This window comes from Dendronephthya gigantea, unplaced genomic scaffold (genome assembly GCF_004324835.1).
Source record: "Dendronephthya gigantea isolate DGI-Jeju-01 unplaced genomic scaffold, DenGig_1.0 000171F, whole genome shotgun sequence".
Taxonomy (NCBI): Eukaryota; Metazoa; Cnidaria; class Anthozoa; order Malacalcyonacea; family Nephtheidae; genus Dendronephthya; species Dendronephthya gigantea.
In genome coordinates, this window is record NW_021163181.1 from 1 (window position 1) to 72,089 (window position 72,089).

Genomic DNA, 72,089 nt, shown 5'->3' on the forward strand with positions numbered 1-72,089 from the left:
AGCTGTTAAAAAAACCGTTATGTAATTATATCCATTACCAGTCAATTACCAATGCCAAAAATTATTGGTCTATTTTCGTTTTCAGGAAAATCAAAATCAGGCGAGAAATCGAATGAACCCAAATGGCCTTTATTGATGACAATAGCAGCAATCATCATCGTTATCATTGTCTGTGTTTTGATATTTTCTAACCGTCGAAGGTTAAGAAAAAAATACATTAAACTGGATTCCAAAACTCCAGCTATCCTTTTCTTGCCAAAACATGAGCATGTTATAATCCTCAATAAATAAAATTAGAGAACGTGACCGAGTTTTCCATAAGGAGATCTTCGACAAGACGAAACCGAGTTATCATTAATAGCTTAATAGTAACGCAACCAATCAGAACCAGCGATAAATGATATTTTGTAGTATACGTTTACGATTACACTAAATACTATTATCAGGTAATGGCAATGTTTGTAAAGTACACTATTTTTCAGTATAAATGTCAAAGTGACTATTGATTAGAATGCAGGATGATCAACAGTCACTTTGACATTTATAGTGAAAAATATTGTACTTTACAAACATTGCCATTACCTGATAATAGTATTTAGTATAATCTGATTAGTTAAAAATCCGACTTTCTCTGAAGTGATATAGCAACCGGTCGGTGACTATAGCTTTTTGTTGGCTTTTTTTTAAATAAGAAATTTAAAGTAGTGAAATTTTTTTATGAAATTGTGTTGATTATTATTTGTAAACACCTTGAAATTTATACTAAAACAATTATTCGCCCCAGGCTCAGTGATTAACGGGAATACTAGAAATACATGCATGCAGCAACCCCTCGCCATTTTAAACGAAGCAAAATATTTCGTGCGCTACCCAGACCTAACTTTCTACGCTAATATTATGAAATAACTCGTGTAAATTTTTGGGAAACAAAGACAGTCGTAAAGGTGAACAGAAATCACCTGCATTACGTTGCATTTTAAGTGAGTGTTAAACTTTTCTATAGCTAAACCTTCAAAACAGCACAAATAATTATTATAACCATACAAGCACTAAACGTCAAATGTTGTTTTTCGATTATTTATTTTATTCAATGATTTTAGCGACTATATAAGCTGCAAAGTGATATTTGTTTTATCAAGACTCTGAAGTACACTTTTTAGAACTCTTTTTAAAATTTAAGCGATGATGTAAAGCCTTAAACGGTCGGTTAGCTTCTTGTAAAACGACATACCAAGCTCGTACTTGTCAAAATAACAATGCATTCTTACAGCAAATACTGAATAAGCAAATTATAGACACCTACCACTTCAAAGATTATAAACTACGAGTCGTTCCTATTTCACCAACTGTTTCTGTGCTGTGTTGATCTTTTATTATTGTTTTAATAATTGACTCCATGATTTCGTTTTATATTTTTAAAAAATAGTTTGCAAAATGACGGTTAAAATGCTCACGCTATCATGCATGCTCTCTTTTTGTCTTAGCCAATCAGCAAGTTGTAGACGACCGTTCTTTCTTCGTTCAAATTTCGCGCATGCGCACAACTAGCATGACCATTGAACGTCCATGACATTTGGGCAACTTTGGATTCGCCTGTGTTCTGTCAGAATATCCGGGTGTAATCTCCGGGCGGGATTAGTACCCTCGGCTCGGGGATTATATATATAATTAATTAATTATATATATATATATATATATATATATATATATATATATATATATATATATATATATATATATATATATTTATATATATATATATATATATATATATATATATATATATTATATATATATATATATTTAATATTATATATATATATATATATATATATATACACACCCATTTGCAAAAACGTTGGCCGCAGATAGATAGATAGATAGATAGATACTCGAAATCTAATTAGAATTGCATATGTTGTGTAATATGATTGAAATCCCATGCAAATGTAATCATATGCAATTCTAATTAGACTTCGAGTATCTGTCTATCTATCTATCTGCGGCCAACGTTTTTGCAAATGGGTGTATATATATATATAAATATATATATATATATATAAATATATATATATATATATATATATATATATATATATATATATATATATATATATATATATATATATATAGATATATATATATAAATATATATATGTATATATATATTCAATAAACCAATGACAAAGCTTCGTTCTTCCAAGAGCTGCGACATGTCCCATTATTGCTGATCATTCTGGAATGAATTTGGTGAAACGCTAACCACTAAATTACAAAAACTTCAGATATGAGCAGAGCGTAATTATACAAGACTAGCTATAACACTTGTGCAGGTATGCTACTCGATACCCTCCATCTGGATAATCTCTCATTGAAATGAAAAAAATTGAAAATTATAACTTGAGTTTGTGTTTTAAAAAACTCTAAAAGGTAATAATAGCTCCTATTTCACAAGTTGTTTACAACACTCGCGGCCGTGTTGTATTTCATGTTTTGTATAGGTATGACAAACAGTAATGCATGGCTACGTTTTAAGTTTATCCTTGTTTCATTGACCTCGACGTTTGGTGAGTAATTCATAGGGCTGCTATTACCTCATATTTGGAAAAGCGAGATGAATAAATCGAAGGAACTTGATTTTCCGCATATTTTAGTATGCGTTTGTTGATCCATTTGTGAAATAATAACTATTTGAAAGCATTTTCCGCGGGTTAAAAAAACGCGACAGTGAAATTAAAGCAGCCCTTATTCGTTGTACTTTTAGGAACGTATGTTTAATATTTGTAATTGTCGATAGTATTATATATCTTTGGCGCCAAATTTGTAATCTGTAAAGGCTAGTTTCCACTCAGGAAAAATCTCCTTTGGATCGGAATGGAAAGAAAAATTTCCTTTGTCGGTGAATTCTCAGGCGGCGTTTATAAAAGGAAACTTTCCTGTCCTGTCCGATCCAAAGGAGAATTTTCCTGAGTGAAAACTAACCATAAATTGTAATTTGTTTACTAGAACAAAAGCGATAGAAGGTTGCGTAAAGTTCAGTCGAGTGTTTAACAAAGGTGCATTAGCGTAAGATCATTCACGATCAAACAAATCAACAAACTGTCAAAATAATGGCCGTCGTAAAATCTTGATGCGCTTCACAGGAAAACCTTTATAATGTCATCATTGTGTGTTAAAATTAAATTTCTGCATTCTGTTTTCTTCGTAATTTCAAATTTCGCTCTTGAAATTCGGGGTTTCTCAATATAGAGCCTATTTATAACATAGGCCCTACATGAAGTGCTGTCCGGCGAGATCTCGTGTAGGAGGGTTGAAAATATTGCGTGTTAACGCAGAGAGGAAAGCTTGGCCCTTCTATTTTAATAAGGCAGAGTTAAAAACTACCGTATTCCCCTCAAGCACATTCGACTTTTTCATTTCAAATAATTTTATGCAGCACTACAGTCTAACAATTACATTCTGTTGGTTAGCATTCAAAAATGTGCCTATTTCTGAACAACATAATTCATAATATGATTTGAGAAGCTATTCAACGAGGTTTTTGAAAGCGAACCCAGCCGTACGAAGAGGGCTAAAGAACTATAGCTCTATGCATATACTGGTGGAGCGAACTCTCTCTTTAGGGCTCGTGTAAGTCGCCCCTATTAAGCAGAATATGCGTCCATGCATCCCACAATGCGCATTCCATTATGAAAGATTGCTTTATCTATGCCTAATATACTGATGTTTACTTCTTAACTGACATTCCATGTCAGTAAAAAAATTGAGAAAGTAGATCGGATTTCCGCCCTGTACTATTTCAGGTTCATTCAAGAGCAGATCTCTCATTTATCTCTAGAGCAAGTATGAATTAAACGCCTTTGTCCGCAGCGTCAATTTAAGTTGAGTTAATGTTAGTTAATGGTAACCAATTTTCCCGAAAAAATCAATCATTTCATTTTTGTAATTATAGCACAACATTTTCGCCTTTGTTTATAGTTTCAGGATTACTTATCCCATTGCTGTTGTTAGCGTACTTTTCATACATTCCTTGTATCCAGGAAGTTGCTCGCATAATATTACTCAGATTTACCTTTCACTTTAATCTCATGTAATTCAGCGCTATTGCTGTCTGAAACGCAGTCGAGAATCGAGATGTATAGAATACGGTGATATAATTTCGTACACCGTTTATATTATTTTTAACGTTTATTATACAGGCTTCTATTTAACGATATACTGTAGCGAGACGTTCCAGACGAAAAGGTCGTATTGCAAACAGATCAGCGAACAGTGGACCAGCAGTATATAGAACACACGCGGTAAGTACTTTTCTGCTAGAATCATGCTAGCTGCACCTTTCTATTTTTTGGTTAATGATGAAAAGAGTGATTATCTTGTAACCTTGTGGGCTGTGGCGCCCTTTTGTTATGAATTTTTTTCAAATCTTAATGCATCCTATCTCGTGATCGCAGTTCCCTTACAAAAATGTTCTATAGAATATTCCATTAAAATTCTCTACTGAATATCCTATAGAATATTCTAAGGGATTTTGGAACCTATTCTATGGAACGTTCTACAACATGTTCTATAGCACCTTTAGTAGAATATTCTATAACATATGCCATGTTTTTTAGAATATTCAATAGAATATCCTTCAGAACATTCATTAGAATGTTCTATAGAATACTGGTATTCTATGGAACATTCTAACACATATTCTATGACATCCTATATGAAATGTTCCATAAAATATTTTCAATCTATGGAATATTCCATTAATAATCCTATTGAATATGTGATAAAATGTTCCATAGAATATGTATTCTATAGTATATTTTATAGGATAATCTATTAAATATGCTATTGGATGATAAATGGTATATTCAACATTCGTCCATGTTTCGATTTTGAAATATATCACTTTATAACAACATAATCAAAACTTCTTTCTGCCAAGAGTGAGACATACAAACAAATAAAATATTCCCAAATATATGTAACAAATTTATTTAATTGATGCAAAGATTTAATGAAAATGCCTTGCTTAAATTACATATAAATAAATCTAGAGATTAAAGAAATTGAAATACATATATTATACAACAAAGAATAAAAAACAAGTCCTATAAGTGTCCGTATAACTTTAATCTGCATGTAGAACTCTAGTTCTGGTAATTAAGTCTGTCAAATAATCATTTTGTTTTGTGGATAAAACAACTGCAGCCGGTTGTTTGAAGGCTGTTTAGCTTAAATGGTAGTTAAGTGAAAATTATATACATTTCACACATTTTGAGGAGGATTCAATTGAAATATTATGCACTAAGTAATTGAAAATAATATGGTGTCACTCAAATTGAAATATTTTAGCTTGGTTTTTTATGAATGTATAAATTTATTCAATAATTTCTACATAAAATGATTACCATACTGCAGTTTTCCCACCAAATAAAATGACTGTGCAAGAAAATAGCAAAAATATAACTAGGCTATTATACTAAATATATTTACATGTACAGAACATGTAAACAGTAGAAAATGGAATGTCATATAGTTACTGATGTCCAGATGCTTTCAACTTGGTTTTCTTAACTTGCACAATATTATTAATCTTTGGTGCCATACTGTAACTTGTCATATGTCAGCCTCTTTTCCCTCAAACCTTTTTGCACCATACTTTAGACACAGCTAGAAAAGGTAAAACTCATCAATAACTGAACCAAGATATGTATATAAGATATATTAACTTAGACCAGACATAATTACTAACAATTATACTGCTTACCATATATACTCTTAACTTTCTCTGGCTCTGGTTTTGCATCCTTTTCTTTGAATTAAGCTAGGCATTTGAAGCCTTTCCAGTGATGAAATGAGAGCAAAGTTGTTCTTGCATCCACGGCACTGCATAAACAAAACCTTTCACATTTAATATTGCTTTAATAGAGCTCCATTTTGACCTTTGGTTAGTGTGATGCTTGGACAAAAGGAAATCTGTAAATTTTAACAGTAAACACACAATTAAACACTTGAGACCTAGCTTATATTTAATTCAATTTTAATGATATATAAAATTTATCTAGAGCTAGTGCAAATGTCTTGACAGAAATAATTTTTAGTTGGAATGGCTCTAATTATAGTGGTATAAATAAAAGGTGTAAATAAAATGTTCAAATAAAAAGTTTAATCTAAAGGTGAATAAAAATTTATGAGATTAATTATAATGGTATAGAGAGCATATGTTGCCTATACAAACATATAGCATTTACAGCATATACAAAACACACTCACCACTGAATTCCAATACTTTAGCTACACATGTTGTTGTATAGATGGGTCAATGAACTTTTGATTATTTTCTTAACTTTAGAAATTTCTCATTGCCATGGCCTTTCTTTCTCACGATCCTAGTCACCTTTCAGGCATTCACAAAATTATCCATATCTTCTGATTCTTCTCGCATACTACAGCGCGTTTCACCACCCTCCTATGATTCCTCTTTGACAAATTCAAAGAATGCGTATTTTATGTTAAAATACGAAAGAAAAACGCACTAAATTCTACCAGTATCAGTTATAAAACGTTGAATCAACGGATGACAAACTACATACAAAGACGCGCTCAAAATTTGAAAATAATGCGTGGCGGTTAAACAAGTCCCACATAACCTTGCGGCCTTGTTTGGGCAAAACGCCTGCCATCTAACCTGCGAACGGGCATATTATGAAACAGATATGAGATATGTCATATGTGTGAAATATTCGTGATTTGTCTTTACAAAACGATTGATTTCTGCTGAGAATTTTAACTTTAAGACTTTAAAAGTATGTTGAGAGAACCTTACAAAAAATGCGAATATAATTCTCGACCAAGGAATAGTGTACTAAAAATGTTATATTTTAAATTGCATAAAGGTCTCATTCTGTATAACATATATTCTATAGAATATTGTGTACAGCATGTTCTATAGAATATATTATTGGATATTTAATGTGAATGTTCAATAGAATATTCTATAGCATCTCTAAATTCTATAGAATATTGTGTACAGCATGTTCTATAGAATATATTTTACTGTGAATGTGCAATAGAATATTCTATAGCATCTCTAAATTCTATAAAATTTGGCAATGGAATATGCTATAGGATAAGAAGTCCTATAGAATATTCTATGGGATTTAGAATATGTTATAGCATATTCTATAGGATTCTATAGAACATTTTCGTAAGGGAATTTTCACGTAAAAGGTCCAGAATTTACCCAAATTGGGTCTGTGCACATTTTATAGGGCACTTTCACAAAAGAGCTTTATATTGGGCACTTAATTACATTGTATAGGCATCACCAGGAATAAGTGACAAAGTGTCTTTCGCTTAGCCTCCTCCGCAGGCACCTCTTATTTATCTATATTAGGCATATAAATTTGGCTTGGCTAATATAAATACATAAGAAATGCCTGCAGAGGAGGTTAGCTGTCGCTTCTGCTGGCTTATTTGAAAAAAATTAATGTTTCACTTTATCAATTAAATGTTGCCACTGAGGCAAGAGCATTGCGCCGGCATCGCAAAAGCGCAGGTTCGATTCTTGCTGAAGGACCGATACGGTTGACTCATTTTTCAATGCATCAACTGTTCCTGGCTTGAATTTGAAGTGTGTATAATTCCACTCGAAATTGAGACCCTTTAAACCTTCAGAATTTACCAACATTGAGTGAAGTACCAAAAATCATATAATTTTACTTGGCTCTTTAATATATCGCTCAACAAAACATATAAAGGATCTAAATATGAGAAAATAAACGCTTTGTTTATAATTTCGAACCAAACATAAGTATACATGTAGCTATAGGTGCATCTAGCTACGTCTGTCACTAAATCTATTCATTGCCATGCAATTTGTAAAATTCATAACGATTTCAACTTTTTAATATGAACCATGCATGCACCCTCACGTTTGAAAACGTTTGTAAATGAAACGGCATATTTTATGGCATGTTTTATTTTAGCTAATTCATACTTTCACGATTAATTTGGCTTACAGATTCTAAATTATAAACAATATACTATAGTATTCATGCTGACATGCTTAAATTCAGGGGCGAAACTACTGGGGGGGTTTGGGGGGGTGTCTCACCCCCCCAATCTCAATAATGTTGATTTCGTCGGGCAAATATGTTGCATCTCGTCGGGAAAATGTTGCCTCGAATATTGAATCTCGTCGGGAAAATGTTGCCTCGAATATGCTGAATCTCGCCGAGAAATTATGCCTGAAATTTCCTGTAATTACATGTTTTATGATCTGTCAGTGAATTTTGTGCTCAACTGAGAATCTTTTTGTTATGAATTTAAACTTTGAAGCGCTAGAGTGTACGAGGTTTTGAAAGCGCTAGACCGTAGCATCTTATTTACGGTCTAGCGCTTTCCTCTGTCATGAATAAACTGATTACAAACTCGTGTTGTTAAATAACTTCGCATTAAAGTTTGACGTTTAGCGCAACGTGTGAAAGTTTTTGGAGGCGTATTGTTCAACCTAAGGTATTCAACTGAGTTATATGTTTATAATTAATACAACAATTGCTACAGGCGTTTTTGAAAATTGATGCACTTATGCAATGCCAAGAAAGCTTTTCTACATGACTGCAATATTTGTATTTCAGGCAAGATAACCTACGGCAGTATGCCAGCATGGGCCGTACGGTTTAAATCGGTAACGAAGGGCATGGACCGCATGGTTGGGTTTAAGATTAAGAAATAGTTAAAAACTCTGCAGTAGAGAGTAGGACGAAATGGATGGTGAGTTGAGGCACATTTGCACCAAGCTTTCATTCATTTCACAGTTCATCAGTATATATTGACGTTAATCGTAACCTGATTTTTAACGAATTCAGACCAAGAACCAATCGCGAAGAAACCAAAAATTCGGCACAGGCAAGCCAGGTATTACAGACATAAAGTGAAATGCACGTCGTGTAATATAGAAATGAACAGTGATCATTTTCCCAAACACAACTTGAACAAGCATTGTGGAAATGCATCTTCAGAAGCTATCCGCGAAGCAGGTCAAACGACTCTTAATTTTTTAAAGGTATGTAATCTTCCTTTGCTTTCACCCGTTGTATGAATAGGAATCAACTTAATATATTAACAACAAAATTTTGTTAATTAATCATGAGAACGCTTAACATACATGATAATTAGCAAGCTATAAATTGTATACCTTTTCTGTTTTTCTTGTAATTCATAACAGTTTATTTTAGGAAAGGTCAAAGAAACTGAAATTTATGCCAGAGCAAATACTGGACACGGAGTGGAGAACGCAATTGAAGGTGCACATGAAGGCAACATTGAACGTTGTGAGATTCGTGAAATGACAACAAAAGATGGCGTGGAGAATAAAGACGAAAATGAAACCCATAAAAGTTGTGATTATTCCATTCAGAACAGTAAAGATGATGACGTTCAAGACGAAGATGATTTTATTGATGTAAACGAGAGTGATGGTAATGACAGCCCCATAGATGATGATTCTATTCAGAACAATGAAGACAAAGATAATGAAAAAGAGGAAAATGAAGAAGCAGATGAAGCTGTTGTCACTGGATCAAGTGCAAGAGGGGGGAGAAACGAAGACGTCGATGCAATGTCAAAACGAAGTCATGAAACATTATTGACCAACTATGCAGCACGTATTAAAGTACTGATAGGACTTGCTTGCCAATGTGATAGTATCATGACAGACGCCATAACATCAGAAATAGTCTACCCTCAAGTTATCTTGTCCGATGTACTCGATGCTGTTTCAAAGGTGAAAGATATTGCCACTAAAATAGTGAAAGACTGTCAAGATTCGCTCGAGCAAATAAACCAGGAGAAACTAGACATTGGGCTCCCTCAATTGGATAATGAATTCACCTCTCTGTTTGATCCTGCCGACCGACCAAAAAATTTGAGTGATCTTCAAAAGCAGAAGATAATCGAACTTGGACCGCACCAGCCGAAGCTGAAATCTTATCCAACTAACCAAGAGATTTCGTCCGGAAAACAATGTCGTTTCGTATTTGGATGGTTCAAGGAATATCCCCATTTGGAATACAGCACGAAGAACGATACAGTTTCTTGTTTTGTTTGTAGTTTATTTCCAACTGGACCTGGAAGAGAAAAGGCTGCAGATGCTTGGATAAATGGTTTACGATCATGGGACAGAATGAAAAGTTTGGGAAAGGACAAACAGGGGAAGATGGCAAAACACTTTTCAAGCGAGGCACACAAGGCTGCACTGAGCGATCTTGCTCAATACACAGACGGCATGAGACATGTTGACGTTTTGCTAAACAAACGCTTACTTGCCGCTAGAGTCCAGGAAGAAGAAGACAACATCAGGAACGAAGAGATTATCAAGATTCTTCTCGACATTGCTAGAACACTGGCTAGGCAACAAATCGCATTCCGAGGTAGTCAGAGTGATAACAATGGGAACTTCATCCAGATCGCATATCTCATTGCACGTCACAACCAGCACCTTCGTTATTGGCTATCAGATGAGAGACAAAAACCTTATTGTGTCAAATATCTATCTTCTGAGTCACAAAACGAGTTCATAAATATTCTTGCTGAAGATGTCAAGAGCCGTATCGTTAGCGATGTCAATGCTTCGGGTATGCACTCCGTAATGGCTGATACATCACCAGATACTGCAAACACTGATCGGCTTGTTGTTGCTGTAAGATATATCGATGAAGATAATCATCCACGAGAACGAGTGCTAGAAATGAAGGAAACCACTGATAAAACTGGTGAAGGACAGGCAAAAGATATTTTGAAGTCCTTGAATTCAAAATATCTAAAGAAAGAAGACCTGGTATATCAGTCATACGATTATACAGCTTCTATGTCTGGTGTATATAGAGGTGCCCAACAATGTTTACAGGATTTGGTAGGAAGAAGCATTCCTTATATTCCCTGCCAAGGACACAGGTCTAACACGTTTAATGAGCATACATCTAATGTACAACTGGTTGCATCCATGTATACGTTGCTGCAGGAATTGTTCGTATTCTTTAGCCAAAGTTGCAAACGTAACATTGTCCTTCGCGATCACCTTAAGACCGTAGAGAATGCCTTAAAATTGCGAAACCTTTCTAAAACTCGTTGGGTATATCGAAGTCAGTCTATTGACGCTGTTTGGATGTCTTTCGAAGCAGTAAAAGATGCGTTGAAGTCAGTTTCCCTGCTGGAAAATGTAGATGCAGCGACAAAGACCAAAGCGTGTACTCTGCACGACAATATGCTGAAATTCGACTTTATTTTTACTCTTATGTTCATGCGCCCAATAATGAAGAAGACAAAGATTTTGACGATGGAGATGCAGAAGGAAGCCCTCAATATTTTAGATGCGCTGATATTGGTAGAAGGGACAATTATCTCCTTGAAAGCCATCAGAGAAAGTGAGTCAGAAATGGATGAACAGATTGAAGCCAGCATTCAATTTTCCAAACGCTTTGGTACTGACCCAGAGAAAGAATTTAACCGTCATCACAGACCGAGAAGGATGACAAGAAGGCAAGACGACAATCCAGATTCTGCCGTAACAATTGCTTTTCACACATACTACCGAAAGGTTATCATAGAAGTGATCGATTCTCTTATCACTGAGTACAACGACAACGTAAAGCAGTGTCTGGAAAAGATAAAACCTTTGGCGGAAGTTCTTCGTCCCCCATTACAAAAGCCAGAGATTCAGCAAATGAATAAAATATCGGAACTATTTCCACCATCAGCGGCATTGAATCCAGAATGTCTTCACGCAGAATTTGAAATATTCCAGCAACGGGTGGACAAGTTAGACAACTCATGCAATACCGTTGAAGACGTATTTCAACAAGCGTATGCAGACAAAGAAATTTTCCCAAATGTGTACAAGACATGCAAACTTCTCTTCACAGCTCCTGTGAGTGTCGCTAAGGATGAGCGAACATTCAGTAAGATGAAAATTGTAAAGAACTTCTTGAGATCCACAATGAGTGACCAGAGACTAGATGATTTGATTGTTCTTGCAACTGAAAGAGATCTGGTGGACTCCATTGATATGAATGAAGCCCTGAGAAGATGGGCAAGTCACAAGAACAGAAAATTGAAGATAATGCTAAGTTAAAAGTTCAGAAACCCAAACACTATGCATGCTAAACTATTCTGAAAGTATTTCAAACGCACCGTTAAGACTTAAGAAAATGTTAAGCATTAAAGTTTCTATTTTTCTGGCATAAATTATAGTTTTAGTGTTAAAGCAACTATAACTCGTTTCTAATACTCCATCAAACCACGCCTTGTTTGTCGGGAGTCTGCAAAACCACGCCCTTTTCGTCGGGCAAAAGCAGCTCACACCCCCCCAATTGTAACCCCCAAGTTTCGCCCCTGTGCTTAATGCTATGAATAGTTTTTTAGAATTTGTTTTCATATACAAATTCTTATTTCATTCAAGTGACGTGCTCTTTTGCTTCACTAGTTCACAAAATGATGAGTCTCGCCATCATAACTGGCGTAATTTTTGGGTTATGTTTTGTATCACACCATTGCGAAGGTAAATAAATTTTATATAACATGTTTATTCACCTACGCTTGTATTCTGAAAGGTCACTCACAGTCTCACACTCAAACTCATGCATTGAGTGGAAGATCTCAATCTTCTCACAAATAGGAGCTTCATTTTTAGTGTTCTACCTTGGATTTTTCCACTGGTTAATACAGAATATTACATAACATTTATTTAATGACGGTCGCGACAGGTACAAAAGTTGATTATCATGGGAATAACATCAACATACTACATCCATATCATATGTACAATGTGACCAAAGGCCACAGAAACTTGCAAAAAGGTATGAATAAAAGTCACACTATTATTGACATCAATATTTTGTTTTAAAAAAAATTGAATGTAGAGACAAAACAACGCTATACTTAAAACTTTGAAGTTGAAGTTACTTATTATAAGGGTTTTCCAATATTGAATTCATATTTTTTTAAAGCCAGAGCATCAGTATATTGTTCAATATTTACTCCAGGAATTTGCCTCTAAAAATGGTCAAAATACACTGTGAAAACTGATTGATCGTAATGACCAAAAAGTTGGTCACCTGGATGCATCTAAGAGTACATGCCAGTTAAAATTGGTCCAAATTTAACCAACAAAATTCATCTTAATTATACATATTAATTATTATTATTCATTCATTGTTAACTGGTCATTCTACCCAGTCATAAATGATCAAACCAACCCAATATTTTGGTTGTTTTGACCATGCAGTTGTTTCTGGTTAAAACGTTTAATTATATATAAAGAATGGTTAAACCAAGATTAGTATAAATGCAAAGTTTGGTTGCTAAATGTTGTAAAATACGGGAAATATAGCCTTGCAAAGTTTACAAATTTGTATACTTTTGTTTAACGCACGGAACATTAGACTATTGTTTTAAATTTTGATGCGCTCGGAACATGAGATGCACGACGTTTGACTTAGACCGGCCTAACACCAGTATATTAATATATAATAATATATTCGTGTTTTACGTTATTTCTTTTCAAATGGATGGTTTCATGGTATATGAACATGAAATATGTCCCCCCATTTTACTATATTTGACTTCATATTTTACCGTTCATTGTTATTCTTGTTCAATTACAGCTATAACTGTGCCTGTCAGATTACAAGGGCCACGCAGTGCAAATGGCACTGGTCGTGTTGAAGTATTCTACAACGGAACCTGGGGAACAATTTGTAATGATGGATGGGACATAAGAGATGCTAGGGTTGTATGTCGTCAACTTGGGTACATAGATTCGGGTATGGTACTTTCTTCACAGCAGTTTCCTAATGGTTCTGGAGAAATATGGTTAAAAAATGTCGATTGTACTGGTGAAGAAGAAACATTAACAAGTTGTTCCCACAGTGGATGGGGGGTTAGTGATTCTTGCCATCACTATAAAGACGTCGGAGTTGAATGTTTTAAAACAGGTATAACTAAATCATGTTCTGTATATACTAGTGCATTTTAAAGCAATACAGTACTGTCCATGCAGACATAAGCTAACAAAAACCGCGGTTAACCTAGGTATATATCCTTTTCCTTTCTCTCTATACAATTCCTTGACCTTTATAGCTTTGAAAACACGTTCTTTTACTTGCTTACAAACTACAAAGCTGTGTTTATTTATAGATTTATGCATTTTCTCTTTAATTTCCAGTTGGTTTGTATAAGATATCATGAATGCCTCCTTTCATCAAATTCTACTCAAGACCCCTAAACTGGTTGACCAGCGCCACTGATAAACCACGGTTAAACTCAATTAAATTTGAGACTTGCTTTAATTCACCCACCAACTACACCTTTAAATATCAACGTATTTAGCTTGCTTGGGTACTATATATCATACTAAAGTCAAGTGCTTCAAACCTCTTCGAATTTCCTCCAGAAAGCCACAATTGCCTTGTTGGGCAAATTGAACGAAATCTTGCAGGGTTTCATAGCTGATGGAACCACATAATCCGCTTTCCATCATAAAACATATGGTTGAGTTTAATATGTTCGTTAATTATGTCAAAATCGCAAACATAATCGCAAGATGATTGAGATTATTTCGGATTTGATCAGAGCTCGTTTCACAGTGACCTTCCGCCATCTTGCATTTATGTTTAATTTATAATTTTTAGCTATTAACATCTCACATGAACGATTCAAACCTTATATCGTAAAATTAGTCCCCTTAAACTGCTTAGGGCATAAACTCAATACTTTGTTTAAGCCTAGTTCTCGTAATTTATGTTGCCGACAGTCCGTGTTGTAGCTAAGGTATACGGCTGCATGGTATATATATTTAATCGAGGTGACTTTCTGAATTGTTTGGAAAATCGTTTTCGCGGTTTAAAATGGCTAGGGGTTGTTATAAATGCATATAGTCGTAATAGAAAAAGAAAGACAAGGTAACAGAAAGAGAATCACTCCGGGATTCGATAAAAAGTATCGCTCTCAAATAACATTACCTGTGGGTTCGTTCAGCTCTAATTCGTACACATTGACTTCATGATCTGTTTTATTCTTGCACTCTTTTATTCTCTCACGATTTTTTAGCTGTGCAACTAAGATTGCAAGGACCGTCAAGTTCAAATGGCACTGGTCGTGTTGAGGTTTTCTACAATGGACGTTGGGGAACAATCTGCGATTATAAATGGGATATGGAAGATGCTAGGGTTGCATGTCGTCAACTTGGTTATAATGATGTGGCTAGGGTCCTTTATGCTCATCAGGTTCCTTCGGGTTCTGGGGTAATATGGTTGTCTGAGATGGATTGTACTGGGGGAGAACAGAATATAACGAGCTGCTTTCACGCAAGTTGGGCCGGTTATAATTTTTGCTCGCATAGGGATGACGCCGGTGTTGAATGTACAGCAACAGGTAAAAAATTGACGATAAATTAGCCTTTCTCATGATAACGAATGTGCCGCCATTTTGGGGATACTTTTTTTCAAATTGTGAGCGCAAAACCTTGTCCTTTTAGGCTTAATTTATTGTTCAAATGGTCTTTTGACTCTTCCAAAATGCTTCTTACATTGCCATTATTGTTTCAACGCAAACTGTGCTCTGAAAGGGGCCAAAAACACATTTATGCCCGAAAACATCAACTGTATTACTATTATGTTAACTTTAAAGGGCAATTTTTGTATAAAAATATGCAATGGGTAAACACTTTAGTCACTCTTCTGATTTGCTTAAATTAGCGGTCTAAAATATATTTCAGCCCAGCAAATTTATCATTTTAGTCCTCAACATACATCGCAATGCCCACCAAAGTTGATATAATGATAATTTTACATTTAAGTCAACTACAGTACTATGTGGGTGAGGAATACGTTCGTAAGTTTAGTTAGGAAAAAGATTAAAGAATGAGGTTCTATATATAGATATTAAAGATAAATTAAGATATTACAAAAACAAACTTAGATTTTTCCTAGCACTGGTCTCATGCACTTGGACAATATTTTTTAAGATTTTTCAACTACTCCTGTAAGACTGAGGTTACAAGGACCATTAAGCGTGAATGGCTCTGGTCGCGTTGAAGTTTTATATCATGGATATTGGGGAACAATCTGTGCCATTGGGTGGGATATAAAAATTGCTAGAGTTGTATGTCGTCAACTTGGTTATCAAGATGCTGTTCGAACCCTTCTAAGTTACGAGGTACCTTACACTTCTGGAATGAAATGGCTGTCTAAAATAGTCTGCACTGGGGAAGAAGAAAATATCACAAGCTGTGCTCATAAGCCTTGGGAGCCTAGTGACCTCTGCATACAACAGCCGGCTAGCGTTGAATGCAGTAGAACAGGTATGAAGTTAGAGAAATAAACCTATCATCAATTGTTTTTATGAAAGTGGTAAAAAACTAACAACAATGATCTCATCAAAGGCGTACGGGCATAAGAAATAGGGAGAAAGAAGGGCGGGGCCAGGTATTTCGGGGAAAATTCCGACTTTCAAGGACAGAATAAATTATTACTGATTCTAAATAGCCTAAAGTTGTTTACGTTGAGGCCACTGGCTCATGCATTCCCACATAGTATACCTATGAATCCTAGTTTTTTTTCCTTGTACAAGCTAGTCTAAAGGGGTTCAATAAAACTTCGCATTAATAATAATGCCAACCTTTTGCCGGACGTTAGCTGAGGTGGTTTAAAAGGCAAACGTTTGAAAGGCAAAACGCAAACTTTAATGCGAAGAAGTCGTTAACAGCACCGATAGACTCGTAAGATGGGTTGCTATCATACGTCGTTGAGTACAAAGTTCATGTTCGTGCATGGTTAATAGGATTCTACAACCTCTTGCCTTCATTTGGTTGTATACAAATCTTATCAAACACATACAGACATTGAAGTTAATAGTGATTGTTAATAAAAGTGATAAAAAGGAGTTAATCAAATTTACGAATACCGTTGTGATCTCACACATTCCATTATTGTTTTAAGATTTTACTGGTACACCTGTGAGACTCAGATTGCAAGGACCTTTAAGTGCAAATGGCACTGGTCTTGTTGAAGTACTCTATCACGGATATTGGTGGAAAATATCTGGTTATTATTGGAATAAAAAAAATGCTAAGGTTGCATGTCGTCAACTTGGATATAATCCAGATAATGCGAAGACTCTTAAATCGAATCTGGTTCCAGCCAGCTCTGACCTGGTATGGTTAAAACATGTCAGTTGCACTGGGGATGAACGAAATCTTGCAAACTGTTCTCATGATGCTTGGGGACCTTGGGGACCTTATCATGTTGACGAATTCGCCAGTGTTCAATGTTCCGCAACAGGTAATTCATAATACGACTAGTAATTAAATCCAAAAAGTGCAACTAGTAATTAAATCGAAAAAGTAGTATGTAATTTTAATCAAAACGTTTAAAAAGTATTTGAATATATATCGCTATGATTTGTAATAATCTTCCACTTTATCTCCTCAACACAGACCAGGTTTTCTTAAAATGGCTTCGCCAAATAGCCTATAAAATGTGTTGTTTTTCTTAAAAGTTGTGTGAAAAAAGAAGACAATTGTAAAATGTTCAAGAAAGTATAAAATAAAAAAGATTGGGCATTTGCTTCAAAATGTAGCTACATGTATATCGAAGCTATACAAGTCGATAAACAAAACAACGTATTCGCCGTATATCCAAACTAAGATTTTGAAAATTTTCAGTGGGTAAGTTTTTCATTTTTCTAAATTCTTTTAAAGCCTGATTCCACGGTCAGCAAAATGCGAAATATTTCACCTTTTTTGGAATGAGAACAATTAAGTGGAAATAATGTTTCGAGCGGCCCCAATTCAAAGAAAAACCTTTTGCCAAATGAGACCTTATGCCTTTTTCCAAAAAGATTTTCACACATTTTCGCAGCGCGCATAAAACATTGCAAAATGATTTACACAAGTACCATTCATTACTATTTTTTAAGATTTTACCGCTGTACCTTTGCGACTGAGGTTACAAGGACCATTGAGTGCATATGGTATTGGCCGTGTTGAGGTCTTCTACTATGGGCAGTGGGGAACAATCTGTGCACGCGCACGTTATCATGGATGGCACATGAGAAATGCTAGCATCAAGGTTATATGTCGTCAGCTTGGGTATTATGATGCTGTTAGGGCTCTACGAAGAGACGAAGTTCCACTCGGTTCTGGGAGAATATGGTTGGATTTCATCTTTTGTTCAGGAAATGAAGAAAAAATAGAAAATTGTTATCTTAGCAGTTGGGGGGATAATCATTGTTCGCATGAGAATGACGTCGGAGTTGAATGTACAGCAAGTGGTAAGAATTTTCGATTTTACTGACGTAGAGAACTATACACTTCTCCAGTTTGCATTAAAGCGTAGCTACTACCATGATAGTAGATTTTGCCAAAAAGGTATTTGGAGTGGCGAATGAATTATAACAAGAGGAATTAAGATTAGAGGTTTGCTTGTATAAACTACCTTTTTCAAAATCTCTTCAAAAATTATGGAGACTCGTTATGACCATCTGTTCAGCACTAAATGTTATTAATGCTGCACCAGGAAGTTAGCGTGCACCATAGACTGAATATTTCATTTTTAATCGCAGTCCAACTGATTCAGTTACCGTCAATTTCAGTTTACTTTTCCGCGCCGAGTTGCGACGTTTGTTAGGAAACTGGGAACTACGTTTCGAATTACGGAAGTACGTTGCCAACTTCCGTATCTAATTCCAATTGTAAATTTGAATTTACATCACAACAAAGTACGTTAATTGTTCTTAGCAATTATGCAAATATGTAAAGTACACAGGAATTGAATAAATTTGAATTATAAATATGGAACGAAGCACTTCGTAACACAAGGAAAAGCTGTATCTAACAAGGTAAAACAACGTACTGAAATTGACGTTAATTCCAGAACAGATAAATTGTTGCAGTAGAATTATACCCATTACCAAACAATTAACAAAGCCACAATGTCTATTTCCAGTTTCAGTAAAATCAAAATCAGGCAAGAAATCGAATCAACCCAAATCGCCAATATTGATGACAATACCAGCAATCATCGTCGTTGGATTTATCATTGCCTGTGTTGCGATAGTTTTTCATCGTCAATGGTTAAGAAAAAAGAATATCAAAGTAGATTCCAAAACTCGACAAAATCCAGTTATTTTTTTCTTGCCAAAAGATGAGCACGTTATAATCCTCAATAAATAAAATCAAAGAACGTGACCGAGTTCTCCATTAGGAGATATTTGACAAAGCGAAGCGAGAGTTATCATTACTATTATCTTCTTCTAGAAATAAAATTTCTTATGCATTTTTATGGTGTAGGCGCTCTGTGACATGAGTCCCCAGAATCACTCGTATTTACTCCGCATGCTTTGACACGACCAGGCCAACTCGTGCAAAAAATCGCAATCTGAAAAGTTGAAAATAAAAAGAGGAGTGTTGACGTTCATCATATCCCAGCCAAAAAGCCAAATCCATGCATATATTACTCATGCTAATTTACACCGAAATCGATTTTGTATTTGCGTCCATAAATTTCCCATCTCTCGGACGATTCGTTCTTTCTAAAAAAAGAAAACTTCGGTGAGATAAAAAATTCACGGGCGTATAAAGCCTAGTTGAACGTGCCAACAAGTTTACTTTGACAATTTAGTTTGCAGCCAGCGATGTAATCGTACAGCGGACAACGCGAGCGCAACGAGCAACGAGCGCGCCATTGCAAAATACTATAGTCCGCTGGCCAACCGCATACAAGTGCTCACATTATGTGACAAGTTTTCTTTGTTGACTCATACAGACGAGCAAATTTTGTACTTTGACAATTTTTTCTGACAAGTGCACTTGTTCAAAATCAAGTATACTTGAGTTTGAACAAGTGTACTGGTCATAGAAAAAAATTGTCAAAGTTGGGGGAGTAGAACAATTAAAACTTGTCACATAAAAACTTGTCATAGAAAACTTGATCGTCTGTAAGAGGCTTAAGCCAACAGATTCTTTAAACCAACCATGACCATGCATGTACCTGAGCAAGATTCGCCGAACTTTTCCATAAATTTATTCGAGTGATCGTTCCTTCTTCAAGAGTATCAAGTCAGAATTTATTCCCCAATTCAACCACCTTTTACTACCTCAAAGAACATTCCAACCTTACAGTAAGGCCGTTTCAAACGTTGTGCTTCTCGAAATAATGAAGCATCTCAATTGGATTAACTATAAATGCGTTCGGCGGATGAGAAACACGACGTTTGAAACAAGCAAACTTGCTGTCTCTGCATGGCATAATTATGGCATATTTATATCGTTGCAGGTGGTTAACAAAACCCGGTTTGATGTGAAAAAGCGGCGTGGCTAGCAGAAATATGTTTTCACATTTGGTCCACTAAAGTAGTACCTATATTTTTCAATAAGCGCATCTCCGCTTCGTTCTGACGATAATGAATTTAGCGCGCAGAGCATAGTATGAGGTTTCGCCCTAAGTCTATCTTTGTTGCGATACATTATTATGTTTTGTTTATATTCAAACTCAAGTTCCCCCATGTTCTTGTATAAATGGTTATTTTTTACGAAACAGCGAATAGAAGTTGCAGCGATAGAGCTGTTGATTGGGGTTATGGGTGGTCCGGCAGTTTGCAAGGGAAGACAGCGAATTCTTTCTATATACTAAAGCACAAACAAAATCTTCATTTAGATAGATAGACCTTTTAATAATTACGTTACAACTTCATGGTTTTCAACTTATAGCCACCTTAAATGAAATGGATTGCAATCTTTAATCCCAAGAACTGCAAAAAATGCTTTCACCATAAAGGTGCACAACATATCGCTTTTCTGTTATGGCTTAGGGCTGTTTTCCACTGTCCCGGTCTTTGTATACGTACGTAAAGGTTTAAAATAATTAAAATTATACTTATGAAATGAACGATTGAATAGATGCATAGGGTTGGATTCTGCTGATGATTCCCATCGTTTTTTTTGGCATAAAATTAATTATACAACAACTTAGAAGGTTTTAAGCTTTTACGTGCGTGTACGCAGCATACTGCAAAAAAACGCGACAGTGGAAAGCTGCCCTAAGAGCTTATTGAAAGGATCTATTGCAAAATTAGCTAGTAGCGAATGGTTTTGACTGGTTATGACATGGCTTTGGCAGTTTGCGATTGGAAAGAGGTAACAACATCAACCCAATAAGACCTTGTATTTAATACAAACATAAGCCGAGGCTTATGTTGGTCGTGGGTACGGTTGATCGAATGTTGCAGACCTCTTAAATCACAACTCTATAAATTGCTTTAATATTGCCTAAGGAAAGGGCAATGCAACTTTTATTTTCTCACTGAAAAGTTTTTTTTCAAACAGGGTTAACCTCTTTTACAGATTTTCCATTTTTGGAATTCGCAGATAGTTCTGGTGAGGTCGCAACAGGGTTAACCCCACAAATGTTCGTTGCTGACCAGATATTGGTTGCCAAATGTTGTCGAAAGGCATAGCTGTAGAAGGCCCTGTTACATAGTGCAATTTTTCTTGCAACTTGCAATGCAATTCTACTTTTGGGAGGTAACATGCACTTCTACAGAAATCAAAGATGGCGGACATCTTATTCCTTTTAATCAAAATGTTTGCAGAGATAAGATAGTTATGAAAATCTTTAAAATGAGAAGATAAATAATATTTATATTGCCTTTTTCTGACTGAAAGACCGAGTGAGAGTGTCTGAGGGCCGTATACAGACATCTTGCCGCTGCCAGTATGGATTACAGAATGGTTGAAAAATTACCATGCAATTTCTTCACACAATCCAGCCCAGTCAAATCAGCTCTAATGACCAATGAAAATAATCTACACTAAGTTATAAGATGCCTAAAACCCCGAAATGAAATTGCTGTAATCCATGCTGGACAAGGTACTATATTTACAAAGACTTCTTGGTTTCATCGCTCTCTGCCGATTCTTTGTTCTCGTTTTCCTTGTTTTCGCCTTCCTTGCTTGCATTTTCTTTATTCGCGTTTTCACCAGAAGCCTCATCTGGCTTTTTATTAAGCGCTTCTTCTGTGTGATCTTGATACCTGGTTCATAAATGGAAAAAAATGAGGATTATGGTATGGCGGTATTTTTATTTGAAAAAGCAAATTTCCTTTTTCTACCACTCATGCAACAATTTGAAGCTTAAAACGGACACAATGGAATTTATATACGGACTTTTCCATTTCTTACTTCGGTGTTTTCAAAAAGGTGAAATCTTAAATCTGTTTAAAATAACTGCTCTAAAACCGACGGTTACGAAAATGAAGGCGAATGTACAGGGTTCGGGAACTTGTTTAAAGTGTGTGTGTGTGTGTGTGTGTGTTGGGGGGGGGGGGGCAGGACCAGAACATAATTTCAAATCAATGCCTATAACATAGCTAGCAATCGGGAAGGCCAAACTTGGCAGGACAATGTAGCTGAAGATGTATTCAAATGAATTGGTAATTCGTGTTACAAGAAGTGAACTAAAAATGATGGAACTCAGGAAAGAACCAAAATGAAAGATACAGGCTTTCATTTCAAAAGGATAGAGAGTGACTGTGAATAAGTCGCATTTCTCGTGGTGTATTTGACGTTATCGTTGCTACAAGACATGGGACAGGGGGCTCAGAATTCGTACGCGGGACACAATGATTGTCAAAGGTTAATCCCCGAGCAGGTGCGGAGCCGAGGGTACTAATTCCGCCCGGAGATTAGGAATTACGCCCGGTATAACGTCAGCACTCAGCAATTTAACTGCAAATTCGCAGAACTTTTTATAAAACTGTTTTTACAAATTAAACCAAATAAAATGGGGAAAATTACAACAGATGCAATGAAAATCATCAAGAAATATTGATCAAAAACAAAAAGGGTTGCTTTTCAACATTTTCGCTCTATATAAAGCTTCGAAATGTATTAAATCGATACGTGTCTATAGTCAGTATAATATTCTGCATTTGCTGTATGAAGAAGAATGTAGTTTATTTATATATGAGCTTGATACGTCGTTTTCCATAGTCATGTTGGGCTATGAAAGGCTTTTACATCATCGCTTTAACTTGAAAAAGGGTTTTTTAAAACGTAAATTTATATTTAAATGTAGCTTTTACGACTGTCAACGGCATATTTATTCGAAGAATATTTGAGGTTCTGTACTAAGTTGAAGATTTTGTACTGTTTTTATGTTTTTCTGAATCCTCAAATGTTGAAATATTAACTGTTACCTAAGCTAAGCAGGGAGGGCCTATAAACGCCTGTAAAAACGGACTGACATCATCTTCAATGTTGCGAGTATATTTTTTACCAAATGATAAAAACATTGGCCAGCAACGCTTTGTCATTGAGTCATTCCATAATATAAACTTATAGTTACAGTTAATCTAGGCCCAGGAGATTATTTTCTTGCTTGAAAATGGCGAGGGGTGCTTCATGCATGTTTTTCTAGTACTTAATGATTGAAAGACGTGGATGTTTTGCCACATTTAATGAGAAGTCGTTCGATAAAAGCTACCATGTTGTTTTTTTGCTTATAATATATGTTTCTATACAACTGACCCCAGGTACAAAGTACGCTCAAAGTTCGCATTAATAATAGATTGAAATGTTTCCTGCACATCAAATGCGCGGGTGACGAATCGTGAAATGGAAATACTTACGTAAAGAGACTCTTTATATCTCCTTTGAGCAAAGCCAGGATTATAGGGGTGCCAAGGCAAGCAGGCACCAGGTACAGCAATGCTGGTTGCGCTGCTTTGAAAACGTGCATCACTAGAACGGTCAATAACAAGCCAAGAAAATACGCCACCATTGTGAAGTAGAAATATATAGGGCGCTTTGAGTCACTGCCAACATTCCTGGAAATAAAACGCAGAGTTCATTATAGAAATATAGTTATACAGCTACTATACATCACATGGTGCTTTGTAGAAAATATTTTATAAGATATTTCTTTAATAGCAGTTACCTTCTATCGAATCTTAACAGCAGGGCAATAAATATTCCTGAAAAATATACCCAGACAAAATATTAATCACGTATAGTTTAATCGTACATTGCAGTTGTAAGGCTCCTAGCGAAAGTTGTCGTGGACAACCCGCCAAATATCTCCTGTCTCATCGACCTGTAAATCGATGTGGTCAAGCAACTACAGTGCTGTAGGCATATTATAGGCCTACTTCACATCAAAATTAAACACAACATTTTACGGCAGGGGGTGAGTTGGGTGAGAAATTTCATGAAAGAGCATCCTACGGTAAAAATTTACATCATAGGTGCCAACAAAATTTTTTTCAGGGTAGCGGCCGGTGTCTTGCAATTACTGCACGTTATTGTAAAGAGTGATGTACTGAATACATATATATGTAGCTACACAAAAAGACTATGCATTTTTCTGTGTCTCCGCATACCTGGAATGACAATATCACCTAACCCAAGCATCGCAAAGTTTTTCGCAGCCAAACCTCTTTCGAGTATGTCCATGGGAAAGATCACTAAACAAATACTTTAATCAATGCAAAGAACAATCTGGAGCCGTGTATGTATATCACTTATATCTGTATTTATAAGAAATTTTCACGCACAGTGTCGTGGAGAAGGGCAGTTGTAGTGTTATATTTATAATAAATGTGTGGTTGACATAAAGATAATTTCTTCCATGCTAAACCCTTTTGAAATCTCTATTAAAATAGAGCTTTTAAGTACATATTTGTTGATAAATTTCGCATTCGAAAGCCCAACAACTACGAGTTTTGTCAGATGGCGTGGGCAAAAGCACCGAGATTGGCAGGGAAATTACGAATCTTGGGCATGTTGTAAAACGTGGACTGGACTTGTAAACTATAGACTAGACTGGACTTGTAAAACATGGACTTGCAAAACATGCACTTGAAAATGGAGTTTAATGGACATAAAACATGGACTAGAAAATGAGGGCATCGTATACTTACGTTTAATTGGTGCTTCGAAGGACTTTGCAACAGTAACCATAACGTCTGTACCAAATACCTAGAATATTGCACAAGGTGAATTTTTTACATTTTGAAACAATTAGTTAACACCTGAATGGGGCTGGTTGTATAAAACTCTTAATCACATTTTAATCACTTTTTTGTGATTACAACGTCGTTAACTTTAATCACGTAGTTAAGCCAGTTGTATAAAAACGTGGTTAGCGTTGATCGTAGTTAAAACGTAGTTAAAGTTAATCATCTTCAAAAGCATCGTTAACTGTCCAAAACGTAGTTAAAAATGGCGTGATGAACTTTCCAGGAGCGAGTAAACATTAGAATCAACACATACCCAGGTTTCCAACCGTTATATGAATCATTGTTGTAAACATGGCGTTTATCGAGGGAGCGAATTTAATGTAAATGTTTCGAAGATGCTGCAGACAAATTTGTTATTTTTTCAATTCGAAGTTTTGCTTTTCCATTGCACTTTCACGGATACAGTGGTACTTGGGGCACTTGAAGCGTCAAAATTTTCATGTTGCTGTCTTCGTGGCAACGAAGTTGACTTAGGTTGAAAATATTCAACAGGAGACGCAGAACAGTGATAACGCAGAACATATTAATTTCTAAAAGTACCCACGTGATTGAGCAAGGATCGGCGCCCCAATGCTCAGACGCTTATATGCGTGTGTTTCTTTGTAATTCGAAGCGTCTGCACCGCAGGCTACATTTTCATCTGCCAACGGTAGTTTGACTCAAAAGAACCTTTTTTATCAAGAGGCCTTTTTCGTTGAATTATTTGGATTTTTTTAACTTCTTCCTTTATTTATTGCATTTTCGCTAATATTTTCGATCAAAATACTGTCAATTTTTGTAAATACGAGTCCTCGGTCTTGTTCAAAATCTATAGCAGCGGTAAATAATATTGACAAACTTCATGCTATTTCTCTGTTTAACAGCCCCACGCAAGTTAACTACGTGATTAGTTAAACATCCGACAAACTATGTTTTATGCAACGCAGTTAAGTCGTTAACTAATCATAGTTAAGGATTTAACTAAAGTGATTAGCGCTAATCATAGTTAAAGTTAACGACGTTTTCATACAACCTGGGCTTTTCTACGCTTCTGTTTTATGAAGAGCAAGTATTAAGGTACAAGTCAGTGTGCAATATAGCTACATCTATCATTAATCTTTTACGAATCTACTGACAATAACTTACCCAGAAAATATCGTAAATAAATAGACCACCAAGTAATATACATCCGGTTATCACACTAGAAATGTACATATAAGATAAGATCAGCCAAAAATTAAGAATATAGAACCTCTTTAGACATCTATAGGAGCCTGCTTGTATGGAACGAGTTATCCCGGCTAGGCAAGGTAAAAAAGCGCACCACATCAAAGGCTTAACCTGAGTAGTCTTTCATTATATGCAGTTTTCAATGGCAAAACTCGATCCATATAACCAGGCCCTATGTAGCTCCAAAACAACAATTTAGATATTACATAGTATTCTCGTTAAGGGTGTATAGCGCCATCACCATCAACCTATTCGTAGGCATAGTAGACACGCGATATCATGCCGTGGACTTTTCGTGCGAGCTATCCTCCCATAAATGATTGTTACAGCTGGTAATGACTTCATTATAGCTGTTGAACGAAATAATGCAACATGCTCACCTATTAAGTTGAAGAAGCTCAACACCATTAACAGCAAAAGCCAGACCTAACACGTTGTTTGCAATCCAGTGCTGAAATAAACACAACAAAAACGTCACCTAAACTTGTGTATAACCCTATAACCGAATGCAGTATGAACCAATCGTGCATATAACAAATAAAACAACTTCCGTGGAGGTTGTGGAAAAGTTAAACGGTCGATCATTGTAGATGAAAAGAAATTTGATAGATCCACGCGTCTTACCTTCTTAACAAGATACCAGATTCCAAATATCGTCGACACAGAGACGCAAATCAGATCGATGCGATCAAATTCGTAATCCATTATTTCTGAAATTAAATTTGTTCAACAGTTTCAAATAATTTTGATGACAACTTGAAAAGATACGAGTGATTAGATGGCTGATGGTTAAAAATACAACGTCTATATTGACAATCGTGTGCATTTACTGTAGCAAGAATATTAGGTACTGTTTAGCAGATTACACACATTATATAAAATGCGAATGCAGTGGATAAAAATATGCGAAAACCTTGTATCGTATTGATTTTATAAAAATTTATTTATGTAACGTTCATAGCATATTCCCTCAACTTTTCAGTGCAAATTAATTTGGTTTGTTTGAGATCATACAGTTCAGATTGTTTTTTCTGTTTGTATATTGATGATATTTAACTTCAATTTTATACATTTCAATTACTACCCCAAGGAAACAAATGACCTGGTTTTGAAGCAAATAATGGAAATTATTATCTTACAGGTTCTCTGCAGTCTGATTGGTTGAGTGCTACACATCTTGTTGGCTATCAGCTCATATATGACTTGAATGTGGGGTATAATTGTTAAATATATCCAGTCAGGTACCAGATAGTACAATTTTGCCATTAACTGGATATGATCATATGTTATCCAGTGCACCCATGACTACAATTAAATATGTCTTATTTTAGACAACATTTAGTGTACCTGTTTTCTTGTCACCAGTGCCTTCTGTGCAGGTTAAATGGTATGGTACATTTGGGACAATGCTTGATAGTAAAGGTGCTACGTTAGGCCTGAGAGAATTAAAACATTAAATTTAATATCTATGTGAATAATGATAACAATTCTTTCTCACTGCTAGTCAAAATTGAATTCAACACTCACTTGAGCAAATGTGTCAAGGCTAAAACTCCCAAGAAAAAGAAATACAATGCCAACAGGAGATTTAAATAATCTTTGTTAAAGAGCTACAATTAAAGAAATAAAATTATATTCCCTCAATAATTTATCTAAACTACATAGTTTTCAAACATACTTTAAAGATAATGTAAAGTCCCAACAAAGCACCACTTGCAACAACAGGAAACATCATGGCATCTTTATGTGTCATACTGTCTGGTTTTTCACCATTTTCCTAAAAATAAAATTGTGAAGTTTATCAAATTACAAGGATAAGCCACATTTTTAGGCATATTAAAAATGACTCTATAGAAGTATGCATTATGCTAGTTTCAGAGGTTAACAACTAATTTTCTTAAGCAATGTTAAAATCGAATAACAATTCAAACTTACAATGATGCACTTTGGCATATAGTATAGTTCTTAAATCTGCCTGTGATGATTACTACTGGTTTTATTAAACAGTCATTCATTCTGGAAACCTTAATCCTGAATTAGGATTGAATATTTTAAGAGCATTGAAAAGATATAGCTATAGTATAAACTTGTTATATATAAAAAAGCCTTATCGGGACGTAAATACAACATTCCCAAGTGCAGATAAGTTGGAAATGTCACAGGAAAACATGTTTTCACTTTTTCAATGCAATTTCAATGCCAAATGAATTGGCAAAAGCAAATTAAGTACTCTGCAGAGTTAATAGCAAAATTATAAAAGACTGAATCACACACAAATCAGAAAATAATTTTAGGCAAAACATTATGTGAAGCATTTCTTGTAGATAATAAGTTGCATATGGCATAGCCAGCATTAAAAATGGTTGTATTCAAATCTTCATGTTCAAAGACCACAAAAACAATTGATTTCTAAACGAATTACATTCATAAATAATGTAGAACATGGTCATATGAATATGAGTTCCTAATTATCACACTCCCTAAATGCCATTGAGTTTCAATTTCTGAGTCTTTTTTTATATTTTTTCCACCAAAACTATTAATATATTATAAATAGTCGACCAAATCGCCACATATGTAACAGCTCAACAATATTGTTTACTGTTATTCCACTAACTAAAACCCTAAACACACAGATGATGAGTCATTGGAAAAAAATAAAGGGTTAGCCAGCAGAAAGACAAAGATGATCAAGCTATACTTCTATATACACCTATAGTTCCCATGGACCACAAAATGATATCAATGCTATGAAGTTTTTTTTGCAAGAAAGATGAAACAAACAATAAAATTCCTAATTAAATCTAGGGAGACTTGAATCCTTTTGTTGAAAGCATTGTTAATATCCACCTGTCTGGTATATATTAAATGGAGTACTACACCTGATATTTTATAAACCATTTTTAAGAGGGATGTTATAATAAAATATATATAACTATCATATGATCCTCTTCATATAAAGCAACACAATATACTGTAACATAACTTTTAATAAAGTATTCTGTCTAGAGGAAAAAAATTAGGTACACGTGTCCCTATTTTGAAGTACTTGACACTTCATCTAGTAATATACATGCATATACAGAATATGGACTAAACCAAAATCAAAAATAGCGGGTGTTAGAGGGAACATAAATCGGTCTCGTATGCATTAAATACAAGAGAAGATATTCGCTATTCAACCGCACATCCCTAATCCCTAATCCCTGATCTTTTCCATACCTTTTGTTTCCTGTAGTGTAAAACTGAACGAAATGACCCAAAGAAAATTGGCAACACTGCCATAATGATTAAACTTGAGTAAGCCATCACGAGCCCTTCTGTCGTTGCAGCTTCTCTTCCAGTCGCATTTTTCGCCGTTTCGTTTAAAGTCGCATTAACAGTCGTGATATTTTCCATAGTAAAGTAGATTTCTTTCCTTTCAAATTCGTTTTGATCTTCTATTTTGCTATCTTTCTTTACAATGATTCAAAGATCAAATGCTGACGAGGTCTCACGACAGCTTACGAAGTCCATGCGAACCTCCGTTCGTTGATACTCTCGTATCGATCTTGACCAATCAGAACCCGACAAGTAAAGGCCGATGCAGTTACGAGATGTCTATCTTTCAAAGGGGGAATTAGGTAATCGGGGAATTAGGGAATCGGGGAATCGGGGATTTGGGGAATCGGGGATTTGGGAAATCGGGGAATGGTGCAATCGAGGATTGGGGGAATGAGGGAATCGGGGAATTAGGGAATCAGGAACCGGGAAACAGGGAAACCGGATAATGGGGAAACCGGGATGGAGGGAAATTGAGGAACTCGGGAGCTGGAGAACAAGGGAAAGGGGAATGGAGGAACTGGGGAGCAGGAGGAATTAGGAACAGGGAAATGGATGCAGAAAGCAATAATACTGTATACACCCCTAGGATGTGGATAATATATACTAACAGTTTTTCCTTTTAGGTTCAACACTATAACTCTTTGTTTAGCTGTTGAATGAGTCCATAGTTCCACCGTTCCACCGGCTTCCCTGTTCCCCTGTTCCTCGATTCCCCGTTCGCCTTTTAAAGATAGCCGTTACGAGAGCGCTGAATAATTTAAAAATAGAAATCGTTATCGACCAATGTTTGAACATTCGCAAAAGGCGCATCGGGTAATTCACTTAAAGGCATTGCACTCCATCCCTCACGGGGAATCTTTGACTTTCGGGGGATACAGTAAGAAAGCTCTGCGCAGTCCATAGCACTGTGGCATTAATCATTTACACTGCAAAACTGCAGTGCAACCACTGAACAAGCGTATAAACGGATCATTGATTATTGCCCGTCAACAGGAACGCGTTTCTCTATATCAATCAGATGTCATATCAGTTCACATAATATTACTGCCAAAATACGTCTCGTATCGGAAGTTGCAATATCGATATATTTTCCGATACGGACCACAGGGCTTTTGATCTGAGCACAAACGAACACCCGTGGTGTTTTTACAATAGATTTGTTCCTCACAACATTACCGTTATAAATTTAGAACCACCTTAAATGAGATGGATTTCAAGATTTACTTCACGAGCCATGTGTATAAAGATACAAAACATTGTTCGTCAACACGTGCATCAGAAAAAGAACTTTTCAAGAACTTTTCATTTTCACAAACTAATTGTGGAAATAAGCCATAACTAGATCGGTCGTGTCCTGGTAGCCTCGTTTTAGTGTTACAGTCTAGTTCCACACTTATTTTTCAAAGTTGAAAATTCTTTCTGATGCATGTGTTGATTAACGATGTTTTGTTTCTTTGTACTTAAGGTGGTTCTAAATTTAAAACGATAATGTTGTGACGTAATTATCCAAAAGGTCATATTACGAACTCTCCTAACGAAGGCCCTTCTCAGGTCGAAATATCGAGACCGAAGTGTTTTTGTCTATTAAACTACATTTGATCCTAAGTTTTTTCAAGACGCTGCCACGATGCTCGGTAGTCAAATTGAAACGTATCTGTTGGTAATGGATAGAACTATAATTTTATTACAAAGATCCTTAATTAGCAGCGGGGGGATGGGGTGGATGATATTCATATATTCGTGTTTTGCATTGTTAATTTCTTTTGAAATTGAATGTTTGTACGGACTGCTCAAACATATATGTGAATATTCCCCCGCCGCGTTAAATACCTCCCGCGGTCGCAGTTGTACAGGGTGTATCAAAAAAAACGCAACCACTTAATATTCATGAATATCTTCTTTGTTCTACAACACAAAAGACGTTTGGCCCCTGGAATGCGAGAAAGCTTATAATCATATTCTAGCGGCACAATCGTCGGTAAACAAAGTCGGGTGCGTAAACCAACGAGCTGAATTGAAAGTATTTAACGAGTAAAATTTTATTTACAATTTATCTTACAAGGTCGACAGTTAACATTCAAGTTATCATGCACGACAATAAAAACTCGTTGTTCGGTTGTTAGCTACACCATTATTAGTTTAGCTGATTTGACTATTAACTATTAAGCCTAGCGCACACTGGTGCACTTAACACGCACACACGTCACTCGTGACGATTGTCACCTGCACATGTTCCTCGTCTGCGGGGACCAAATTGAGATATTCTGTCATTCGTGTCGTAATATCCAATTATCAAACATGTTTGATATTTTCTAACACGCGTGACAAATGCGCCAAGTGTGCGCTGAACAAATGCGATAAAAACATGCAGCAAGGAATATGTAAATGAGAAATACAATAAATAATCTTAAAAGTATGGAAGAACAACGCAGAGAACTGGTTGCCGAAGCCATTTTAGAAGACAAACTGGTCTACAAAAACTGGTTTACAAAAATCGTAAAATATGGACGAAACGATGGATGGACGAAATGCTTTTTCTCGTAGATCTCTGTTTTTGAAATCTCGTGAGCGTACATTGTAAATACACGGATATTTGGGATATATGTCTACCAGTTTGTCTTCTAAAATGGCTTCGGCAACCAGTTCTCTGCGTTGTTCTTCCATACTTTTAAGATTATTTATTGTATTTCTCATTTACATATTCCTTGCTGCATGTTTTTATCGCATTTGTTCAGCGCACACTTGGCGCATTTGTCACGCGTGTTAGAAAATATCAAACATGTTTGATAATTGGATATTACGACACGAATGACAGAATATCTCAATTTGGTCCCCGCAGACGAGGAATATGTGCAGGTGACAATCGTCACGAGTGACGTGTGTGCGTGTTAAGTGCACCAGTGTGCGCTAGGCTTTAGCAGTTGAACTGTACGATTAGAAGCCATTTTAAAATCACAGGGGCATAAAATCTAATGAGCTTGCGTTTTTTTTGATACACCCTGTATGTTATATAAACGAACAGTCCTCGAGGCATACTGAAATTTGCAGATAACCAATCATGCAGTATACCCTGGCCTTGGAATGTGTGTTTTATTCAAATTGGGCACTAAAGTTGTCGTGGGTGGGAAAGATTAACACCATACTTATTATTTCCCAGACCACACAGTTTTCTCTCCCTAATACCCAATACCCAATGGGGAATATCTTAGCTATGATTGGCTGTGTATATGTCAACATACAAGATTTTTGACTGGGGGGGAAGCAAATATTCATTTTATGTTCTGGGGCATGAATATATGAATACTATGTAAAATATTCATAAGGCATTACGGTGAAGAAGAACGTTTTCACAAATTATTATTTTAAACTGATATTGAATAAAACAAATTTAATATTCTTGATCAATAATTAATTCTAACAACAAGCCTATTCTAATTTTGATTATTATTAACGGATGTAAGTGACCATGCATCATGATACTTGTCCCTTTTACAACAGCTACATGCATCAGTAAAGCGTACAAATTTATTTTCCTTAGTAACTTTTAATGTTTATACTCATTCAGAGTAGTGTTTGCTATTTTCCATTTACGTTTTTGCAAAAAATGTTTGTTTAGATACTTGGTTTCATCAGAGGTAGATGGCGCTTTGATCTTTAACAACAACAATAAAACCATTTGGATGGGATTTTATTTTGGAATGCCACGAATATTTCATTTTACTACCAAGTAACATAATATTTTCCATCTCCCCGCCTGCTTCGGGGTACGTGATAAGAAAATGGGAACCTTTTTCCTTTACGAGGGTTAAGACCAATATTTTGCAAATTACGTAGTGAAATGCCACGCTTAATATCTCATGATCTTCTGGGACTTTAATTGTTTTCGTCAGATTTCCTTCCTTGGTGTATATTTGAACCGCCGTATGATCTTCTGTTGGTATCATGATTTCATTTTTGGGGGAAATACTTAATGAAACCGCTTTGCTTGGTTCAGTTTCAAACTTGTATTTTAGTTTACCCCTCTTGTCACAAACTTACACAAACCTATCGTCTTCATCTTTGATGAAGACGATATCATTGTTTTTGCATATCGCCATCCTAAACGAAGTCCCGCTGATGAAGAGATCCAATTTATGTTCCGCTTTTGCATTGTAATTCTCGTCGAATATGAACAATCTGAATCCAATTTGAGGTCCTCCCCACGTAAGTACGTAAACATTGTCATTCATATCAACAGCAAGCGCCGCTGGAACACCAAAAACATCTTGAGGAAATTTAACACGCTTGAATTTTCCTGACATTAGAAAAACGTCCAAGTCGTAAGGTCCAAAGTCAGGGAATATAAGAATGTCCCCCTGACTGTTCACAGCAGATAAGAAGGGTCTCTTCGTTTCATTGAAAAACACTTCGTTTGTTTGAAGCTTCAATTCATTACCCATGGAATTTCTATCTGAAATTTCCTTCCAATTCTTTATCATGTGAAAACTACGATCATGAAGTTCAATCGTTGGCATGGAGGCGGACACTTCCAAGGAATATTTATTACTGATTTTCCAAACATATTGAAACAGCACATAGTTGATTAGCATAACCGACTTGACGTTCTCCACTCGTTGGGTTTTATTCAACAACGATTTCACTCCACCGTCCAAATACACAGACAATATCTCTTGGATGGCTGGTAAGCTATGAAACGTTTTTAGAAATGACAGGCATCCAGTGATTGCGGTCTCAGGACTATCGAAATGTTCCAGAATATCCGAAACTATTCGTAGCTTCGCCGCAAAAATTCGATCTTCGATACTAAGCGCGTCATTCCTGAAAGCATTGGATGCTGCCTTACGTGCTTCATTGAATCTTTCTTTCGCGGCTTTAAAATCTGTTTCTGAGTTGATTTTCAGCTTTCCCATGGAATGAGGAAGCGCTATTGCTTGGTTTAAGAGATCTGACTGAATACCACTTGAAGGTTGACCTAGTTCGTCCTCAACCTCTCTCGCCCTCTGTTCAGGATTTGATTTATCAAGAGAAGCGTTGAGTAAATCTACTCCTTCTTGAAGGAAATCATAGCTGACGAGTAAAGTTGATCGAGAAAGGCCATCAATTTTAGACTTGATATCGTCTAACTCGCGTACAACAATCTTTCGAATTTCTGCATCGGTTACATCGCCGTCTTTGAGTTTGTCTGCCGCCGAGGATCGGGCCTTATTCAATAATAAACCGACTGTTGAACTGAGAAAACCTGTTACAATTGAAGACATATCAACATCCACTCAACTCTTCAGAAATGCTAAACTTCGACTGAACACGAACACAGAGTATAGCTTAGTAATATGCCTAAAGCACATGCGCTTCAGTGCTTGCATGTGCACGAATATAATTCCTATCGTTTATAAGAGTCTTTGTATTAGATTACGCCCGTTTCCTGTTTGTTAGTCATTACTAATGCAAATGTCGTAGCCTATAAGTATTCGATCAAAGATTCTTTACCTATAAAGCCGGTCGCAAACGAGAGCTATCTGCTGAGCTTAAAGTCACCTGTGAACATTAGCGTAAGCAAGTTCCCCCAGTGTGCGGTGAAGTTTTGCGAGCTTTTGTGCATGCCTGCATTTGCACCATACTCAACATGTTGAATGATTTGGCGCACGAGTGCATACAGTTATTTCCTCCACGTGTGCGGGCAAGGAGAACCAATTTCTGTCATGACAAGCTAATATACCTACATGCAAATTTGTTGTACGTCGCGGTCATAGTGCGTTTAGGCATTCGACACAATTGATCTCCAAATATAGTCTTAAAAAGACGAAAAAAACTTCATAAGATGTAGGTTCGATGATTCACAAGATGTATATAAGAGAGCATTTTTAAACAATGGTTTATCAACTGTTTAAGCTAAACGTCTTTCGAACAATCAAGCCGCATGTGATTTGTTGAAGGGCTGCGACTAGTTGTCAAATACAAATCCATTTCTCTGGTGAAACAACTCAATATCTCTTGAATTTTACTTTATCTCGGTTTGAAATTCATGTCTTATAACTAAACATATTCACAAAATTTCGGTACGATAAGCGCTCGCCCTGCTTCCCAGAAGTTCAACTATTATTGGTGGGTTTCACTTATTGTTTTCATTGACCAAGTGAAGGACTTCGCTTGTCTGATTACAAGAACCCTGCTTTTACAGAGGAAAGCTCACTTGAAAGAGCTCAACGGACAGCACTGCCCAGAAATAACCTAACAAAAACTGCGGTTAGCCAATAAATGTCATAAATCAAACCTCGGTCTCACGGCAGTTGAACTTCGGTCGAATCTCAACCGGACTTCGGTCTGTCAGACATTTCTTAAGATTTTTTCGATTTGATTATTGTGGCGTTCTGAGCAGTTCATAACATTCCGTTCGGAAGCGAACGGCAACCGCGATCGTATTTTTCTCCCTTTCAGTCTTCTCCGGTTTCTTTCGTCGACCGCAACCGAACCGCGACCGAACCACAATCTAATCGCGACCGAGCGGCAACCGCCGTGTTAGTTATTTTTGGCCAGTATTGTATATCGTTGTCAATTGATAAAAAAATCATCTAACATTTAATTCATATCAAATTCATGTCTTTTCACACGTGATGTCATCGTAAAACCTATAAGTTTGTCTTTTGGGAACAATTTGGTTAAATGTTTTAAGATTTACCGTGACACAGACAACCTAAAAAATGATCATGATTGTCTTTATTATGTTTATAACCCGATCAATGTAAGTGTTAAAAGCCATTGCACTGCGAAGCCAAAATATTCTTACCAAACCATAGGCAGCCCAGACTTTGACTTGCGCGTGTGATACTCGCGCGCGTGTCGCGGTTACGTTGTTTACTTCGTTTATATATTATGACAAGGTAGGAAAGAGTTTATCAAAATATGACAGATATAGCTTCGTAAATGTATAATTATCTAAAAAATTACTTGAAGAAACGCCACAAAAACTACAACCTAATAATTACCGATGATTAAACTACATTATCCTGCAGTTTTCATGTTTTTAAACAACATCTAAAGCCTTCAAATTAACGAAATAAAATAGGAATTCATACGGAATTTTGAGAAAACTATCCGAGGGTCACTCCGCCTAAGGAAACGTCATCTTTTTTGAGATATTACCTAAACGCTCATTGGTTCTCATTTGTGGTCCTGCAGGTAAGCCAATGAGCGTTTAGGTAATATCTCAAAAAAGATGACGTTTCCTTAGGCGGAGTGACCCTCGGATAGTTTTCTCAAAATTCCGTATGAATTCCTATTTTATTTCGTTAATTTGAAGGCTTTAGATGTTGTTTAAAAACATGAAAACTGCAGGATAATGTAGTTTAATCATCGGTAATTATTAGGTTGTAGTTTTTGTGGCGTTTCTTCAAGTAATTTTTTAGATAATTATACATTTACGAAGCTATATCTGTCATATTTTGATAAACTCTTTCCTACCTTGTCATAATATATAGACGAAGTAAACAACGTAACCGCGACACGCGCGCGAGTATCACACGCGCAAGTCAAAGTCTGGGCTGCCTATGACCAAACTAGAAATACATGCATGCAGTAACCCCTCGCTATTTCAAACCAAGTACACAATTTCCTGAGTAAACCTGACCTAAACTTATATTATGAAATGACACAAAACTCAAATCAGTCTTATTATATTTTATATACCAAGTATATTATAGCTAATGTTTCCATCATTCAATACAAAAATAATCATAAAGCTAGTGTAAATATTGCCCGTTTAATTTTGCAGCATTATACCTTGCCAGCAATTATTAAAGTAACGGTTTAAAATCGAAGTTTCAAACGATTAAAACCGCACTACAAAATCTTCACAGACAAAGAAAAAACTGCAAATGTTATTTTACTCTGTAATTGCAGTCGACGCCGACGGCTAAAAGTTTCAGTATACTTTATAAATATAGTGTGTATTTTTGATACCAAAATTCAAATTACACTTTGAAAAACACTTTTTGAAGTTAAAGCAAAGGTGTAAGAGCCTTTCATAGGTTTATGTGTTTGCATAAAAAGCTGAAAATTTAACAAATAAACGGCATACAAAGCTGAAAAGTATACAAATACGGCTCATTCTTACCGCGAAACAAATACGAAATAAACAAAGTAAACACGTACCCTTTGTCTTTGAAAACATTTATAAGCTTGCAGATTATGAATTATTCCTCTTACACTGCTTTTTTTTACTGTATCCACGTTCATCTTTGCTATCTGTCATGCTTCATATATCTTGTTTCTTCTCGTTTTACTTTCTTTGCACAAAGTTTATGAAACGCTTTTACAAAAATGTTTACGAAATGACAGTTAAATTGCTGACGTTCTCATTGAAATACAAACTTTCTGTCTTAGCCAATCAGAACGTTCGTTGATTACCAGTCTACACGCGTTCGCATTCCGCGCATGCGCACAAGTACCATGACCATTGAACGTCCACGGTCCAATTCCACGGTCCACGGTCCACGACATAGAATTTGAGCAACTTTGGATTCCGCTATGTTCTGTCACAATACCCGGGTGTAATAAATCTCCCAGCGGAATTAGTACCCTCGCACGGCTCTTCGCGCCGGCTCGGGGATTATATGATAAAGATTAATATCGAATAAATACACTAGTAAATATGATCAAAAACAAAAGTCTACGCAAGCTAAGGTTCAAAAACATCAAAAATCTGCAAACAACACTTTCTTTAATCGACATAAAATATTAAGTATAATGGTTGTCTGTCCCTTACAACAGCTGGCAGGACTATTACTTGCGATGAAGATGTCATTTTAAAACTTAACAGCTCACTATACAATGTTCAAAATAATATTTGTTCATATACTTTATAGTATATAATTATACGTCCCATCAAAAGTGAATGATGCTTCGCTCTCTTACAAGAACCACAGGACCATTTGGATGGGATGCTAATTGACAAAACTCATTTCTTTTTACACCAAAGGCAAAGAGCGTGAGCAGCTCCCCGCCTGCTTCAGGGTAGCACAAAACATAACGATTCTCCTTCGCCATGTCCATGGTTAAGACCAATATTTTACAAATTTCGTAGTGAAATGCCACTTTGCATACCTCATGATCTTCTGGTACTTTTATTGTTGTCTTCAGATTTCCTTCCTTGGTGAATATTTGAACCGCAGTACGATCGTGTGTTGGTATCATAATTTCATTCTGCTTGGAAATACTCACTGAAACTGCCCACCTCGAGTCGCGTTTAAACTTGTATTTCAATTGACACGACATGTCACAAACATACACATGAGGGTCTCCGTGTGGGATGATGATGATATCACCGTCTTTGCATATCTCGATATTAAATGGAAACGTACCGAGAAAATCCAATGTACGATTTGCTCTTACATTGTAATTTTCGTCCAATATCAGCAACACGGATGCTTGCACCGAACGTCCTATGACCACGTAAATATTGTTATTCATATCAGTAGCAAACGCGTATGGTAAACCTCGGGTCGCTTCAGGTAATTCGACCTGTTTGAGATTTCCTGCCTTATGGATAATCATGATGTGGTCAGAAGACCAAGTATCAAGGACAGTAAAAACATCACCATGACTGTTCACAGCAGAGCAGTAGGGTTTTTTGAGTTCTTCATCAAGTAACTGTTCGTTTATAGGACGAGGCAATTCCTCCCCCATGGACTTTCTTGCTGAAATCTCGCTCCAATTTATTATTGGATGAAAACTACGATCAGGAAGTTCAATCGTTGGCATGAAGGCGAACACTTCCATTGAATACTTGCTGCTGAATTTCCCAACATATTTAAACAACACATAGTTGATCATCATAACCGACTTGACGTTCTCCACTCGCTGGATTTTATTCAACAACGATTTGACTCCACCGTTCAAATACACCGAGAATATCTCTTGAATGGCTGGTAAGCTATGAAGCTTCTGTAAAAACGACAAACAGCCAGTGATTGCGGTCTCCGGACCATCGAGATGTTCCAGTATTTCTGAAACTATTCGTAGCTTCGCAGCAAAAATTCGATCTTCGATATTAAATGCCTCATTCCAGAAAGCAGTGGTTGCTGTCTTGCGCGCATCTTTGAATCTTTTTCTCGCAGTTTCAAACTCTCTGTCGGAGTTGATTTTAAGCTTTTCCATTGCGCGAGGAAGCTTTAATGCTTGGTTTAAGATACCAGACTGAATAACGCTCGAAGGTTCACCTTGTTCGTTCTGAGTTTCGCTGGCTTTCTGCTCGAGATTTGATTTATCAAGAGAAACGCTGAGTAACTCAACTCCTTCTTCTAGAAAATTACAACTGGTGAGTAAACTTGATCTAGAAAGGCCATCGATTTTAGACTTGATATCATTTAACTCGCGTACGACAATCTTTCGAATTTCTGCACCGGTTACATCGCCGTCTTTGAGTTTGTCTGCCGTCGAGTCTCGGACCTTATTCCATAATAAACCAAGTGTTGAACTGAGAATACTTGTCAATATTGAAGACATACCGAGTTTCTGCACTGACACGACAAGCCAAGGTTAAACTTTGACTACACAAGAACGCCAGATAAGCACATTAACTCATGCACGAATAATTCTTTTGTCGTTGTTGCATGTTCGTCCTTCCTGTGACGTTACCATCAGGAGCATTCAAGGCTTGGTTAATTTTACAGTATTAAATAGAGCAGTAACTTTTCATACAAAAATATTGCAACTATTTCATTCGCAAAGGATCTATAAGGACATTGTAACTTTTATGGTCTCCGTCATATCGAAACTGTGTTTGGCATATACAGGTGTGATCATTTGCAAGAACCCAGTTTAATAGAGGAAGATCATATCTTTGTTATTTTAAATAAGAATGATTCTTTGTTTATAGATGAAATGGCGTGGGGCATCTCACGCAAGATGCGGTGATTCGGATCTCTGTGGCATCTGGGTCAAAAGTTTCAGGATGCTTTTCTGAAATATTTTGACAGAATCTCATGGGCATTTTCACAGTCCGGTTCAACCAATATTGTCCCAAATCTTTTCTCACGGCCGAAATCATTGTGTGCATAAAAAATTCGAAGGAATGATAATAACGAATGGTTGCAATTGTAATTTGAATAATAATGTGCAAGATAATTAATGGTTAGAGACTGTTGTGAGTGTTTTGTTCACAAATAAACACACGCACTGACCATACAATGAACGAGAAATTTATTTATTTTCACTGATTATTTCTCGTTCTCCCAAACTCCCGCGCGTGATTCTACAGGGTGAGTCAGAAAAAAGTCCCCTCTATTGAAATCAAGCCTTTGTTAGAATCTGATTGCCTTAATATTATGATAAACCCAATTGAAAGCAAGACGCTTTATTTGAATGTCTCAACCTAATAACTATGCTATTTACACACTACTGCGTTGATCATGCATTCAAATCAACAAAGGCTTCATTTCAATAGGGGGGACTTTTTTTTGACTCACCCTGTATAACTGTATAGAAACACGGAAAATGTTTTTTATTTCTTAAATAATGATCAAAACCTTAAGGTGTCAAGGGTTGCTTTGCTAATGTAAATTATTTGTGGGGTTTTCTTCGTCATAAATATACGGGTCAAGTTATCAACAGGGTGCGTGACTAAAAAGTTTTCTATTAGGTGCTGCGCATGTAATATTTTACAACTAGGTGTAATAGGAGGTTTTCTATATGTTGTATCCACCTCCACCATGCCTAATTGTGGCTCACCCCTCAACATGCCACCCGAATCATTATAAAATAAATATAGCCTGCTTGCTGCAGGCAATAATATCTTAGGATTTTCAGGGTAAAAATGGTATCTTAGAATCACCAACAGGAACTGAGATATTATGTTTATTTTGTTGAGGTTTGTACCGTTGCCATCGCTCTTTTATGAATATACAAAGCACAACATTCAACTTAGGAGTTTTACAAAGGAATATATTTTAATCATACAAATCACTCATATATATACAGAATTATATCAATGCTAACTATTTGACATATTACATTTCATTACCATACACGGTTTACAATTTTGGTACATGGAACAACTATTTTTATATTGGTATTTCTGGTAGCCAGAGATTACATTCCTTCATACATGACATTGCGGTTCAGTTATGTTAATTAATCTTATTTTGGATATTTAGAGCATATCTCAACATATTTTGCCACATACACTGGCGTGGAGAGCCACATATGTGGCTGGCTTGCATCTGAGTATGAAGGTTCAAGAAAAAGCAAGTGGGCAGTTTTTTGATGATTTAGAAAGAAACCTTGGCAAGCTGCTGATGGCTGGATGTCAGAAGAAAGCGTGTTAGGAAGGTAAATATTACTGCAACCTATTATAAAAACGTGAATGCAAATAAACAGACTGAGCGTAAAGCCCGTGCAGGAGGGTACTTCAAAGTCAAGTTAATATGAAAATGACATAGTGAGAACTGTAGTTCCGGTATCCTTCTGAACAGACCATAATAAGCCACGGAACAATTATTAATGAGAATTCCAAGCGCAACAGGTTTCTGAAATCATTCAACTTTCGTATAACTTTGTTTACATTGAGAATTGGCGCCCTTAATATTAGGACACAACTTGAAGAGTTAGAAAAGAACGCAAATTCGCGGCATACAACATCTTTAATTTACGAATCATCGTATAATCTAATGAAATTATGTTTACCTGAAAATAACGTATGTATTGCTTTTAGATTTTTTGCCATTTTCAATAATTAGAACTCGTTTAGGAATATTCCATATTAAAATTTTCCAATAAAAAGCATCAAAAATCATCATCGTAACCAAAGTTGTCGAGGGGAAAAACCTTCTTGAGGTGTGCAAGTCAAAAGGCAAGTCGATTCTATCGCTACAAAAATCACGAACATAATTTTCTTAAATTTCTTTTTTATTCTATGCCGGTTTCTGGGTGTGGTCATTTTAGGACTTTCATCTCGGATTCAGATTTTGGCACACATGCCATGCTGCCGCATTGGTCATTTTACCCTAAAACAGTTGAGATAAACTGTCCTTAATAAAATACATACAAACTCCCTTACAGGTCCTGGGCTAGTAAATATACCTGAGTTACACGGGCAGTTGATATCACAATTCTTAATCTCTTCGTGCACTTGCAATAATTCACATCATTAACAGGGGATGGGCTAACTCTGCCATTCCGGAGTCGACTGGATATGTTCATACCAGAGAGATGTCTGTATTGGGGAGGTGCGAGTATGAAGACACGTTTATATTTCCAATTGTTGCTGCCGTCTTCTTCTTTTGATAGATGTGAACGAGTGGATAAGTTATGGATTTTCAGATAACAGCACCGATATAATGTATTGAAATGCAACTGACGCTCAATACCCTTACACACCACTAGCAGTGTCAAAATTGAGTGACTAATTTAGTTACAAACTTCCGGCCGTAAGATTCCGGCTTTTCTCATTCCTTGTTTTAAAGATTCCGGCTTTTCTTATTCTTTGTTTTAAAGATTCCGGCTTTTCTCATTCCTTGTTTTACAGATTCCGGCTTTTCTTATTCTTTGTTTTAAAGGTTCCGGCTTTTCTCATTCCTTGTTTTAAAGATTCCGGCTTTTCTCATTCCTTGTTTTAAAGATTCCGGCTTTTCTCATTCCTTGTTTTAAAGATTCCGGCTTTTCTCATTCCTTGTTTTAAAGATTCCGGCTTTTCTCATTCCTTGTTTTAAAAATTCCGGCTTTTCTCATTCCTTGTTTTAAAAATTCCGGCTTTTCTCATTCCTTGTTTTATCGTTCCCCGTTCCCTTCCTCGATTTCCCGTTCCTGGTTATAAAAATAGCTCTTTGCCGCCCCTCCCTTGGATATGGTAAGTGCTAATTAAAAATCTCCCATATTTTGGGAGATTTTGGGCTGTCACAAATTTGGTCATAATTATGAATTCGTGTTTTGGCTTCACCACAAAAATAAGCCTGGAAAAATTTGCCATAAAACAATAGACAAAAACATGATCATCTTTCATTTAATTTCAAGATCAAAGAACGTTTTTTGGATCAATATTTAAATATAAGTACGCTTGTGTTTCTTTCAACAAAAACAAGTCCACATGAATGAAACAGCTCACAAATTTTATAAATCTAGCCACATGTATAGTTTGCTTTACTTTAGTTTAATGAAAGGTACCTGTTACTGTTTCAGAAAAGTAGCTATAGTATATTTACTGTGTTTTATGCAGAAAATGGTTGTTTATAATAATTGAGTCTCATCATAGGTAAGTGATGCTTCCTTCCCTTACAACAACAACAGGGCCATTGGGATGGGATACCAGATATGGATGCTGAACATCGACAACTTTACAAAAGAAGGTAAGAGTTTCCAGCTCCCCGCCTGCTTCAGGGTAGCACAGAAAGAAATAGGATTTTTTTTCCCTTACCACGGTTAACACCAATATTTTACAAATAACGTAGTGAAATGCCACTCTGACTACTTTATGATCGTCTGGGACTTTTATTGTTGTCTTCAAATTTCCTTCCTTGGTGTATATTTGAACCGCCGTATGATCGTTTGTTGGTATCATGATTTCATTCTGCTGGGAAATACTCAATGAAAATGCCTCACTCGAGTTGCTGTCAAATTTGTATTTCAATTGACACGTCTTGTCACAAACATACACATGAGGGCCTCCGTGTTGGATGATGATGATATCATCGTCTTTGCATATTGCCATTCTAATTAGAGACGTTATTTTGTCCTCGAGGAAATCCAATTTGTCTTCTGCTTTCACATTGTAATTCTCGTTCAATATCGTCAACAGGAATCCTTCACCAGAATGTCTTCTTAGCACGTAAACATTGTTATTGATATCAACAGACAGGGCCATTAAAAGATTGCCTGTAAATTCAGGTAATTCAATCCGTTTAATTTTTCCTGCTTCCTGGATAATCATGATTTTCTCATAAGGCGGAGTACGAGGGAAAGTAAGAACACCCCCCTGACTGTTTACAGCAGATGGATAAGCTCTTATTTTTTCATGAAGGATCTGTTCGTTTGGAGGATGAGGCAATTCCTCTTTTATAGAATTTCTTGCTGAAATTTCGTACCAGCTTATTATTGGATGAAAACTGCGAGTGGGAAGTTCAATCGTTGGCATGCAGGCGGACACTTCAAATGAACATTTGTTACTGAATTTCCAAACATATTGAAACAACATATAGTTGATTAACATAACCGACTTGACGTTCTCCACTCGTTGAGTTTTATTCAACAACGATTTGACTCCACCGTTCAAATACACCGAGAATATCTCTTGAATGGCTGATAAGCTATGAAGCTTCTTTAAAAACGACAAACACCCAGTGATTGCGGTCTCGGAGCTGTCGAGGTGTTCCAGTATTTCTGAAACTATTCGTAGTTTCGCGGCAAAAATTCGATCTTCGATACTAAATGCCTCATTCCAGAAAGCAGTGGTTGCTGTCTTGCGCGCTTCCTCGAATCTTTTTCTCGCAGTTTCAAACTCTCTGTCCGAGTTGATTTTAAGCTTTTCCATGGCGCGAGGAAGCTCTATTGCTTGGTTTAAGATACCAGACTGAATAATGCTCGAAGGTTCACCTGGTTCGCCCTGAGTTTCGCTCGCTTTCTGCTCAGGATTTGATTTATCAAGAGAAACACTGAGTAACTCTACTCCTTCTTCTAGAAAATTATAACTGGCGAGTAAAGTTGATCTAGAAAGGCCATCGATTTTAGACTTGATATCATTTAACTCGCGTACGACAATCTTACGAATTTCCTGATCGGTTACATCGCCGTCTTTGAATTTGTCTGCCGTCGAGTCTCTGACCTTATTGCACAATAAACCAAGTGTTGAACTAAGAATACTTGTCACAATTGAAGTCATATCGTGTTTCCTATTAACTGAACCCAATAATTAAGGCTAAATTTTTATTAAACACTGGTGCATATGCCCATGTAAACACATTTAATCATATGACTCCCAACGATGTTATCAATTTATCATCTACGTTCATCCGGGAACTTCATCACATGAGAAACAGGCGAGATTTTAAGGTCCTTCAAGTTTATAGTAGAGAATTACTTTAATAATATTCTTGTATGTTTGCATGGTGACATCAATGAGTAATTTAGCTTGCTGGTATACCACAAGCTACCACCACCGCGAGCTAACAAATCACGACTAACGTGATATTTAGGTGACGTGTACATGTGTATTCAGTGTAAATGTGAATTCTTTGTTTACATCGTCTACAACATATCTGCGACCAATATGAACTTAACCGCCGATTCGGCCTGAGATTTAGCCTCAGATTGAGCCTCAAATTGTTCATCTTATTAGGCCTCACACTCAACTGTGTTCAATGATTCAAAAGTAGAATTGGGTATTTAATAATAATTAATAGGTTTATGAGCAATTTTTGTGTTTAAACTTTAAAGTTACGAAGATGTATACCTTATTTATGCTATACTGTAATTAGATGTTTGCATCATTGCTAGACTGTAATTAGAATAAAGCAACTTCCACACGCGTCTATACGATCGTTTAAAACGTTATGTATACGTGGTTGCAGTATTTTCCAATCTATCCCAAACTGATTGGTTCCAGTGTTACGGATTTGCGTTGGTCGTCGTTGAGGGAGGAAACTGTGGTACCTGTAAATATTGAAGTCAGTGTGACCAGATCTGGTAAATTTTAATGGATAAGGATGGATAGTTACGAATAATTTAAGATGATGATTTTGTGCATCGATGGATAACAATTGGCATTATAATACAACATTTATAGTACGCGCGTGCTGATTGGTCGATAAGCGTGTTTCTATAACTGCATAGAAACACGGGACTTTTCCCGCCGAACCTGACAAGCGAAGTAATGAAACGAGAATTTGTAATTGAATCGAATTATAATATTTGTGCAAAATCTTTTTATTCAGTTGTATTATAAAAGAAATAGCATTTTTCCTGTGTTTCTATACAGTTATAGAAAAACATGTAGGAGTTTGGGAGAACTCAAAATAACGTGGAAAAACTGGCCCTACGGGCTCGTTTCCCCACTGATTAAAATTGCCCTTGTAAATTAACGGACCTTCAGAGAGGTGTTCATGAGTGATTGCGGTCTCAGAACTATCGAGATGTTCCAGGATTTCTGAAATTACTCGTAACTTCGATTTGCAGCGAATAATCGATCTTCGATACTAAATGACTCATTCCAGAAAACAGTTGTTGCTGTCTCTCGCGCATCTTTGAATCTTTTTTCGACAGTCTTACGAAATCTTTGAACGACAGTCTTACGAATTTCTGCATTGGTTATCCTATCGGGTCTCGGCCGGACCTTGTTCCAAAAGTGTTGAACTAAGAATAATTGTCACAATTGAGGACATACCGAGTTTCTGCATGTACTGAAGCAATTGAAAGAATTAAAGCTAAATATTGAATATGAACAAACACATTCAATCATATGATTCCTAGCGATGTTTTTATCTACGTTCTTCTAGGAACCTCATCACATGAGAAATGCGCAGGTTTTGAAGGTTGTTCAAGTTTACAGTGGGAGCGACCTATTATATAAATATCCCGGCCAGCTATATTTTGCCTTGGTGTTATTACCTCACTACACGACCCAGGTTTTATAGGAAGGTACTCACTGAGCTATATTTAAATTCCTGGAGGGAGTGCTCATGATATTTCCGTAACTTCGCCGCCATCTTTTTGAAGCCACACATATGGCGGATTTCGGCCACTTCCTAGATTGCCTCGATCTTCCCCTTGGCCTTGTTTGTCAATAACAGCGCTGGTTTTTATCACAAACCCAATGACAATATTTACCACGCTTAAAATCACATCATCAGTTCAGTTAGCTCTCACCAGAATAATTGCTTATCAAAACCTCGCGAGTAAACTCGTGTTGTATCAGAACATGGATAAAATGATTATAATTATTTATTTTATAACATTCGCTCTTCAAAATCAAAATCCCGCATGTCGGCAGACAGCTAGGCATCAGATGTAATCCAATTAATAAAATTTAAGCAATTTAAGCATTTGCAATTGTTGCTGCCATCTTCTTGTTTTGATAGATGTAAACGAGTAGATTTAGTTATGAGTGTTCAGATAAGAGCACCCATACATTATTACATCCTAACTATTTGCTCGTTCACATCAATCAAAAGACGAATATCGCACCAAAAATCGGATGGTAATCCGTAATTGGACTTGTAAACGTTGCTTCAGAGAGGTGTTTGTAAATAATGCATTGAAATGACACGCTCAATAAACTATGAACCCGTTACTTATGACTACTTGCTGCTGAATTTCCAAACAACCGCGTTTTTTCAAAAAAGTTCATTTAAAAGAGATACTGAATATATCTTTGTTATTGGAAATAAAAATCATTGTTTTTTTATTCATATTGAGAATCATTGGCATTGAATTTAAATCTTATCTCTGCACATGAGTTAAAAATTAATTTAAAATTAAACAAGACTTGCCTGGAAGTTGAGTGTGCCTGGAGTGTGAGAGCTGTATGAGAGAGAGTGCAGCGCATGCGCCAATCAGTCTTTAGAGCTTTACCGGAAAAAGACCGCACGGACGTGATGAGTGTGAGAGTGGACTGCAAGTAAGGGGATGGGAAAAATCAGGGGTTCATCAGTTCTCTTGATATACTCTAAGAGATGAGTAACGACGCAAAGCTGAGGCTCAAATGGATATTTCAAAAACTCGAGGGGTTTGACATGAGTTCCGACACGTTTCTGTTTGACTTTCTCCATGACGTGGAAAGTGCACTTGTCCGCAACGAGAATCATGTTATCGACAGTGAGAAGATGAATACTTTGACAGCGTTGTCGACTGAGTAAGGTCAAAAAGAAAGAAACTTTAACAGTAAGCTCCTTCAAAGTCAGCGCGGAAGGTATAGGCTGCTTTCGAAAAAACTATAAGACCTTGCTGACATCCCATGTTGTCTGGTATAACGCGGTAGAGCCGGGCGCCGTTCGAATACACCTTTCATAAAGTGCTAAACAATAGGTAGCTGTCCGAAAGTGACTTCACTATCACTTAACTGCAAAATAGAAGATAAAGCAAACTTCGCCGAGTTGATTGAGCGATAGGACAAACCTGATTCAAACAGCAATGGCAGAAAATCTAACATCCGTGGTAAGAGAGGACCTAACTCCGTTTTGGCCTAAAAAAGGCTCAGTCCAGCCTGTAGCTTGGTAGGCTTGTTTCTAGCCTGAATGTCTTTCTAAGAGAGAAACATGATAATCTTTATTATGTTAAGAACATGATCATTTATTACATGAGCAAAGAAAGTTTTCACTGTATTATATCATAGGAAATAGGATTCATACATTTTTAAATGTCATTAAAAGCTTATTGTCCATGTTGGCAAATGTCAAAAAACATTACTAGCTATTTAATAAAATTATTTAAATATAAGTTACACTTGCATCTCTTACAACAGAAACAGGAACACTTTAATGGGACGTAATTCAGGAAAGTCTCACAAATTATATAAACCATGCTGCATCTATTGTTTGCTTTAGTTAACTCAAAATTGCAATATTTCAGACAAGTATTTACTGTGTTTTATGCAGGAAATGTTTGTTCATACTAAATATCATTAAAGATAAGTGATGCTCCTGTTTCTTACAACAACAACTAATGAACCAATCATCTTTACGAAAGAAGGTAAGAATCTCCAGCTTCCCACCTGCTTCTCCCTATAATCCTTGAAATGGTAGGTGTCTACTTTGTTTATTTCGTTTGCAGTAAGAATGCATTTTATGAGCTTGATATGTCGTTTTGCGAAGACCTAACCGACTATTTAAGGCTTTACATCATCGTTTAAACTTCAAAAAGAGTTCTTGAAAGTGTAATTCAGAGATTTGATATAACAAATTAAATATCACTTTGAAGCTTTTATAGAGTCGACTGCAATCACTGCACGATTTCAATAATCAAAAAACAACATTTGACGTTTAGACTTTGAGGTTATTATTTTTGCTGTTTTAAAGGTTTAGTTAACGAAGTCTATATAACTATAACTATAACTGCATGCAACGTAATGCAGCAGGTATAAACAGTGATTTCATTTTACCTTTACGACTGTGTTTGTTTAAGAAAAATGTGAAACATAGGTCTGGCAAGCCAAGGAAAAAAAATTGCTTCGTTTGAAATGGCGAGGGGTTGCTGCATGCATGTATTTCTAGTATAAACCATGCTGCATTTCAGACAAGCATTTACTGTGTTTTATGTAGGAAATGTTTGTTCATACTAAATCTAATTAAAGGTAAGTGATGCTTCTGTCTCTTACAACAACAACAGGACCCTTGGGATGGGATACCAGTTTGGGATGACACTTATCATCATATTTACAAAAGAAGGTAAGAGTCTTCAGCTCCCCGCCTGCTTCAGGGTAGCGCAGAATGAAACAGGAGTCTTTTTCCTTTACTCCGGTTAAAACCAATATTTTACAAATTTCGTAGTGAAATGCGACGTTGCATACCTCATGATCTTCTGGGACTTTTATTGTTGTCTTCAGATTTCCTTCCTTGGTGAATATTTGAACCGCCGTACGATCATCTGTTGGTATCATGATTTCATTTTGCTGGGAAATACTCAATGAAAATGCCTCACTTGAGTCACGTTTAAACTTGTATTTTACTTGACCCGTCTTGTCACAAACATACACATGAGGGTCTTCGTGTTGGATGATGATAATATCATCGTCTTTGCATATCGCGATCCTAATTATAGTAAACCTTTTGTCCTCGAGAAAATCCAATGCATGTTCTGCTTTTACATTGTAATTCTCGTCCAATATCGTCAACATGAATACTACACCTGAACGTCTTCTCACCACGTAAACATTGTTATTCATATCAACAGCAAGCGCCAGTAAAATATTACCTGCAAATTCAGGTATTACAACCCGATTGATTTTTCCTGTCTCATGGATAATCATGATGTCGTCACAAAACCCAGTACCAGGGACAGTAAGAACATCCCCCTGACTGTTCACAGCAGAGAAATAGGGTTTTATTTCGTCATCAAGGAACTGTTCGTAAGGAGGATGAGGCAATTCGTTTCCCATAGACTTTCTTGTTGAAATTTCCTTCCAATTTATTATTGGATGAAAACTACGATCAGGAAGTTCAATCGTTGGCATGCAGGCGGACACTTCTAATGAACACTTATAACTGAATTTCCAAACATATTGAAACAACACATAGTTGATTAACATAACCGACTTGACGTTCTCCGCTCGTTGAGTTTTATTCAACAACGATTTGACTCCGCCGTTGAAATACACCGAGAATATCTCTTGAATGGCTGGTAACCTATGAAGCTTCTTTAAAAACGACAAACACCCAGTGATTGCGGTCTCAGGACTATCGAGATGTTCCAGTATTTCTGAAACTATTCGTAGCTTCGCAGCAAAAATTCGATCTTCGATACTAAATGCCTCATTCCTGAAAGCAGTGGTTGCTGTCTTGCGCGCATCTTTGAATCTTTCCCTTGCAGTTTCAAACTCTCTGTCCAAGTTGATTTTAAGCTTTTCCATGGCGCGAGGAAGCTCTATTGCTTGGTTTAAGATACCAGATTGAATATCACTCGAAGGTTCACATGGTTCGTTCTGAGTTTCGCTCGCTTTCTGCTCGGGATCTGATTTATCAAGAGAAACACTGAGTAACTCTACTCCTTCTTGTAGAAAATCGTAACTGGCGAGTAAATTTGATCGAGAAAGGCCATCGATTTTAGACTTGATATCATTTAACTCTCGTACGACAATCTTACGAATTTCTGCATCGGTTACATCACCGTCTTTGAGTTTGTCTGCCGTCGAGTCTCGGACCTTATTCCATAATAAACCAACTGTTGAACTGAGAATACTTGTAGCAATTGAAGACATACCGGGTTTCTGACCTGAAGCAGCAACAAGCCAATACTAAACTTTGACTACACACGAACACACTGGATAAGCACATCAAGTCATGCACGAATAATTCTTGTGTTGATGTTGAGTGTTCGTCCTTCCTGTGACGTTAATACCATAATCAGGGGTTGGTTAAGTTTACAGTATTAATTCTCTTTGTCTAAACTACAATTCATTCGTAAAGGTAGTCTGTATTGTCTATCAGCATCTACGGACAGCTTTATTTTTATTGTCCCCATCATATCGAGGTCGTGTTTGGATAAGTGTGTGATCACAAGAACTCAATTCTATTAACTATGATTCTATAGAGGAAGATCATGTCTTTGTTATTGTAAACAAGAATGATTCTTTGTTTATAGAGATGAAATGACGTGGGGTAACTCACGCAAGATGCGGTGATTTGGATCTCTGTCGAATTATGGGTCAAACGTTTCACGACGCTATTCTGAATCACTTTTGACAGAAACTCGTGAGCATTTTCACAGCTCGCTTCAACGAATATTGCCCCAAATTTCTTCTCACGGCCGAACGAAATTATTGATGTGCATAAAAATTGCGAAGCAATGATAATAACCAATGGTTGCAATTGTAATTTGAATGATAGTGTGCATGATAAATAACTTATACATGAGGTAAAATCGTCAACATATAAATTTGTCTTTTTGCTACAGCATGTGGTTGAATGTTTTAAGATTTACCGTGAAACAGACAAACTGAAACATCATCTCATCTTTATTATGTTTATAACATGATCATGCAGTCAATGGCAATGCACTGCGAACACCAAAAATTCTTACTAAGTTATATCATAATATAAAATATTGAATTAATACACTGGTAAATATTATCAACAACGAAAGTCTACGTCAGCTAACGTCAAAACTCAAAAACATAAAAAACCTGCGAACAATACTATATAATTATACAGTATATTATATATCCTAGGAACAATTAACGTTTGTATAGCACTCTAACACTGAAGCGCCAAAATTAAATTCCTGCTCGATCGGTTTATTATAAAACCGATGAAATGTCTGTTTATTTGACCATCCTGCGAATAACATAATATCCTTAATGTTACAGTTATTGGACGCTAAAAAGGATGTAGTTGCTGCTCGAACACTATGACTTTTAAATTTGCTAACATCTAAACCTACATCTACCAAAACAGACTTTATCCATCGAGATATAGTATCTTTGGAAACAGGTCCATACAGTTTCAAAAAACTCAGTAGCAGCTGCTTTCTATCATGGCTATTTTCATCAGTTCTCTTGATATACTCTAAGAGATGAGTAACGACGCAAAGCTGAGGCTCAAATGGATATTTCAAAAACTCGAGGGGTTTGACATGAGTTCCGACACGTGTCTGTTTGACTTTCTCCATGACGTGGAAAGTGAACTTGTCCGCAACGAGAATCATGTTATCGACAGTGAGAAGATGAATAGTTTGGCAGCGTTGTCCATTGAGTAAGGTCAATAAGAAGGAAACTTTAACAGTAAGCTCCTTCAAAGTCAGCGCGGAAGGTATAGGCTGCTTTCGAAAAAACTATAAGACCTTGCTAACATCCATGTTGTCTGGTAACGCGGTAGAGCCGGGCGCAGTTCGAATACACCTTTCATAAAGTGCTAAACAATAGGTAGCTGTCCGAAAGTGACTTCACTATCACTTAACTGCAAAGTAGAAGATAAAGCATACCTCACCGAGTTGATTGAGCGATAGAACAAACCCGAGTCAAAAAGCGATGACAGAAAATCTAACGTCCGTGGTATAAGGGAGGGGAGATGATATCACAGTGACTCTTCATACAAAATTTTAACCATTTCTGCAGATGCACTTGGTACTGAGATTTAGTGCAGCCTCTCCAAGATTATTAAATTATGTTAGTGGTAAGACAGAAAAGACTAAAACAGACAGAAACATGATTATCTTTATTATGTTAAGAACCTGATCATTTATTACAAGATCAAAGAAAGTTTTCACTATATTATATCATAGGAAATAGGATTCATACGCTTTAATTTAAATGTCATTAAAAGCTTATTGTCCATGTTGGCAAATGTCAAAAAACATTATTATTTAAATTTAAATATAAGTTACACTTGTCTCTCTTACAACAGAAACAGGAACACTTTAATGAGACGTAATTCAGCAAAGTCCCACAAATTATATAAACCATGCTGCATCTATTGTTTGCTTTAGTTAACTCAAAGTTGCACTATTTCAGACAAGCATTTACTGTGTTTTATGCAGGAAATGTTTGTTCATACTAAATATCATTAAAGGTAAGTGATGCTACTGTCTCTTACAACAACAACAGGACCCTTGGGATGGGATACCAGATAGGGATGACGCTCATTGTCATCTTTACAAAAGAAGATAAGAGTCTCCAGCTCCCCGCCTGCTTCAAGATAGCGCAGAATGAAATAGGAATCCTTTTTCATCATTCTGGTTAAAACCAATATTTTACAAATTTCAAAGTGAAATGCCACCCACAATACCTTATGATTTTCTGGGACTTTTATTGTTGTCTTTATCTTTCCTTCCTTGGTGTATATTTGAACCGCCGTACCATCGTCTGTTGGTATCATGATTTCATTCTGCTGGGAAATACTCAATAAAAATGCCTCACTCGAGTCACGTTTAAACTTGTATTTCAATTGACACGTCTTGTCACAAACATACACATGAGGGTCTTCGTCTTGGATGATGATAATATCATCGTCTTTGCACATCCCGAACTTAACTGAAGATAACACACTTTTGTCCTCGAGAAAATCCAATGTATGATTTGCTTTTACATTGTAATTCTCGTCCAATATCGTCAACATGGATACTTCATTCAAACGTCCTCTCACCACGTAAACATTGTTATTCATATCAACAGCAAGCGACGGTAAAAAACCACCTGCAAATTCAGGTATTTCAACCCGTTTGATTTTTCCTGCGTCATGGATAATCATGATGTCGTCACGAAGCCCAGTAACAAGGACAGTAAGAACATCCCCCTGACTGTTCACAGCAGATAAATGGGGTCTTATTTTTTCATCAAGGAACTGTTCCTTTGGAGGATGAGGCAATTCCTTTCCCATAGACTTTCTTGTTGAAATTTCTTTCCAATTTCTTATTGGGTGAAAACTACGATCAGGAAGTGCAATCGTTGGCATGCAGGCGGACACTTCCAAAGAATACTTGCTACTGAATTTCCAAACATATTGAAACAACACATAGTTGATTAACATAACCGACTTGACGTTCTCCACTCGTTGTGTTTGATTCAACAACGATTTGACTCCACCGTTCAAATACACCGAGAATATCTCTTGAATGGCTGGTAAGCTATGAAGCTTATTCAAAAACAACAAACACCCATTGATTGCGGTCTCAGGACTATCGACATGTTCCAGTATTTCTGAAACTATTCGCAGCTTCGCAGCAAAAATTCGATCTCTGATACTAAATGCGTCATTCCTGAAAGCAGTGGTTGCTGTCTCGCGCGCTTTCTTGAATCTTTCCCTCGCAGTTTGAAACTCTCTGTCCGAGTTGATTTTAAGCTTTTCCATGGCGCGAGGAAGCTCTATTGCTTGGTTTAAGATACCAGACTGAATAACGCTCGAAGGTTTACCTGGTTCGTCCTGAGTTTCGCTCGCTTTCTGCTCGTGATTTGATTTATCAAGAGAAACACTGAGTAACACAACTCCTTCCTCTAGAAAATCGTAACTGGCGAGTAAAGTTGATCTAGAAAGGCCATCGATTTTAGACTTGATATCATTTAACTCTCGTACGACAATCTTACGAATTTCTGCGGCGGTTACATCGCCGTCTTTGAGTTTGTCTGCCGTCGAGTCTCGGACCTTATTCCATAATAAACCAAGTGTTGAACTGAGAATACTTGTCACAATTGAAGACATACCGAGTTTCTTTACTGCAAGCGATGCTAAACTTTGACTAAACACAAGACAATAATTTATTTCAAAGCATATTCATTCTTGCGTTGAATTCCTCACAATCTTGTGGTACGTTCATCCTGTAATTTTACCATATGGAAATTTCCAGGGGGAAATCCCGTTAAATTTCTTCAGCTACAATATTTTAGTGCGGGCTTTTTGTACAAATATTCCTGTCACTTCATTCACAGAGTTTCCTAGGATCATCTTAACACAATATTCTTTTCCATGATATCGAACTGGGATCAGAGAAAAGTGTATTTGAAGGAGATCTACGTATCTTTGCTAATGCTTGCAAAAATTCAAAGTGTTTTTATCGTATAAAGGACGTGGCGGAGATCCTGATGATTTGTGTCATCTTCTTTCATTGAGAAGTCTCCAGCCTAGTTCTCACGGTTTAAAATAATGCTCATTTTAATAGACAGATGTCTGTATTGAAGAGGTGCTTGTATTAAGACAAGTTTACATTCGAATTGTTGCTGTCATCTTCTTCTTTTGATAGATGTGTAAATCTACATTTAGTTATGGTTGTTCAGATAAGAACACCTATACATCATTACATCATAACTATTCGCTCGTTCACATAAATCAAAAGACAAGCGATAGGACAAACCCGAGTCAAACAGCGATGACAGAAAATCTAACGTCCGTGGTAAGGCAGGGGAGATGGTATCACAGTGCCTCTTCATACAAAATTATAACCATTTCTGCAGATGCACTTGACACTGAGATTTAGTGTGTGTAGTTTGTGAAGTTTTTCTCTGCAGAGAGTTTGGACTGTCTCTTGAGGTTGTTAACTCATGAATAAACGAATGCAGTAATCGGATACGCTCGAGTCATTTGGTAAAGTAGTCCATGCATACCAGCAGATATTTGTTTTCTTCTTCTGATTTCGGTTGACGTCTACACAGATTGTTTCGATTGGTGCTCCAACTAAATAGGTCTTAATGGGAGCCTTGCTAAATTAGTAAGCCTCCTTACTAATTTGTTCGAAAACTGTCTTTACAGAATCACATATTCGTGCAACTAGATTGTCGCGGTTTATCAATTGACTTTCTCTCTCTCTTTCTTTTGCACCAACGTCACTATTTTGTTATCCGCTATCGTTGTTTATGAGCAGGCTTTCGCGCGTTTCTTTAGCGTGTCCTGGCGTAGCTGGATCCTGACACCTTGCCCACCCAGCTACCCTCCGTTTCCCTGAATTCGCGTATTACGCTCTGTTGACGCACTTCTGTGATCATTCCGCAATTCTTGGCGACGATTTTCGAGATTTCCTTCAAGTGGTCGATTTCTCTGTTCCCAGTTTTTCTCTTCGTTTTCATTAATGGGTTGATTCATTCTTGATCTGTGGTAATCAGAGCATTCCTTCTGCAAGTGATTCCCACGACACGTCCAGCATTTTCGCGGAGGTGAAGTTGATCTGTTAAACCTTGTATTCATGTCTGGCTGTCTGCCCATTTTGCCGGTGAAATTTCTCATTTCTCTTGTTAATTCATTTAGTTGATCCATCATACTCTTCCACGGAGAGGTTTTGGCTATCGAGTTTGGTCTCGAGGTTCTTCAATTCGGATCTCGCGCACATACCTCGACCGTCGTTTGCTGGCCAGTGGCCAGACTCTAACTTTAAGGCAATTTCCAAGGCCTGCTGCATTGTAGTTTCATAGTGGTCTGCTCTGCGCAATTCGTAAGCGAATCTCGTCGTCGTGCACCGCGTCCACAAAACGATCCTCAGCCAAGGCTTCAAGCATTTCTGACGTGCCATTAGGATATGCAAGTCGAAGCAATCTTTCAATGTCTCCCGGCAATTCTGTGAGGCTTTCGTCGCGACGTCGTAAACGATTTGGTAAAGTAGCTCGATTTAATTCAGACTAACACAAGGTCCCGTAACGGCGATCTAATGCTTGCAACAGATTTTTGTATAGTCACGCTTACTTGAATCTGACAGACAATTTAAGACGTTTACTGCTTGCCCCTGCAAACTGGTTGAAAGAAAAGCGGCCTTTTCCAGATCGTCGAACCCATTTATATTTCTGCGACAATTTCAAATTGTGTTCTATATGCATCCCAGGACGTTTTGCCATCATAATTAAATGTTGTTGGTCACTGCGTTGGTTGATGTACTTCGTGTAATATTGATGTATCGCTCTTCGAACTGTACTCGCCCGATTTTCTTGTTTTTGATAACTTTGGTTTTTTTCCAAAAGTGTTGTCAACTGGTTTTACTCGCACGCGCCCGATTACTTGAGGTGTTGAGTCACTTTGTATGCAAGAAAGTTCATCATCAATGTCTTTGCTAATCTCTTGGCTAAATTTCGCTTTAATTTCTTGTTTCATATCCTCGATCGTCGATGCCAGAAGACTTGAGTACATATCTAAAGCTTTTTCGTCTTTAACTTTCCCTTCTTCGATGATCTCTCGTCTCAATTTGTCAAATCTACAGTAAATTAAATATCCGCTTCAAAATCACTTAACCGACGATTAATTGTTAAAACTTCATTCGCGAATTTCTCCTTTAATTCTGTTTGTGTTCGCTGCCAATCTCTTATATCCTCAATGAACTGCTGTTGCATTACTTGCTGCGTCTTTATAATTCCCTTCTGTTCGGTTAACAACACACATATTTCTCTCGCCTTCATTCCCGTGTCTTCAATAACAATACCGACTTGTTGTTTTCGCTCGTCCACAGCTTGATCTGACTGATTCTCAACCTGGCCTTCCGCCGCTTCTTGCGATCTTGCAATCAAAAACATAAACTAAAACCTACACTGCATGTAATCGATGTCAATATACAGGGTGTCTCAAAAAAACGCAACCACTTAAATATGCAAGAATATTAATATTGTTCGGGTTTGCACCACAGTTCAGCTAAAATGATTTACTAAAGTGAAGGAATAAGAGCCATTTTCAATTCCCAGAGGTGCTTATCTATTGCGCTTTAGAGCTGCATTAATGTTCTTGCATATTTACTTGAATTGAGATTTTTTTGAGAACCCTCATTAGTCACACTTCATTACTTAATTGTGCTAATGCACTACAATTATATATCCTAGGAACAATTAACGTTTGAAGAACCCATGTTATTTACTACAGCTACTGCTGTGGTGTTATCTATCATGAGTTTTACATGCTTACACCACTTAAGAGTGATGCTGAACAGTTTAAAGGCAAAAAATGCAGCCAAAAGTTCAATGTAGTTTATGTGATGGGTGCATTCATCTGGCAACCATCTTCCCCTGAAGATGTATCATCTAGTACAGCTCCCCATCTTTCTAGGGGTGCATCAGAGTATATAGTTATATCAATAGGAGGAATGAAAAGAAATCTAAATCTCTCTTCAAGATGGGTGACCCACCATCATAACTCTATCAAGCCATTCTCAGAGACAGTCATAGAGGAATCAAAATTACCCTTAGCTCTTTTAGGAGAATCTTTCTTATCCATTTCAAGGTCCTATCATGAAAAGCCCCATACTGAACCCCGGGTAAGGAGGAGACTAGGTAACCAATATTCTTGGCTACCTGCTGGATAGGAATGTCTGCTGGATGTTACATTATGTAATAAGGTTGATATTATTAATAATGGGGTTAATATTTAATACGTTGTTAGGAGAGTTGTGATTGATAAGTGGGCGTGAAGGACAGAGACTTGAAGTGAAAAGGTTGTAATTTGTTGGAGTGAGTTTAGGGAATAAATATATCAATATACGTATATGTTACAAAGAGAATAAACTTGAAACACTGGACATTCAATAACATTAAACAAAATTTTTTAATTTTTTTTCTTTTTTCTCATTTGTAACTTGGATAGTCATTGCTATCAAGTTAATGACAAATCCTAGGATAATTACCTCTTGAGAAGGGAAAGGAGTGGACTTATCAGGATAGATAACTAGATCTAGGCAGTCAAATTCTTCAACTGTGTCAAGAGCATTTGTAGCACACTTAGCATATGTATCACCCTGCAGATAGAAGCCATCAATATACCCACTAATAATATGATTCATAGCTCTAAGCTTAGCCAGGGGTGGTTTCATAAGTTTATTATGTTAAGAACCTGATCATTTATTACAAGAGCAAAGAAAGTTTTCACTGTATTATATCATATAAATAGGATTCATCGCTTTTAAATGTCATTAAAACCTTATTTTCCACATTGGCAAATGTCAAAAAAACATTATTATTTAAATGATTTAAATATAAGTTACACTTCTCTCTCTTACAACAGACACAGCTAGAAAACGTAATTTAATGGGACGTAATTCAGCAAAGTCTCACAAATTATATAAACCATGCTGCATCTATTGTTTGCTTTAGTTAACTCAAAGTTGCACTATTTCAGACAAGTATTTACTGTGTTTTATGCAGGAAATGTTTGTTCATACTAAATCTCATTAGGTAAAGTGATGCTTCTGTCTCTTACAACAACAACAGGACCCTTGGGATGGGGATACCAGTATTACGGAGAGTGACTTCAGAGAACAAATTTTCATATTTACAAAAGAAGGTAAGAGTCTCCAGCTTCCCGCCTGCTTCAGGGTAGCACAGAATGAAATAGGAATGCTTTTCTCTAACCCTCGTTAAGACCAATATTTTACAAATTTCGTAGTGAAATGCCACGCTCCATACCTTATGACCTTCTGGGACTTTCATTGTTTTCTTCAGATTTCCTTCCTTGGTGTATATTTGAATCGCCGTACCATCATTTGTTGGTATCATGATTTCATTCTGCTTGGAAATACTCAGTGAAAATGCCCTCCTCGAGTCGCGTTTAAACTTGTATTTCAATTGACACGTCTTGTCACAAACATACACATGAGGGTCTTCCTCTTGGATGATGATTATATCATCGTCTTTGCATATCCCGATACTAACTGAAGATAACACACTTTTGAACTCGAGAAAATCCAATGTATAATTTGCTTTTACATTGTAATTCTCGTTCAATATCGTCAACATGAATACTTCGCGAGAACGTCCTCTCACCACATAAACATTGTTATTCATATCAACAGCAAGCGCCTTTAAAATATTACCTGCAAATTCAGGTATTTCAACCCGTTTGATTTTTCCTGCCTCGTGGATAATCATGATGTCGTGACTGGAGATAATCATGATGTCTTCATGGCCACGAGACCCAGTACCAGGGACAGTAACAAAATCACCCTGACTGTTCACAGCAGAGAAGAAAGGTCTAATTTTTTCATCCAGAAACTGTTCGTTTCGAGGATAAGGCAAATCCTCTCCCATCGACTTTCTTGTTGAAATTTCTTTCCAATTTCTTATTGGGTGAAAACTACGATCAGGAAGTTCAATCGTTGGCATGCAGGCGGGCACTTCAAACGAATACTTGCTACTGAATTTCCCGACATACTTAAACAACACATAGTTGATTAACATAACCGACTTGACGTTCTCCACTCGTTGAGTTTTATTCAACACCGATTTGACTCCACCGTTCAGATACACCGAGAATATCTCTTGAATGGCTGGTAAGCTATGAAGCTTCTTCAAAAACGACAAACACCCAGTTTTGGCGGTCTCAGGACTATCGACATGTTCCAGTATTTCTGAAACTATTCGTAGCTTCGCAGCAAAAATTCGATCTTCGATACTAAATGCCTCATTCCAAAAAGCAGTGTTTGCTGTCTTGCGCGCATCTTTGAATCTTTCCTTCGCAGTTTCAAACTCTCTGTCCGAGTTGATTTTAAGCTTTTCCATGACGCGAGGAAGCTCTATTGCTTGGTTTAAGATACCAGACTGAATATCGCTCGAAGGTTCACTTGGTTCGTCCTGAGTTTCGCTCGCTTTCTGCTCGGCATTTGATTTATCAAGAGAAACACTGAGTAACTCTACTCCTTCTTCTAGCAAGTTATAACTGGCGAGTAAAGTTGATCGGGAAAGGCCATCGATTTTAGACTTGATATCATTTAACTCGCGTACGACAAACTTTCGAATTTCTGCATCGGTTACATCGCCGTCTTTGAGTTTGTCTGACGCCGAGTCTCTGACCTTATTCCATAATAAACCAACTGTTGAACTGAGAATACTTGTTACAATTGAAGTCATAGCAAGCTTTTTTACTGAAGACACAAGCTAATAATAATTTTGACTGAACACGAACACAGGATAAACACAAACGCGTGCACGAACAATTCTTGTGTCGAAGTTGAGTGTTCCTGGTTGCTGAATCCAACTGATTCAAGGATTAGTCAAGTTTACAGTGACAGAGTTTCTTTGTCTAAACTATATTGGAACAGGATATTGCATTATGCAAATATTGCACTATATTTACACCTCATTCGCAAGGGAAGTTTTGTTCACAATCATCTGGGAATATTTATTTGTTTTCATCTTATTAAGATTAGGTGTGTTATCGAGTGTCTGATCACATGAGCCTAGATTTCTAACGGAAGATGGTATCGTTGCTATTGGAAACGAAATATCCGTTGTTCTAAGCTGTGTCACCGTCCGGTTTTCCGCGAAATGCGAAAATGAAACAAGTCGTTATAATGGCTAAAAATACCGACCGAAATTAGGTTTAAAACTAAGCTGGATTGCGCGTTGTTATATTTTAGTAGTGGTAGTTGTTGTAACTACTAACTAGGAACTGAATTAGAGCTATTTTGTGCCCATGGTGGGTATAAATATTGACTTTTAATATTGTATGCACATTAAACTGATGGTATAGCTGACAGTAACGATTTGGGGCTCTGGCAATAATGAATATCTTTGGCATCGTTGCAAATGGTTTTAGGAACGATAGAAACTGTAATAGCAGATGACCAAGGTGGGATGATAATTGATGTCGAGGGATAATAATGTATTCACATTCGATGATAATGATGGACCACAACAAAAAGCTATGTATGATAATCTATGATCGATGCATAACGGTGGACAATTATGGACAACGATGGATAACGATTATGACGAATAGAATTTAGGCATTTGCAATTGTTGCTGCCATCTTCTTGTTTTGATAGATGTAAACGAGTAGATTTAGTTATGTTTGTTCAGATAAGAGCACCTATACATTATTACATCATAACTATTCGCTCGTTCACATCAATCAAAAGACGAATATCGCACCAAAAATCGGATGGTAATCCGTAATTGTAAATCCGTAAACCTTAAAAGAGATACTGAATATATCTTTGTTATTGGGAACAAAATCTTTTTTTTATTCATATCGAGAATATTTGGCATTGAATTTAAATCTTATCTCATATGAGTTAAAAATTAATTTAAAATTAAACAAGACTTACCTGGAAGTTGAGTGTGCCGGGAGTGTGAGAGTTGTTTGAGAGAGAGTGCAGCGCATGCGCCAATCAGTCTTTAGAGCTTTACCGAAAAAAGACCGTACGGACGTGATGAGTGTGAGCGTGGACGGCAAGTAAGGGGATGGGAGAGTACAGGGGTTCATCAGTTCTCTTGATATACTCTAAGAGATAAGAAACGACGCAAAGCTGAGGCTCAAATGGATATTTTAAAAACTCGAGAGGTTTGACATGAGTTCTGACACGTGTCTGTTTGACTTTCTCCATGACGTGGAAAGTGCAGGGGCGAAACTACTGGGGGGGTTTGGGGGGGTGTCTCACCCCCCCAATCTCAATAATGTTGATTTCGTCGGGCAAATATGTTGCATCTCGTCGGGAAAATGTTGCCTCGAATATTGAATCTCGTCGGGAAAATGTTGCCTCGAATATGCTGAATCTCGCCGAGAAATTATGCCTGAAATTTCCTGTAATTACATGTTTTATGATCTGTCAGTGAATTTTGTGCTCAACTGAGAATCTTTTTGTTATGAATTTAAACTTTGAAGCGCTAGAGTGTACGAGGTTTTGAAAGCGCTAGACCGTAGCATCTTATTTACGGTCTAGCGCTTTCCTCTGTCATGAATAAACTGATTACAAACTCGTGTTGTTAAATAACTTCGCATTAAAGTTTGACGTTTAGCGCAACGTGTGAAAGTTTTTGGAGGCGTATTGTTCAACCTAAGGTATTCAACTGAGTTATATGTTTATAATTAATACAACAATTGCTACAGGCGTTTTTGAAAATTGATGCACTTATGCAATGCCAAGAAAGCTTTTCTACATGACTGCAATATTTGTATTTCAGGCAAGATAACCTACGGCAGTATGCCAGCATGGGCCGTACGGTTTAAATCGGTAACGAAGGGCATGGACCGCATGGTTGGGTTTAAGATTAAGAAATAGTTAAAAACTCTGCAGTAGAGAGTAGGACGAAATGGATGGTGAGTTGAGGCACATTTGCACCAAGCTTTCATTCATTTCACAGTTCATCAGTATATATTGACGTTAATCGTAACCTGATTTTTAACGAATTCAGACCAAGAACCAATCGCGAAGAAACCAAAAATTCGGCACAGGCAAGCCAGGTATTACAGACATAAAGTGAAATGCACGTCGTGTAATATAGAAATGAACAGTGATCATTTTCCCAAACACAACTTGAACAAGCATTGTGGAAATGCATCTTCAGAAGCTATCCGCGAAGCAGGTCAAACGACTCTTAATTTTTTAAAGGTATGTAATCTTCCTTTGCTTTCACCCGTTGTATGAATAGGAATCAACTTAATATATTAACAACAAAATTTTGTTAATTAATCATGAGAACGCTTAACATACATGATAATTAGCAAGCTATAAATTGTATACCTTTTCTGTTTTTCTTGTAATTCATAACAGTTTATTTTAGGAAAAGGTCAAAGAAACTGAAATTTATGCCAGAGCAAATACTGGACACGGAGTGGAGAACGCAATTGAAGGTGCACATGAAGGCAACATTGAACGTTGTGAGATTCGTGAAATGACAACAAAAGATGGCGTGGAGAATAAAGACGAAAATGAAACCCATAAAAGTTGTGATTATTCCATTCAGAACAGTAAAGATGATGACGTTCAAGACGAAGATGATTTTATTGATGTAAACGAGAGTGATGGTAATGACAGCCCCATAGATGATGATTCTATTCAGAACAATGAAGACAAAGATAATGAAAAAGAGGAAAATGAAGAAGCAGATGAAGCTGTTGTCACTGGATCAAGTGCAAGAGGGGGAGAAACGAAGACGTCGATGCAATGTCAAAACGAAGTCATGAAACATTATTGACCAACTATGCAGCACGTATTAAAGTACTGATAGGACTTGCTTGCCAATGTGATAGTATCATGACAGACGCCATAACATCAGAAATAGTCTACCCTCAAGTTATCTTGTCCGATGTACTCGATGCTGTTTCAAAGGTGAAAGATATTGCCACTAAAATAGTGAAAGACTGTCAAGATTCGCTCGAGCAAATAAACCAGGAGAAACTAGACATTGGGCTCCCTCAATTGGATAATGAATTCACCTCTCTGTTTGATCCTGCCGACCGACCAAAAAATTTGAGTGATCTTCAAAAGCAGAAGATAATCGAACTTGGACCGCACCAGCCGAAGCTGAAATCTTATCCAACTAACCAAGAGATTTCGTCCGGAAAACAATGTCGTTTCGTATTTGGATGGTTCAAGGAATATCCCCATTTGGAATACAGCACGAAGAACGATACAGTTTCTTGTTTTGTTTGTAGTTTATTTCCAACTGGACCTGGAAGAGAAAAGGCTGCAGATGCTTGGATAAATGGTTTACGATCATGGGACAGAATGAAAAGTTTGGGAAAGGACAAACAGGGGAAGATGGCAAAACACTTTTCAAGCGAGGCACACAAGGCTGCACTGAGCGATCTTGCTCAATACACAGACGGCATGAGACATGTTGACGTTTTGCTAAACAAACGCTTACTTGCCGCTAGAGTCCAGGAAGAAGAAGACAACATCAGGAACGAAGAGATTATCAAGATTCTTCTCGACATTGCTAGAACACTGGCTAGGCAACAAATCGCATTCCGAGGTAGTCAGAGTGATAACAATGGGAACTTCATCCAGATCGCATATCTCATTGCACGTCACAACCAGCACCTTCGTTATTGGCTATCAGATGAGAGACAAAAACCTTATTGTGTCAAATATCTATCTTCTGAGTCACAAAACGAGTTCATAAATATTCTTGCTGAAGATGTCAAGAGCCGTATCGTTAGCGATGTCAATGCTTCGGGTATGCACTCCGTAATGGCTGATACATCACCAGATACTGCAAACACTGATCGGCTTGTTGTTGCTGTAAGATATATCGATGAAGATAATCATCCACGAGAACGAGTGCTAGAAATGAAGGAAACCACTGATAAAACTGGTGAAGGACAGGCAAAAGATATTTTGAAGTCCTTGAATTCAAAATATCTAAAGAAAGAAGACCTGGTATATCAGTCATACGATTATACAGCTTCTATGTCTGGTGTATATAGAGGTGCCCAACAATGTTTACAGGATTTGGTAGGAAGAAGCATTCCTTATTCCTGCCAAGGACACAGGTCTAACACGTTTAATGAGCATACATCTAATGTACAACTGGTTGCATCCATGTATACGTTGCTGCAGGAATTGTTCGTATTCTTTAGCCAAAGTTGCAAACGTAACATTGTCCTTCGCGATCACCTTAAGACCGTAGAGAATGCCTTAAAATTGCGAAACCTTTCTAAAACTCGTTGGGTATATCGAAGTCAGTCTATTGACGCTGTTTGGATGTCTTTCGAAGCAGTAAAAGATGCGTTGAAGTCAGTTTCCCTGCTGGAAAATGTAGATGCAGCGACAAAGACCAAAGCGTGTACTCTGCACGACAATATGCTGAAATTCGACTTTATTTTTACTCTTATGTTCATGCGCCCAATAATGAAGAAGACAAAGATTTTGACGATGGAGATGCAGAAGGAAGCCCTCAATATTTTAGATGCGCTGATATTGGTAGAAGGGACAATTATCTCCTTGAAAGCCATCAGAGAAAGTGAGTCAGAAATGGATGAACAGATTGAAGCCAGCATTCAATTTTCCAAACGCTTTGGTACTGACCCAGAGAAAGAATTTAACCGTCATCACAGACCGAGAAGGATGACAAGAAGGCAAGACGACAATCCAGATTCTGCCGTAACAATTGCTTTTCACACATACTACCGAAAGGTTATCATAGAAGTGATCGATTCTCTTATCACTGAGTACAACGACAACGTAAAGCAGTGTCTGGAAAAGATAAAACCTTTGGCGGAAGTTCTTCGTCCCCCATTACAAAAGCCAGAGATTCAGCAAATGAATAAAATATCGGAACTATTTCCACCATCAGCGGCATTGAATCCAGAATGTCTTCACGCAGAATTTGAAATATTCCAGCAACGGGTGGACAAGTTAGACAACTCATGCAATACCGTTGAAGACGTATTTCAACAAGCGTATGCAGACAAAGAAATTTTCCCAAATGTGTACAAGACATGCAAACTTCTCTTCACAGCTCCTGTGAGTGTCGCTAAGGATGAGCGAACATTCAGTAAGATGAAAATTGTAAAGAACTTCTTGAGATCCACAATGAGTGACCAGAGACTAGATGATTTGATTGTTCTTGCAACTGAAAGAGATCTGGTGGACTCCATTGATATGAATGAAGCCCTGAGAAGATGGGCAAGTCACAAGAACAGAAAATTGAAGATAATGCTAAGTTAAAAGTTCAGAAACCCAAACACTATGCATGCTAAACTATTCTGAAAGTATTTCAAACGCACCGTTAAGACTTAAGAAAATGTTAAGCATTAAAGTTTCTATTTTTCTGGCATAAATTATAGTTTTAGTGTTAAAGCAACTATAACTCGTTTCTAATACTCCATCAAACCACGCCTTGTTTGTCGGGAGTCTGCAAAACCACGCCCTTTTCGTCGGGCAAAAGCAGCTCACACCCCCCCAATTGTAACCCCCAAGTTTCGCCCCTGGGAAAGTGCACTTGTCCGCAACGAGAATCATGTTATCGACAGTGAGAAGATGAATAGTTTGACAGCGTTGTCCACTGAGTAAGGTCAATAAGAAGGAAACTTTAACAGTAAGCTCCTTCAAAGTCAGCGCGGAAGGTATAGGAGCCCTGCTTTCGAGAAAGCTATAAGACCTTGCTAACATCCCATGTTGTCTGGTATAACGCGGTAGAGCCGGGCGCAGTTCGAATACACCTGTCATAAAGTGCTAAACAATAGGTAGCTGTCCGAAAGTGACTTCACTATCACTTAACTGCAAAGTAGAAGATAAAGCATACCTCACCGAGTTGATTGAGCGATAGGACAAACCTGAGTCAAACAGCGATGGCAGAAAATCTAACGTCCGTGGTAAGGGAGGGCCTAACTCCGTTTTGGCCTAAAAAAGGCTCAGTCCAGCCTGTAGCTTGGTAGGCTTGTTTCTAGCCTGAATGTCTTTCTAAGAGAGAAACATGATAATCTGAATCTGATCATTTATTACATGAGCAAAGAAAGTTTTCACTATATTGTATCATAGGAAATAGGATTCATACACTTTTAAATGACATTAAAAGCTTATTGTCCATGTTGGCAAATGTCAAAAAACATTACTAGCTATTTAATAAAATTATTTAAATATAAGTTACACTTGTCCCTCTTACAACAGAAACAGGAACACTTTAATGGGACGTAATTCAGCAAAGTCTCACAAATTATATAAACCATGCTGCATCTATTGTTTGCTTTAGTTAACTCAAAATTGCAATATTTCAGACAAGTATTTACTGTGTTTTATGCAGGAAATGTTTGTTCATACTAAATATCATTAAAGATAAGTGATGCTTCTGTCTCTTACAACAACAACAGGACCCTTGGGATGGGATACCAGTTTGGGAGTGACTTCAGAGAACAAATTTTCATATTTACAAAAGAAGGTAAGAGTCTCCAGCTTCCCGCCTGCTTCAGGGTAGCACAGAATGAAACAGGAGTCTTTTTCCTTTACTCCGGTTAAAACCAATATTTTACAAATTTCGTAGTGAAATGCGACGTTGCATACCTCATGATCTTCTGGGACTTTTATTGTTGTCTTCAGATTTCCTTCCTTGGTGTATATTTCAACCGTCGTAAGATCGTGGGTTGGTATCATGATTTCATTCTGCTGGGAAATACTCAATGAAAATGCCTCACTCAAGTCACTTTTAAACTTGTATTTCAATCGACACGTCTTGTCACAAACATACACATGAGGGTCTTCGTGTTGGATGATGATAATATCATCGTCTTTGCATATCGCTATCTTAATATCAAACACACCTTTGTCCTTGAGAAAATCCAATGTATGAATTGCTTTTACGTTGTAATTCTCGTCCAATATCGTCAACATGAATCCTTCACCTGAAATTCCTCTCACCACGTAAACATTGTTATTCATATCAACAGCAAGCGCCTTTAAAATATTACCTGCAAATTTAGGTATTTTAACCCGTTTTATTTTTCCTGCCTCATGGATAATCATGTTGTGGTCACGATTGCTACGACGCCCAGTACAACGGACAGTAAGAACATCCCCCTGACTGTTCACAGCAGATAAGTAGGGTATTATTTTTTCATCAAAGAAGTGTTCATAAGGAAGATTAGGCAATTCCACTCCCATAGCCTTTCTTGTTGAAATTTCTTTCCAATTTCTTATTGGATGAAAACTACGATCAGGAAGTTCAATCGTTGGCATGTAGGCGGACACTTCTAATGAACACTTATTACTGAATTTCCCAACATATAGTTGATTAACATAACCGACTTGACGTTCTCCACTCGTTGAGTTTTATTCAACAACGATTTCACTCCACCGTTCAAATACACCGAGAATATCTCGTGAATGGCTGGTAAGCTATGAAGTTTCTTCAAAAACGACAAACACCCAGTGATTGCGGTCTCAGGACTATCGACATGTTCCAGTATTTCTGAAACTATCCGTAGCTTCGCGGCAAAAATTCTTCGATCTTCGATAGTAAATGCCTCATTCCTGAAAGCAGTGGTTGCTGTCTCGTGCGCTTTCTTGAATCTTTCCCTCGCAGTTTCAAACTCTCTGTCCGAGTTGATCTTAAGCTTTTCCATGGCTCGAGGAAGCTCTATTGCTTGGTTTAAGATATCAGACTGAATAACGCGCGAAGGTTCACCTGGTTCGTCCTGAGTTTCGCTCGCTTTCTGCTCGGGATTTGATTTATCAAGAGAAACACTGAGTAACTCTACTCCTTCTTCTAGAAAATCGTAACTGGCGAGTAAAGTTGGTCGGGAAAGGCCATCGATTTTAGACTTGATATCATTTAACTCTCGTACGACAATCTTTCGAATTTCTGCATCGGTTACATCGCCGTCTTTGAATTTGTCTGCCGTCGAGTCTCGGACCTTATTCCATAACAAACCAAGTGTTGAACTGAGAATACTTGTCACAATTGAAGACATACCGAGTTTTTTCACTGAAGTGAAGCCAAAATTAAGGCTAAATTTTGACTACACACGAACACTGGATAAGCACATCAACTCATGAACGAATAACTCTTGTGTCGATGTTGAGTGTTCGTCCTTCCTGTGACGTTACCATAAAGAGTATTCAAGACTTGCTTAAGTTTACAGTATTAAATTTCTTTGTCTAAACTACATTGGAGCAGGAACTTTTATTTCAAAAATATTGCAGCCATTTCATACGTAAAGGTATAGTGTGTCTTGTCTATCAGCATCTAAGGACATTTTTATTTTTATCGTCCATATCATATCGAGGTCGAGTGTGGCAGAAGTGTTTGATCACAAGAACTCAATTCTATTAACTATGATTCTATAGAGGAAGATCATATCTTTGTTATTGTAAATAAGAATGATTCTTTGTTTATAGAGATGAAATGGCTTGGGGCATCTCACGCAAGATGCGGTGATTTGGATCTCTGTCGCATCTGGGTCAAAAGTTTCAGGATGCTTTTCTGAAATATTTTGACAGAATCTCATGGGGATTTACACAGTCCGGTTCAACCAATATTGTCCCAAATTTTTTCCCACGGCCGAAATTATTGTGTGCATAAAAAATTCGAAGGAATGATAATAACGAATGGTTGCAATTTTTAATTGAATAATAATGTCAAGATAATTAAGGGTTAGAGACTGTTGTGAAATACAATGAACGAGAAATTTATTTATTTTCTCTTATAACTCCAACGCCAGCGACGGAGGTGAGAAAATTCGACCCAGTTTTTTTTTTCGTCGTTGCAAGTCTGTAATGGCGCGAAATATACTAGTATTTGAAATGTATATGTGACCGTATTTATGTAATTAACTCAATAAATTAATAATTCATAACACAACTATCTAATCGTACGTACTTCATCATAAATATGTTCACTACTTCATTCTCAAAAACTGTTTTCATTACCACGCGCCCTTTTTGTTAATGGCGAACGCTGACTCAGTGTCTCGCTTGCTCACCAAAACTCGCGCGCGCAAAAGTATTAATTATCTACGTCAACAAAGGACCGCTCACTTGTCGAAATTTTTCGAGAGGTTCACATTTCGCGAAGTTAGTTCGTTGCAAATTGTTTTCAAAAGCGTTGTTATATTGCTGTTCAATATTCTATATTGAAATTATCGAGAAAATATGTAAGTAGCTACGTTTGATAATTTATGGTTTTGTTTGATCTTATATTGTGAATCAGATATATTTTTTGTTTTTTTTTTCATTTTTGTGTTTTACTAAGCGGCTTAATGTATATAATCTAAAAAGGGAAACTTGTCTCCACAGTTCCCCTTGTGATTCCGAAGAAATATAATTTAGTTCACTATCGACAGCGACGGAGTGAAAGAGTTTTGATATTGGATTTAAAAAATCAAAACAATACGAAATTATACGGTAGCTTAGCGCAACGAAAAAAGTAAATGCGCGCGTAAATAAAACCGCACGCGCAAATTATCAAAGATCGCGCCACATCAACGCACGGCTTTAAGATCAGAATTTTTGGTAAAAGATATTATAATTTGGTGTGTGATTGCCTAGTATTGTTTTTCTATGTGCTTTGAAGATGACATTCTCTAAATATGATTGAGTGCTCTTCACTGTTGGAAATGTTGTTTGAAAGCTTTCACAATAGAGGTTTTTCATGGTGACTATCTTTGTGGTCAATATGTGCATGCCATGTTCTTTGTCGGAACTTTGAAATTGACCACAAATAAAGCTATGAAAAACCTCTTTTCTTAATGAAATTTTTCTTTCTTGTTTGTCCAGGAATATTAATTCATCAATTTAACTCAAAATGGCGGACGTATGTCCTGATAAAAGCAGCATTTTAAGTGATAAAAACTCCGTTATTGATTGGAATCTCGACGTAATCTCTAATCATATAGTCCAGGAAAACATTAGCTATGATGGAAAGAGATTGGTATGGCATGACAGCTACGAAACACTACAAGATTTTATTATTATTGGTTTTGTGCAACGTGGCAAATGGTGCTCTCCCGGCGGCAGTTCAAAAAGATTCGAGAGCCATATTTCTGATTTAACAGTTACATGGTATCCTGGTAAACTAAATTCTCTTGTATTTGGTGGTACAGACGGTGAGAAGTCTAAGGATTATTTGATAAATGATTGCTTATCTTTAAAACCGGCCGAAAATGTACAACAATCGAAATTTTGCTGTGCTGAATTTAAAGCATGCATGGATGATCTTAAGTTTGACACTGAAATTTTACAAAGTA

The 72,089-nt window shown here is 36.9% G+C and overlaps 4 protein-coding genes and 1 long non-coding RNA gene across 6 annotated transcripts; 3 read left to right on the plus strand and 2 right to left on the minus strand.

The window, feature by feature from the left end:
* Positions 1 to 4,084: 4,084 nt before the first annotated feature.
* On the plus strand, positions 4,085 to 19,304 carry LOC114537979 (deleted in malignant brain tumors 1 protein-like). Of its 2 annotated transcripts, XM_028559090.1 has the most exons (9): positions 4,085 to 4,301; positions 12,482 to 12,556; positions 12,762 to 12,854; positions 13,662 to 13,991; positions 15,106 to 15,429; positions 16,022 to 16,357; positions 16,995 to 17,336; positions 17,974 to 18,327; positions 19,002 to 19,304. In XM_028559090.1, the coding sequence occupies exons 2-9, from the start codon at positions 12,490 to 12,492 to the stop codon at positions 19,226 to 19,228; spliced, it is 2,073 nt and encodes a 690-aa protein (XP_028414891.1). In that variant the 5' UTR covers positions 4,085 to 4,301; positions 12,482 to 12,489; the 3' UTR covers positions 19,229 to 19,304. The 2 variants fall into 2 exon arrangements, with proteins under 2 accessions (XP_028414891.1, XP_028414893.1); XM_028559092.1 differs by lacking the exon at positions 4,085 to 4,301 and having other exon boundaries at positions 12,447 to 12,556.
* On the minus strand, positions 5,606 to 6,660 carry LOC114537980. The gene is made up of 3 exons (XR_003688662.1): positions 6,271 to 6,660; positions 5,765 to 5,973; positions 5,606 to 5,667 (listed from the first exon to the last, which is right to left on the minus strand). It is a non-coding gene; the product is annotated as an uncharacterized LOC114537980 (long non-coding RNA).
* On the plus strand, positions 9,347 to 12,130 carry LOC114537972 (52 kDa repressor of the inhibitor of the protein kinase-like). Its single transcript, XM_028559086.1, has one exon. It carries the CDS (start codon positions 9,347 to 9,349, stop codon positions 12,128 to 12,130), a length of 2,784 nt encoding a protein of 927 aa, XP_028414887.1.
* A 1,542-nt stretch (positions 19,305 to 20,846) lies between the features above and the next one.
* Positions 20,847 to 29,868, minus strand: LOC114537977 (minor histocompatibility antigen H13-like). Its single transcript, XM_028559088.1, has 12 exons — positions 29,503 to 29,868; positions 27,959 to 28,057; positions 27,808 to 27,890; positions 27,628 to 27,716; positions 26,905 to 26,990; positions 26,661 to 26,731; positions 26,197 to 26,251; positions 24,973 to 25,030; positions 24,433 to 24,516; positions 23,991 to 24,027; positions 23,683 to 23,880; positions 20,847 to 22,086 (listed from the first exon to the last, which is right to left on the minus strand). The coding sequence occupies exons 1-12, from the start codon at positions 29,677 to 29,679 to the stop codon at positions 21,933 to 21,935; spliced, it is 1,191 nt and encodes a 396-aa protein (XP_028414889.1). The 5' UTR covers positions 29,680 to 29,868; the 3' UTR covers positions 20,847 to 21,932.
* A 34,791-nt stretch (positions 29,869 to 64,659) lies between these two features.
* LOC114537982 (52 kDa repressor of the inhibitor of the protein kinase-like) lies at positions 64,660 to 67,077 on the plus strand. Its single transcript, XM_028559095.1, has one exon. The coding sequence runs from the start codon at positions 64,660 to 64,662 to the stop codon at positions 67,075 to 67,077; it is 2,418 nt and encodes an 805-aa protein (XP_028414896.1).
* Positions 67,078 to 72,089: the final 5,012 nt, after the last annotated feature.

Coding starts and splice junctions, on each gene's coding strand:
- LOC114537972 (XM_028559086.1), top strand. CDS start 9,347: ATGACAACAAAAGATGGCGTGGAGAATAAAGACGAAAATGAAACCCAT.
- LOC114537979 (XM_028559090.1), top strand. CDS start 12,490: ATGATGAGTCTCGCCATCATAACTGGCGTAATTTTTGGGTTATGTTTT. Junction 12,557..12,761: donor TGTATCACACCATTGCGAAG/GTAAATAAATTT, acceptor CGGTCGCGACAG/GTACAAAAGTTGATTATCAT. Junction 13,992..15,105: donor AGTTGAATGTTTTAAAACAG/GTATAACTAAAT, acceptor ACGATTTTTTAG/CTGTGCAACTAAGATTGCAA.
- LOC114537977 (XM_028559088.1), bottom strand. CDS start 29,679: ATGGAAAATATCACGACTGTTAATGCGACTTTAAACGAAACGGCGAAA. Junction 26,991..27,627: donor CACTGGTGACAAGAAAACAG/GTACACTAAATG, acceptor ATTTAATTTCAG/AAATAATGGATTACGAATTT. Junction 26,732..26,904: donor TCTGGTATCTTGTTAAGAAG/GTAAGACGCGTG, acceptor TGTTTATTTCAG/CACTGGATTGCAAACAACGT.
- LOC114537982 (XM_028559095.1), top strand. CDS start 64,660: ATGACAGACGCCATAACATCAGAAATAGTCTACCCTCAAGTTATCTTG.